The 72,089-nt window shown below is 39.5% G+C and overlaps 1 protein-coding gene across 3 annotated transcripts; it reads right to left on the reverse strand.

The window, feature by feature from the left end:
• Positions 1–23,146: 23,146 nt before the first annotated feature.
• On the reverse strand, positions 23,147–52,219 carry LOC145985060 (uncharacterized). Of its 3 annotated transcripts, none has more exons than XM_083118602.1 (7): positions 51,853–52,219; positions 38,452–38,627; positions 34,900–35,177; positions 33,942–33,971; positions 30,035–30,262; positions 29,223–29,374; positions 23,147–25,667 (listed from the first exon to the last, which is right to left on the reverse strand). In XM_083118602.1, the coding sequence occupies exons 1-7, from the start codon at positions 51,951–51,953 to the stop codon at positions 23,453–23,455; spliced, it is 3,180 nt and encodes a 1,059-aa protein (XP_082974728.1). In that variant the 5' UTR covers positions 51,954–52,219; the 3' UTR covers positions 23,147–23,452. The 3 variants fall into 3 exon arrangements, with proteins under 3 accessions (XP_082974728.1, XP_082974727.1, XP_082974729.1); XM_083118601.1 differs by having other exon boundaries at positions 33,825–33,971; XM_083118603.1 differs by lacking the exon at positions 33,942–33,971.
• Positions 52,220–72,089: the final 19,870 nt, after the last annotated feature.

Below are 72,089 nucleotides of genomic sequence, written 5' to 3' on the forward strand. Positions count from 1 at the left end.
TACAAAAATAGTGATTGTTTCTCCTCTAATCTTCAAAAGCAGCGAGAATACTTCTTTCACGGAACTGAATGTTTTTTAAAGGGAAAGATATCAAAAATAAATTATATATATTAGTTAATTTAAGTTGCTATATTCCGCCTCTTTAGATTAATAGTGATGAAGATGAACGAATTAAACATAAAACGAAAAAAACACATCAGGCACGTAGTCAGGTGGAGGACTCGGGGGGCTGAAACCCCCCTCCCCGAAATCCTACAAATATCTAATTTAAAAAGTGTATAGTGGTAATTAATTTTACTTCATTAGCAGGATTAAACACCTTGCATAATACGTTGTAATAATCTGAGATTCATCTCCACGACTTCTAACCCCACTGTTTCAACTTTATGTGGCGGCTGCTATTAAGGGATGATCCCCATCCCGAAATAAAATTCTGGCTCTGGCCTGCAATAACTTTAAACCTGTCATTTCGAGCTCGGAAAGGGATTTTTTTTTATCATTCATAGGGAATTTCGTTCTGAGCTAGGAACACAACAACAGAAGTTTGGCGCCTGAAACTGAATGCGTGTAGTCGTTGGCTTCGTGCTGTGCTTCGTGTTTATTATTTATTTAGGTGTTAGTGTTTGTCGTGATAGTGCTGTGTTAAAGGGTAATGGATGTGATACAAGATTTGCTGGTGAAACCTTTTGGAACAAGATCTTTTCAGGAGAAGTTGAAAAAATGTTAACACAGGTAGTCCAGTGTCATCGCTTGAACTTATTTCTACACACAAAGACAAAAATCGGGAATATGTGAGGCATTTTCGCAAGCAAATTATGACAAAACACCATGCTTGACATGAAGTATAAGTGTTAATAAGCTTTGCTTTTTTGTTGGCCGTGCTTACTTTTCGGGGCTGAAAAGAATGTATGGACGCGTGGCGGATACTGTAATCTTTGCAACGCTTGTGCCAAACATGAAAAACCAAGTCACATAACTTCCTTTGTTAACCAGCATACGCCACTGGAAAACTCACACCGTCAAGTACCACCCTGGGCGAACTACATCTCGACCACCATGCATTTTTTTCTATTACTAGCATCTCGCGGCTCGGACAGAACCACAGTTCAACATATACTTTCAAAGTACCTGAAAATTCCTTTCGTTGGACAGACGCAGGAAGGATTAAAGAGTAATACACTAATCTGTTTACACCATAGAATAATTCTCATTTCTAGGGGGCAAGGAAAAACCCGAGAATCAGCATCACACGACAGAGAACTAGAACTGTGGAAGAAAATTTGTGATATTATGCGAGACACATTACTTTCCAATCCTGAAAGCAGAACGAAGGACCAACTGACCAAGTACAGTGGTGGATCCAGAAACGACACTTGGGTCGTCGGACGAATTTCATTCGGGTACCACAACGTACTTGCATGGTTTAATACAGGATCGAACTGAATTCTCGAATGCTAAAATTGATCCCATTGTCACGATAAACCTAATACTGTATTTGACAACCCTAGAAAGCTAAAGTGTCCTGTGCCAACAGTGGCGGCGATTGGGTTCCCAAATCGGAAGAGCAAGGTGCCAAAATGGGGGGAGGGGGGCAAAGACAGTATATTTCCATTTGCATATAAGGTTTAGCATAGTGCGGGGGCAAAAGTGGCGAAAAGTGGGGGGCAGTTGCCGCCCTTAATCGCCGCCACTGTGTGCTTAACGTTAAAGCTAAACATTCGTCTGCTGGACTACTGATTTCTTTAGATTTAAAAGGCAGAATAAAGTTTGCAAAAACTATTTTATTTACTACGAAAGTTAGTATTTACTTCCAAAATACATTAATAACATGGCAGGAATGCAAAATTACATTTTTAAATGTCTTTGTGCACTCAAAACAACACTTTGACTGGTGTTCACCACACATGGCTTTGGAGCAACGGCAGCAGGAGAATCTGGTCATTCTCCTCTTGAGGGTCAGGATGCACAAATCTTTATGCCTTGTTGTGAGGGTTACCAGATCGCTGTAAGGGAAATGTAGGACATGCTGTCCCAAAATGTAGGACATTAAGTCAAAATGTAGGACGCAACACATTCTCAATAAATAATACACATTTCTATAGAACACGTTAGGAAATAGTTGAAAAATGACACTTTTCAGTTTTTAAAAAAATATTTCCCAACGAATGTTTAAATGCAAAATTTCAAAACTTGCAATCATACTAATCAATGCACCTCTTACTATTTGATTTAAGTGGTACTTCTCAGAGGAGACAATTTTTATCAAAATTTCAGGTTTAGTCAAACTATATATTGATGTTAGTGGAGACAGTCAAACTCGTTGAAATGATAGGGACCAATACCAAACATTTTACAGATTTTATGAAAAAATAATTCTCTCCTGAGTCTGTTGTGTTGATGGTAATGAAAGTACTCTCTATATTTGAATTATGACCTGTAATGGCAAACAAATATTCAGCAATTACTGTAATTTAAAATGGTTTCATCTTTAGTTCAATAACAGGGTGTCTACCAAAATAATACATCCAGAAATCTTGACTTTTTCTGGATTTTTCTAGATCCTACTTAGGTAAAGTTGGAAATTATTAATTAAGAAAATAAATATTTATTTAATGAAAATCCCTACTAAAGGGCCAGTTAAGATGAAAACTGAAGCTGAATTTAAGAAGAGAATTAGATCTGCTATTTTGTATTAATGCATCCTGAACTGTGTTTGGCAGACAAGCGAGGCTTTGGCATCTGGACTCACAGCCAGTATAATCTTATGTGGGGTTTGTGTCGGTTGTCCCTATATGTTTATGACTATCCATTCATCCATCTTATCTTACCATCATTCATCCTCTTCTTCGCGATTAGCCAATGGGACAGAAAAAAGTGAAGTAAAATAAACTAAATCAACCAATCAATAGCAAAAATTATTGACCACAGGAATAATTTATTGCCTTTTTAGTGACTTCTTGATTTTTTACTTTTTCTTGACTTCCATGACTTATTTTGACTGGCAGACACCCTGAATAACTTTGTTCTCTATACCCCTGCTTTACAATCAAATTATATTGAATATTGAATAAGAATGGGCAACACCTTGTTCCATCAGTATAAACCCTAAGGCAAGAAATTCTGCTCAGGCATTGAACAGTGACGTTATCAGAAAGTGGTCCCAAGACTTTGTTCATTAATTGCTTCCATTTTCCCATTTGTTTAATAGCAGGACAAACTTTATTCTTTTTGTGCAATGACTGAATCAAAATAAATTTCAGTATTGAGTTTGGAAGAGCAGTCTATAGACTTGTAATTTGCATGACTTTTTTCTGTTACGTATTTTACTAATTAATATTATGTGATGCTCAAAATGTAGGACATTTATGATATTTTTCAAATTTCTCCCAGACGCCGGACATAAGGCTAAAATGTAGGACATGTCCGGGAAAATCCGGACGTCTGGTAACCCTACTTGTTGTTGTTGTTGACATCTGCATTAATTTTTAAGCATTTGCATATTCAGGATGATAGCAAAATCTTAGGAAGTAGTTGTGGAAGTTTTGAAGTGTTTACGTAAACACTAACGTTTCGTCCACCAACTGGCCCCCACGCGTAGTCTGCCAGATGACGCGTTAGCTTTCTCGAGTTAAACGAGAAACAAAGGAGCACAAATTAATTATTGAGAATTACATCTACCAACCGGGAGCGGAAGCATTTAACGGTCGACCAGCAACATTACTACCGGAGGTTCCGGATTCGAGTTCTCTCCTGGGTATGGATCAATTTCCAATTTCATCTAATCATTTACCCTCATCCTCGTGATTATCCAGAAGTGACAAAAGAGTGACATGAATTAAGAAAAAAAAGCCATGAAAAAATAATTTGAACATATAAAAACCTACAAAAATTACGTTGATGGTATTTCAAATTTTGCATGAATTTCGATTTTGTCCTAGCACAAATGAATAGGTTGTTTCTGGACAGAGACAGGCTCTAAAAGTCTGCAATATTGGGCTATTTAGTTCTATAATCATTGATAGAAAGCTATAAGGCTTTCTGATTTAGTTGGGACAGTCCATTGCTTTTAATCCATGTCCCGACCTTTTCACCTCGGCTCGGTCATAAATGTTTCACATAATTAGAATAGAGGTGAATTTTCTATACTCTTTACATCTTGGAAGAAAGGTTCCTCAATTACTGCAATACAAAACCAACCATATAAGGGGCATTTAGCTCTCCACTCGCACCGCAAGTTCTGTGATCCCTTTCCGCCACCACTTCGCAGAAGTATAAAAAACTTTGTTTTCTTTCTCCGACATCAGGGCTTTTCTGCAACTGATGTCCATTCTGCCACTCAATGGCTTAGGGTTAATTAATATTATGTAAATAGGAGAATCAACTTCACAGCAGAATCGTTGTTAGATTTTTGGGGCAAAAAATTGTCTGAAGTACTTTTAACATATATTGTTAAAAAAAGTCCATGCAACTTTTTTTCTTTTCTACTTGTAATTGTCTTGAACATAAATCCACAGTGGTGTGACCGTACAACAGACAACTTTCACAGTGTGCAGAAGACATCAAGGCCAAAAAATGCATTACCTACGAGCCGTTGATAATGGCATTTTCTATCCTACATGTATGCATCCCCATTTAATAGCTTCTTGGTTGCCACTGGCATTTATTTTTACTGTCGAATAAGATTCTAAAAGCTAAAATACACCATAGAAACACTATTATGCCAGCAGACACACTGCCAGGGTGAAGTCACTTAGCTGTTTCCTTCAGATAATTTATTTGCAGGGTTCGCACTGACTCCAAAGTCCTGCACAACTGGAGAAGTCAGGAAAGCAAGACTAGGACTGAGGTCATTGGAAACAAATTATTTTTCAAAAACGCTTTCAAAACCTGGAAAAGTCAGGGGAATTAAATGATTTGTGCTTAGCAGAATTTGTAACCAGAAACACGTTTCGTTTTATCTTCCCAACGATCTTCCTTTTTGGGTAATATTGCTTATAAAGCGGTTCTTTCATTTCATTTTTTATTTATTTTAAAAAATGTTCAACAAACATGATTCATTTCATTAACTTACAAAGTTGAAGTGTAACTCTTTATTTTTTAGCGTGTTAAATCATTACACAGTTATGTAAAATACCCGGAAAAGTCAGGAACTTTGCAAAATGGGTGTGAACCCTCTATCAACCCCACACACATATGTTGCTTTTCGTAGGCTATTGGAATTGTTTGCATTACAACACACGTAGTTTACCCCTATCATACAATTTTTGTTTTGCTCTCCGACAGAAACAAATGTCAGTGTCAACTGCAAATATTTGTTACGTGGTTGCATACATATAGGTTAGAAAATGCTGTGCTTCAACATTTCGTAACAAAATGAGCAAATTTCTCTACCCACTTTCTCCTATACACCCCCCACACATATATATGTATGTGTGTGTATATATATATATATATATATATATATATATATATATATATATAATATGAGAAAATTTATTTAAAATTCCTCTATGGGTCTGCCCCCCCCCCCCTTCAAAGAAATCCTGGATACGGGCCTGCCCTCTCGAGTCACTATGCAAACATGATTTGCTTACTTTCGCTTGCTTCACAGATTCCTGGGACAGAGTATAGTATCTTGTGCATTCCTAAAGTCGGTACAAAAAATAGGTTTTACCAGATTCATGAAGCCAGTTATTCTCGATCGAATCGTCTGTTACGTTATGACTAGGACTCTTGAAGTTGATGACCTAAAAGATCTCACAAAATGACCCATATGAGAATGACCTTAAAATTATTAAAAAATGACCTAATGATATTTTTTACTCTTAAAATGAAAGCTTGATTTTTTCATAAATTACAAGAGTAGTTGTATAAATAGATAAAACCAGTTGTTTGGTAGTTGAAACTACCAAAGAAAATGGAGTGGGGAAGCAACTAAGTGCTAATGTAGTTTTCTTTATTTTTACTTCAAGGCTATGTAAAATACATCACAAGGTTTATCTGTATAAGTAATTCACTTCCTTTCAGAGTGGGCTTCACACTATACAGAGTCTGTCAGCATCTGAAAATACAGTTGTGTTTTGCGATTCACGTGCATCTGATTATATATATTTTTTAAATTGTGACTAATTTTACTTTAAAACAACAGATTCAAGCAATAATACTGGACAGCAAGGGAACCTCAAAGTAGGCTTCACCAAAAGTTTGCTGGAGGAAAAATAAATTTATCGCAATTAATTATTTAATCCATTACCAAACATTTCAGTTAAAAGTAATATTGTGCTTTTCCATTGACTGTATGTGTTATTAATGGCGAACTTGCTAAAAACACCATGCAAGAAAATTTCAATATGTAAGTTATGCTACCAAATGCATTCAAAATTCATGAAATGACAGGGAAGAAGAAACCTAAAAAATAACGAAAAATGCAATAAAATGGCAAAAAATACTGAAATCCAAAAAATGCAAAATAAAAACAATGTTTCTGGTTTTAACAGAAGGGAAACAGACTGATATAACAGGTTTAGCATTGTTTTCAAGGCTCAGAAAAAAAATTATTTTTTTTTCCTTCCAAGCTCTAGTTATGACCTACCAAGTTTTGTAGTGCCTACAATAATCTATTTTGCTTGTTACAACCTATTGTAGGTTTAAAAATCAAGCATTTTTTAGGTCTTTGTATATTTTTAAATGTTTTACAGGATTTTTATATCATACAGGTATTTGCTCTGTTTGGTGACGAAAAAATTCAATGAGTAACATGTATGAAACATACTCTGTGTCGATTTCACTCACTCGACGTCATGATGTCTTTTCAAAGCTGTAAACAAAGCAAAATTTCTGTCACCATTGTTACCTGCACGTGCAACTTCTTATCCATGTGGTCCTGCTCACTATTGTCCCGCCCGACCCTGTGGCCGAGCGGTTAGCACATCGCGCTGCGACGCCAAGGGTCCCGGGTTTGAATCCCGGTCGGGCTTGGTTGTTTGTGAATGTCCATTCATCAATTTCATCATTTCATCACTCATCCCCATCTTCGCAAATTAGCCAAGCGGCACAAAACGCGAAGTAAAATAAACTAAATCAATCAATCAATCAATCACTATTGTCCCAGTTCCGATTTCCGTGCTTTGTGGCATTCTGCCTTGCAAAGTAACGCTTCAGCATTCAAATTTGCACCACAGACTAGGTTTCTGTTGAATGATCATTTTCAGCATAGAAGATGATCTTCACAGACAAAAGGCAGAGTTTGACTGTGGATAACATGAAAAAAATTATGTATTATGTATTCAGGATGACCACTCTAGGAGCATGGTAAAAACCAAGTACACTTCCCAGTTTTCAAGGCGAGCTTCCAAAAAATTCAAGGGTACAAGCAGATGTTTTCTCTATTTCAACCTTACGTATTACTGCCTCTCACCACTCACACACATATATTAACAACTTAAAGAGTTTGTGTGATTGAAATATATCCAAAAATTCTAATTCAAATCAATTAAATGGTATATATATATAAAAAATATTTAAGGTGTGGAGGTTACATTTGCCACTCCATATACTCAGACTCAAAATAGATCTACAAACACGTCACAAACATTACAAGATATGCTAATCTACGAAAAATTGTTAATTGTGTACAAATTTCAAATTTAAATTTACCTAATCAAATTCAAGATATCTTACCTTACAATAATATTCCATCTATCAGATAGATTGTTCTGGGACCAAACAAAGTAAATGGATTGAAAAATTTCTGTCTTATCTTACACTCAAGCTTTCTTTTCATTCCACGATAAAAACAAAAGGAAACTGTAAAAATCTTGCCTTAAGGCATTTAAAAATACGTATAAATTCAATGGGATTTGGATTAATATAATTTGCAATTTTTTCATGTCTATGGAGAAAAATTCACGCATAATTCTAGGAATTCCCAGTGAGTAGCAACCCTGTTATTGTGCAGCAAATTATAGATGAGAGGAGGGTATTATGGAATACCATTTACATTTCTAAAAATAACTGCACTAGTTTTTGAATAAAATACCCAAAATCATCATGAGTACATACTATAACTAATTGTAATGAAGTGTCACTTGTAAGAAAAATACTATTTATTTTGCTGTTATAAAAAAAACATATTTTAAAAAAAAGTTACAAATGGAGGCTAATATGAAATAGTCGGGTAATATGGAATAGGTGGTTTAAACCATTAAAAACTAATGAGACTTCATAAAACATAGTTATTTTGAACTTTAAAAACCATATTTCTAAGATTATGTGCAACTCATTTCTGCTTCGAGTCTATTTACAAAAGTCACAGATATAATCTTCTTTCTCTGCTCCGGTACAGTCAAGGTGAGCCCACAGAGAACAGCTGAAGCATTGAATCCAAATTTCCCCGCGTTGATCTTCGGAGAATGTTCCGTTACAGAAGATACATTCAGCGTCTTTGTTTTCCGGTTCTTTAGTTGAGGGCATGAAGTCCATTACAGATGATACATCAGAATGGATCGATGCATCGCTGCTAACACTGGAGTCATCTCTTTTAGGTTTAGGTCTAGAAGGTCGGTCTAAGTTTAATTTCTGAACGGGGGGTCTTTGAATGCTCGGTTTGTTTTGTTGTTTTGAAGCTTCTGGTTCCTTCTTTTTGTCCTTTTCTTTCAGTTCATCCTCTAACTGTGTTTTATATGGGGAGTAGGTTATTATAGAAGAAGATCCAGCTTTCCTGCCTCTATTTGACTTTTGCTTTTTTGGAGGTGGTGGTGATATCTCTATGGGTAGGACAAAATTTGTTGACTTAGACGTACCAGGGACTACCACATCAGGACTCTTGGGAGAACAGGGTTGAGGTGAATCAGAGCTGGTAGACGAACATGGAAGAGGGTCAGTTGTGGGTGTCATAGTCTGAGGCCTAGGAACAGTGAGTGTAGAAGCAATAAAATCTTCACTGCTGAAAACATTTCTATTGACAGGATAAATACCAGTCACTTTGAAGCCGTTTACTGCTATGTCCCCACGTTGTACTTTAAGGTAGGCCCTGCCAAACAGTTCCATCATATCAAAAATACTCAAGGGCCTTGAGCTATGCCTTAAAAAAGATCTCACTTCCTCACTATAGTGAGACTTTAATGGACTCATAAAGGTTTTATCCAATGGTTGGATTTTATGCGAACAGTGGGGAGGTAGACATACAATCGTAACATGACTTTCCCTTGCTAAACTAATTACGTCAATGTTACGCTTGTGGGTTGTGTGGCCGTCAAGGAGAAGCAGGACAGGTGACTCAGCTGAGGGTTTTGTTACATCAATGAAATGTTTAAACCATTTAGTAAAAATGTTTGTCTGTATCCAACCAGACGGGTGGCACGATGCGATGGTCCCTGGTGGAGCACCTCTAAGAAGTTGTTCATTCATGTTCTTCCTCGGGAATATCACAAGAGGCGGGACAAAGTCACCTCCTGCACTCATACAGGGAATGATGGTTACGAGAGAACCTCTTTCGGCTGAAGTAAGGGACCCAATTTGTCTCTTTCCTTTTAGGCCTACTACATGAGGAACTTTACTTTGCACCACAGACAAACCAGTTTCGTCTACATTAAATATCCTGTTAGGAGGATAGTTGTGTTTTTTGAAAACAACATCGATCAGGTCAAAAAACTTGTCTACTTCTTCTTTATTAAATCCCCTGGCCCTGGCAAAAGATGTACCCATGGGTTTACGAACTGAAAGTTTCGGGTTCCTTTTCATAAAAGCGTAGAACCAGTCTTTGCCAGCAGTTTCGTCCTTAAATGGATGGGGTATGTTATTGCGAACCGCAAGTTGATAGGCAAGACTGCAGACATCCCTTTTTGTGAGCCCATAGAACATGGCCTCCATCTCAACTAAATATGTTTGTAACTTGTCTTCTAGTTGTTTAGGAAAAACTGGCTTACGGCCAAGAGTAGTTGAGGCTGCTACCTTTGCATTTTTCTCCTTACTGTTGACAAGGCGGAAGAGAGACGCTCTGGGAACCTGGAATTCCTTGGACGCCTTAAGGTACCCCATCTTCTTCTCACGAACAGCTTCTATAGCCTTAGCCATCTGCGTCTCACACCAAAGCTTTCGCTTCTTTCCCTCATCTTCCTTCTTTCTAGGCATATCTGAAAAAAAAAAAACCAGACTATTTAGAACTCTTGCAACTAAGGGGGGGGGGGTAGGTTTAAATAGATAAAACACATCTTAAAACAAATTATTTGTAGGTCTAGACTGTAGACTAATTTTCAAATAACAGAAAAATTGTGTTTTGTTTTCATTCAAATGAGGGCCTTTCCCATGGCGTAGTGGTGGCGTCATTGTCTTGTAATCAAGGGGTCCCGGGTTCGATACCCGGTGGAGGCACAAGCGGTTTGGATCCCACTTTAAACTGTAGGTCCAGTCCCGATTAGCCTTACTGTGCATAAAGTGGACTTAAAACACCAACTCAAACTCAACTCATTCAAATGGATTTAGCTTTTAAAAAAATGTACTTTGGTTTTAAATTAGGCTATATTACTATTTATGTAAGTAGTAATAATTATTGTTTAGCTATCAATATTATACGCAAAACTCATTTTTTTAACTAAATTTTTATTCAGTATATTTTGTCGGGTTATATGAATACTATACTTTTACGTCGGGTATTATGAAATACCTAGTATTCTATAATACCCGACATGCCATCTTGGAAAATGAACCTTTAAACGGATGGACAAAACATTGTCAGCTAAAAAACGACCACAGTATAACAAACTACAATTCTTTTAGTGTATATTATGCTTAACATCAATGTTCCAGTCACATGTGTACTAGTAGGTTAAAATGTTTGAAAACTTACCTGCAAAAACTCTTGAAAATCACGAAACACACTTTGTTCTGTAGCGAGTGGTAACACAACAACAAGCGGTCAGCTCTCACTGCACTGCATCATGGGAGTCTTTCTTGAGTAGTTCATGGTATTCTCACGTGATAGCAGCACCGAATAGAGCCAAAACCTTGGTATTCCATATTTCCCGACTATTCCATAATACCCTCCTCTCCTCTACATGTCAGAGGCAAATGTGCATGTGTTACCACAGGTAACAGCAAAATGTGGAGAATTAAAAAGTTGTTTCAATAAAATAACAACATTGTTAAATACGTTAACCAATAGAGTTGCCATCAAGTAGATATGGCAGAGCACATTTTTTCTGCAGCGAAGAGGGAAGCCGTTCCGCTACCCTGAAGAGGTAACAAGCGGAAAGGGAGCCAATACAAAGGAGGAGCAGGGGATGACTTTGGGACAGTGAGATACAGGGTTATCCATATGCCTATCCAGGGGCCCAGTTACCAGCTAGGCCTGCTGGTACAGACCAGTGTTGTCATATTACAGGGTGGCTACTCACCGGGAATTCCTTGAATTCCAGGAATTCTGCGTGAATTATTGGCTCCGGGAATTATGCGTGAATTCTGCTTGAATTTTTCTCCATAGACGTGAAAAATTGCAACTTTTATTAATCCAAATTCTATTGAATTTATACATATTGATAAATGCCCTGAGGCGAGATTTTCACAGTTGAGTTTTTATTTTTATCGAGGAAGGAAAATAATGTTGTGTGAAAAATAAAACAGAATTCTCTTGATCTGTTTACTTTGTTACTGTCCTTTGTAGAGCAATCTGACAGATGGAAGATTATTGCAAGATAAGATTTCTTCAAGATGATTAGGTAGATTTGAGTTTGAAATTCTTACACAATTAACAATTTTTCGCAGGTTAGAATATATACACCATAACATGTGTTTGTAGATGTATTTCGAGTCTGAGTCTGTGAAATGGCAAATGTAAACTAAGGACCTCAAATTAAATGTTTTAAATATACCGCTTAATTAAATTAAATTAGACTTTTCGGATACATTGGAATCACACAGATACTTCATATTGTTACTATATTTCTGTGTGCATATCAGTGACGTAACCACAGTGGGGCAGGAGGGCATTGCCCCCCCAAAACATTGAATGGAAATCAATTCTAAGGAGGGCAAGGGGGCAAACATTGATGGCCAAGGGCACCTGCAGAGGGCACAGAGGGGCAATTATCCCCCTCGATTTCAAATTTTATGCAAATAAAAGTACATTTCATAAAATTTTCTCACTCGCTTTGCTCGCAATACCTGTTTTTCTTAGTCTCATCAAGTTCAGAGCCGCAGCTAGGGATAGGGATGGACAAAAAAATCCAGATTCGGAAAATATACTATCCGGATTTCGGAGCGAGAAGAATTACGGATGTAAAGCAGGTTCTGGACGAATAGCGGATTACAGAGGGAAAACTGATTTTGATCCATATTTTCAATAATTCTCATGAATTTAACAATATACTCTAATCTACCAACCTAATGTCAGACTGTCTTCCACGTAGTACACCCTGGACTGCATTTAGCAGACTAACAAGACTATGGCGTTTGACCAGTACAATCCTCCGTGGAGCTTTTTTGTGGTTTTGTGATCTGCCCATGTGTGTTTGTGATTGTCCCTTCGTCCAGTGGCGGCTCGTGGTGAACCAAAGTGGAGGGGCGACAGTTCATAAACTTGCTCTACTTGTACTGTGAGTTTAATTGATTAATTTCGTATATAACAGCCAACATGATAAGAAATTGATATATTCGTCTTTACCGAATATCATGCTTTGCACGTTTGCACATATTATGATAAATTAATAATTATTTAACAGTAATGCGAAGATTACGAAAGATGGAAGAAGAAATAGAGTTCTAACAGATTTAGTTGTTTGTTTTTTAACTTAACAGAGGGGAAAATTGATAAGCACAATGACAAATATTTACGTGCATTGAGCGTGAAAATTTCTAGTAAAAATGTTACACAAAAAACGTTTCCTGTCCAACATGACTAATTGATATATGAAATAGGGCAGCAAAGTAAATATCTCACTGGAAAGGTGATATCTGCGTTACCAGAAGCTCAAGCTCTACAGTAAAAACTTCAAACTTACCAGAAATCTTCTTCAGACATGCTTGTTCACCAGAAATCTTCTTCAGACATGCTTGTTCTAGATTCAAATTCGGTCTAGGCCGGCCTAGGTTTTTTATGTTTATTTTATTCATCTAGACTTCTGGGAGAAAAACTTCGCACCAACAAGTTCTCCACATAGCTCATCGCAACAAACGCACAACTACAGCACACTACCGAAAAAGCTTCACTTTTCCATGGAAAACGAAGAAACAACAAGCAAAGAGAATCGAGTATTCTCTTTGCAACAAGTGTCAATGCTATCGTCTTCCCATGCAGTCATTTTATTGCCTCGGGGTTGCCAGACAATTTTGCCAAATTTTCAGAAATTCGTAGTACACAGGTTCCTGTAGCGGCTCTTGGTGAGTTTAGATGACTAGTTTCCAGTGGCGATGCTACATAAAGGGCAACTAGGGCACTGCCCCACAACAATTTTAACATAAAAAGTTCATCTGAAGAGACGATCGGTATATTCGCGTAAATATTATTTTTTTGTTTTTTCCCTCAACCCCTACGTTGCTGCAACCAGACTTACAGGGTATGCAATCTGTGCGAGGTTAATATATTTCTCCGTCCTGTTGGAGAGAGTCCAATCTCAGGGCTCTGCCCGGAGACGTGACGTCACTGACTGATCTAAACATTTACAGCATAGGCAAGGGACGGTCCCCTGACAATGGAAAAGCGCAAAATTCGTAGCCGTCTCTGGGCAGTGAACGAGGTGCCCTGCCTATTTATGTTTGCCTCGTTCACCGTTCAGTGTTTCCAACGCTTGGCAGGCAGTTCATTCGTTCTTCCAGCCTGCAGCAATAAGATAGAAAAAAATCCCTCGAATGCTTTTCTTCGCGCTTGTTCCGGCGACCTGAAAAGTTGACAACACTTTTTATTGCTCAAACTATACCGCGTTTGTTACAACCTGTCCCCTTTCCCGCGCTAGGGAGCGCTCGACAGTTTCGGTGCCGATGAGAAACGAGGAAAAAATCGTCTGCTGGGCAGCGAGGAGCGAATGGGAGCCAGAAGAGAGGCGCTTACGTAGACGCTGTTGCGACGTTGCGTATTTTAATTGGCTGCCTGGCTTTGACTTTCCCCAGCACCGAGAAAAGCCAGGGAGCAACTAGCGCGGGAACCGGGACAGGTTGTAACAAACGTGGTATAGTCCCTCGTATTTTCAAAAAGATCCTCCTTTCTTCCCATTGTAATATGGATTTGGATTTGAGTTAGTGTGAGAGTTTGCGTTGCGTTCCGTCTGTGCGTATTGGTCGCTTATGAAATAATTAGTTTTTCGCGATTTTATAGTTACTGTACGTGTTTATTTATTTGTGTAATTGTGTCTGTGTTCCAGCAACTTGACATGCAGAATATCTTCGTAAGTATAAACGAACTTTTTGGGGGTATATGGCCAATGTAAAGTGTTGTAACTGAACTTAACGCTGCATCATCTTCCTAGTTAGTCATTGATATTAGTGGATACTTGGTGAATATGACATTGTATCATGTAGAAACTTTAATATCTACGTCTTTCAATTCATTGACAATGGAAGAGAAACTGCAGTGTAACATTTTCCTAATCATTCCAGTATCTACCCAAAGTTTAGTTACTGCAAGCGTATAGGGTTCCGACGTCAGTATTCGAGTTTTTTTTTTATTCATGTAATTTGTTCCATGTGTTGCTGATTTTTCGTATTCCTACGTAGTGAGTATTTAATGCTCTTTGGAGAGATATCTTGATCAGAATGTTAATTTTATTCCAAATTGTTCGAACAATTTACTTACTCCATATCAAGGAACTCCCCTCAAAAACCTTAAAGAGGAATATAGAGGTTAACTGCCCCCCCTCCCCACCCAAAAGAAAAATGTGCCCTGCCTGACTGAAAAGGCACGCGCCGCCCCTGCTAGTTTCTAATTTATTTAACAGCCGGCTTAAAAAAGAAATTGTGAAACTTTGTCACACTATCAGGGTTTTTTCAAAATGTGCTAATCAAAACATGTAATTAAATCTAATTTTGTGAGTAACACGAAGCTGTAGCGGACTTCCGTGGCTATAAAAAGCCATGGATCCTGGGTTCGAATCCCGGCCTGGACATGGGTGTTCTTTGTGAGTGCCCTTCCATCATTTAATTATCACTTATCCTCATCGTCGTAATTACCGAAAAGTAGCAGAAAGCGACGGTAAATAACAATATATCAAGCACCTGTCTGTACTTTTTCAGTTACCGATATTTTCTTTCCTCATTGGAAATTGCATTATTTATTGCTCTATGGAATACAGAATGATTTCTTTCGACGGTTGGTAATTTTCTTTCTTACGTTAACTTCATTGCTTCTGGCAACTCTTCATTGTTTACCGTTCTCCGGAGAGAGGGCCAGTTTCGCCTAGGGGGTTGGTTTCGGACGACAAACCCTCCGTCCTCCCAGCCCATTCCCAGCCACAGATCCCGCGGGTGTTATTCCGCCAGTTCCCTCGCCTCTTACCCCTCGCGGCAGCGCCTGAAAATGCTCTACGTCTCGTAAGGTGGGAGGACGCCGCCCTGCCAGATTTCTCTCGAAGTTCCGCATTCCCCCGCACGGTGGCCTGCAAACTTCGCAATTGTCGCGGAAGAATTAATACAGAACCGACTAACCAACGATCTATAAGCAACGGAATATTTGTAATTCAGACAATGTAAAAGATAATATATAAATGTTAAAGTAATGTTTGTTCACTTGTGATTACACACGCCTTATGAGCGGCCGCCCCTGCCTTCGTCTGCTTCATCTTATCACAATTCATCCTCATCTTTGAGATTAGCCAGAAGTGGAAGAAAAGCGAAGTTAAATACAACAAATAAATCAAATCAATTAATGTAATATGTCGTTCAACTAATAAAGTATGGGCTATGATAAATTTCTTCTTAAGTGAAAGGGATAAGATAATATATCCCCTGTACGTCATGGACACTTCTGGGTTATAACAATTCCATTAACTTTCAATGGAATCGTTACAACCCAGAAGTGTCCATGACTGTACAGAGTGAAGTACATACTGAGCAATTGAAGGGCATCAGGAAAGGGACACATACATGAGAAGTAGGGAGGCCATATCAAGATTCACACAGGAAAGATAGATTGATTGAGTTGGTGTTTTAATCTTTACAACAGGTGACGACATCGGTTACTTTCGCAACTTTTTTCTAGACTGGAAGGGATAGAGAGAATTTTAATCAGAAGGTTTGGTGAACGGATTACCCGTGCACGCAGATGTGGCTTTTAAAACACAGAGGAGGGGGGGGGGGGGTAATACAAGCAGAGAAAAATAAGACGTACAACTGCAATGAGATTCGGGAGAGGCTGAGGGAATATCCGTGTGCGAAACTCAAACTTTTATATCTGTCACCCCTAATATTTCAGTATTTGGCTCCTGCTCAGCCGGTCAAAATTTTCTGGTGCCGCGCATGAAAGAAGCCGACTGAGCTTAGTAATATAGCATATTTCCCTTCTTTTATGAAATGATTGCACTACTTTATGTTTTCATTTTTGACCATAAAATAACTGGTACAGGTTAACAAAAAGTAACAACAATCAGATGTACGTAATGTGAATATTTTTTTTGTACGTATGATATGAAAGCAGCAGCAGCGCCAGTATTAATCATGTAGGTGTGCTGAGGGGGCGTGGAATGAAATTTTGGGGGTATGATGTTGAATATAAAGAAATCATACATTCTTTAACCATTACATCATATACCAATGAACATTTAATAGGCTTTTATGAAAATATGCCAATGAAACTGAAGACTACTAGTGACATATTTCAGTTTTGCTTGTTTTGGCCACTACAAGCACATATTTTGTAATTTGAAACGAACAAAGCTTGTTTATGCAGGCCAATGACCGTATACTGCGTCTTAAAAAGAAAAATAAATTTTTAACAAAAAAAAAATAGTTATGGTGGAAGAAAGACAACAGCCACTAATAATTGTAGATACCCCCCCCCCCCCCCCGCCTAATAGAGGAAAGCAAATGCGGGTTCTCTTTCAGATTACGATCGATGTCTGTTGTCTATAATGACAGCGGAGTTACTCCAACGTGACGACAAAGTTTCAGTAAGTCATACATGACATGACATGGCAATTGCGGAGGATTAAGTGGTGCTGAAAAACCCCTTCGCATCTTCTTCCCCACGCCACCCTTGCATGAGAACAAGAAAAGTTTGGTCAAAAGCAGAAATAAATACAGTCAACTCTCGATACAACCTTTCACAATTCCTGGGAAAAGGGTCGTTGTTTCGAAGGGGTCGTTATTGGAATTTGCACCAATTTTCAGCTTAAACGGAGCTCAAACGGACATAAAGATGCCTAGGAGATGGTAACACCATGTATCCTGGTAGTTATACAACCTGTTATGCTCATGATGCGTGTCGTGAAAAGGAAAATGGAACATGAAACTTTTCATAAAAAAGGATTTAAAATAATGTTACTTTCTTTCAATTGTGCACAGTCGTTGCTCTCCCATGAAATTCTTACCATTCTAGTTCATGAGAAACCCGTTTGCAGTGAGACCTATGGAAAGGAAAATAAATCTCTCACTTATTGCGAGCGAAACTCAAAGAATCTTGACACCAATCAGACTGGCGCCAGCAAAAATCGGAAGATATCTGGCAGAATGAAGGTTGGATTTTATACGGGTCTACTGGAGCATTGTCTGTTACAAGATTAACTGGTAAGATTAGATATCTCGGGAGAAACAACACAACCTTTCCAGGCGCACAAAAAAAAAAAAAAAAAAAAAAAGCGGGCTGTAAATTTCGTTCTGGTTCCGCAGTGTAAAATACATCGTAAAAAAAGGTCACGTTTTCTTTGCTTCTACCAACTTCATTCACCCCCTCCCCCATTCAAGGGAGCAGTCCAAACTCCTTCCTTGACTTGCATTGTAATCCAGCGTGAAAAAGGAAACGCGCAACTTGCGATCTGTTTTCACTCAGTGCGTATTCTAGGGTCGCAGTCGATAATCATTCGGGTTTGGAATTGGATTTCACTGCGCATTTGCACGTATCAAAATGGTAGATCGTTATTTACTCTCACATTAATCGACTATTTAATGTTTGATTTAGGACTATTCTCGATGTCAAACACCCACTCCTTCAAAAGTTTCCCCCTTGAATATGAATAATGTATTTTTAATCGGTCTCGGCGAACATTCCTACATTTAACTTTATTTTTTCCTGAATGGTTCTGAAGAAAAGGCTGATGCGAATTAAATTTACAGTTTTGCTTATCAGAACAGAAGGCGCAGAACATGAAGTTATTTTAACTCTTGTTTTCCTTTCTGGAGATCGAATTTCGTTATCGTCAAATCAAAACAGCTTTGCGAGATTCAAAACAATAACCTTTTCCTCCGCGCCGCATGAGTCATTGCTGTTATCAGCAAGCAAGAGCTTTGCAGACGCTAGACAAAACACTGGCGCCAGGTGCAGCGTAAAAACAAGGAGACGGGCTGAAAGTTCGAGCAACAGTTGGCGGAACAGAAAAATAAGACGGAACTTTTAACAGCAGTGTAAAGAAAAAAAATGACCCTTGCTTTACGTTTTACCATGCAACAGACAATAATACGGGCAATATTTCCTATGCAGACAACAGCATTAAAAAAATAGGACCTGAATTCTGCAATTATCAACATTGCCGTGCACACCAGTGGCGGAAAATGAGCTGGGGAAAGGGGGGCACTTTTTTTTTTACTTGTTCTATGATTTTTGTCCGTTTTCAAGAATATATCCAGAACTGGTCCCATGTCAGACGTCAAAGGAAAGGAATAGGGGTGGATCCTCTTCCACCCTCGCCTGTAATCCACCCGTGTGCACACACGAGCAAGAAAATCGTGGCTGAAACAATCGGCATCGCCCCTCCCCCCACATTTGCTGACTGGAAAAGAGGGAGAAGTCAGTCAGCCAACGGAACATTTTTTTGGCAGACATTATGACATCGACACAATTAGGAAAACGTATGAAGTGGGATTATGATGCACGTAAGATCGAAGTAAACTTTCATGGAAACCTGGATGACAACGCATTAAGCGGGTTGACGATCTTTAGTTGGCCTATGTGGTTTTGATTATCTCTAACAGTTTCGCTTTTTTTATGACGTTTTACAGGGAAAAAAGAACACGTTTTGAATAAAAGTGGTTACCGGAAGTTGTCGGAACCTTCTGAACTCTAGGTCAGAGCTGGACAGACTTCCAGGTGCCACACGTCTGTTTTTTGGAACCTTCCTGCGACCTTATCTCTCAAGCTGGTGTATTTATCGATGAGATCTCCCATACACATAGCAAAGACTGCAAATCCAGCGGTCATTTCTGTCTGCTCACCCCCCCCCCCCCCCCAAGTTTTCGGCAGCTCTTAGGACAAGGAAACAAGTTAAGGTCGATTTAAAATAACATCGAAGCACATTCGATCTTCTCTTCTCCCCTATCCAAGAGCAAGAGTGGCAAAACAAGCCTGGCTTGGGTAGCGACCGTCGGGTGCGGAATAACATTGGTGCACTTGAGGGAGGGAAGGGCAGGAGTTAAGTGCTATTGGATATCACTCAAAATGGTGTAGTGGTGTCTATTTTTAGTTCAGACCCAATTGTGAGCGGTAGAGCGCTCGTGAAGGGAATGAGTGAAAAAAAAACAACAACACATTTTTCGGCCGATTTCCTTCAATTTTTTTAAACTTTTTTCCCAAATTTTTCAACTTTTTTCTACATTTTTCACGGTTCCCGGGAAAAGGGTCGTTACTTCGAGAGGGTCGTTATACCCGGGGTCGTAGAATCGAGAGTTGACTGTATATATGACATTTTGTGTTGTATTCGATTTCATTGTTTGAGCTCCGAAGGATGTAATCTCAGGAAGCAGATGCAAATGATTATATTCTTTCGGAGTCAGAAAGTGCTTGCGCATTAAACTGAGGCGCGAAATTGTCCAATCTATTAAAATATCGCTCTTGTGCAACTTCTACGACAGCTAAGGAGCCATCGAGCAATGTGGGCATGTTTGGCCGAAACAAAGAACTGTTGTACAATAGCACTGCAACAACACTGATCACAAATGCCCTCTGAAATCTGGATTTTATCCGAAATAGTCGGCCTTGGCCGCCGAACAATCTAAATGATAAAAGTTGTAAAAGAGATAATGCCATGGCACCTTGTGAAATTATTTGCACCCTATTAAATTAATATTGTTTTCAGTTTGCAAAAAAATGGATTAAAAATTTTCTTGTCCGCTTCACTCGCGTTGGGAGGAAAAGGAGCGTGCACATTTGACAGACAATTTATATAATTTTTGCTGTTGGTTTGTTATGATGTGGACGAATTGATTATGTAATGAATATAAATAATAGACACACATGCTGCATATATATATATGTACATATGTATTAAAGAAACTTTGAATACGTACACAATTTAGAGTTGGAATGTGTTTTCTTATTTTACATCACTCCATTTTGAATATGTGTAAAACATATGTTGTACATGAAAGTTATACATGTTATATGTACAAAAAGAATAATATTCGGAATGCATTTATCATGCATTTTCTGCCATTCAAAAATACAGTTTATGTACTTGTTTTCCATTATTAATGAATGTGAAATTGAACGTTTTTTTTTTTAAAAAAAATGTTTAAAATCCTTTGTTCTAACACAAATGCTTTAACACTGACTTCTACCCCCTTTTTGTGTAATTTATGGGGATGATAACGTCTTTGACACTACTACTACTAACAATAATTATAGTCATAATAATGTCATTATTATTATTATTGGTACGTTTTATCATGGTACTTGCCAACCCCCCCCCCCCAGACAAAAATTCATGGTTCCGCCTCTGGTGCATGTGTGTGTGTTGAGAGGCGGTAATACGCAAGGTTGAAATAGAGAAAACATCTGCTTGTAGCCTTGAATTTTTTGAAAATTTGCCTTGAAAACCGGGAATTATACTTGAATTTTATCATGGTCCTAGAGTAGCCACCCTGTATTAGATTGGCAGAAAAATCCCACCTAAAATGGGGATACTATTTCTCTGAAGCAACTAGAGCTAAACTGCAAAGCCAAGGCTGGATTGAACTACAACTGCGACCGGTCGCATAATAGATGAAAATACAGTTCCTTGGTGCGATTCGTGATTTGGATAAACTTTGCTCCAAAATACTAAGTTAGCAACAGTAGTACATACAGCTGGAGTTCCTTTCCACAATTTTGATGTTGCTGGAGGAGCGTAATTCTGTCCTCTGCTCACTGACTGGACAATCATTAAACTGACCTGAGAAATGTGTGGTTCTTCTTCTTCCCCTTTACACTTCAACACACACACACAAAATTCTGCACACATCCTTGAATGTCTTGTTCTTAGTAATTATATGATCGAAAGCATACCCTTATAATTACTTATACTAGTTTATTGATAATTATTAAGAAAAAGGCACGTTTTGAAAAGTTTTTGATACTACTGTAACTTTTTAATGCATGAAATGAAATTAATGAAGAATGAGCATATTATAAGTTGTAGATCTGATTGCTTCTAGATGACTGGGAAGCATAGCTCACCTATTGTATTCCAGCTCCCTATTCTGCACCTGCAGACTTTTTTTGTTTCCAACAATGAAATCCACCCTGACAGGATGCAGTTTCCAGACACAAGAGATCAAAGAAAATTTGCTATGGGACCTACAGACTATTTCACATAATGAATACCAGAATGTACTCCCACAGTGATGAAACACTGGGAGCAGTGTATTGACAATGAAGGGAACTACTTTGAATGGAATATATCTGATTAAGCTGCAAAACAAGTAAATGAAATAATTTTGAAAAAGTTTGGTTTCTTTTTGGCCACGGTGGCTCAATCGGTAACACATCTGACTACCATGCTAAAGGTCCCAGGTTCGATCCTAGGCCAGTTACAATCTGGGAACCTTTCTAACATTGGAAGCAGCCCCGGGGCCCACCCAGCATCGAATGACATGGGTACCTGGAGGAAATCCTGAGTGGTAAATGCGGTCAGGGGCGTGATGCTGATCACATCACCCCCACTCACGACCAGATCAAGAAATTGTGAGGTGTTACCCCCACACCTCCTATACACCTTCATGGCATGGTGCTAAGCACAGGGGAGCACTTTACTTTTTACTTCTTTTTGGAGAGACCCCATACATGCTGCATTGCATGACTTTTCAATCACACTATACAGTCCATCCCATAGGCTCTCAGTCGCAATGCCAAGTTAGCCCTCCAATTTCTTGAACTTGCACAAAAAATTTAGCTCAAGAGCTTTGAATTTACACACTTTAGAGAAAGCAAGGAATAAAATAAGTTTAAAGTCAACCCCATTACCCTATCCATTGGCAATGTTAAGTCCTCGGTATGTTCTCATGCATGCCTGATGTATGGGCTCATTCCAGGTGCCTGTCTAGAACTCAGAGAATGTAGATGTTGTGTTCCATCTATTTCAAATTTGTGATTATTAGGATGAAATTTTATTTTGTATAATAAGCACATAATTGTAAATATTTCATTTCCAGAGCTGAGATATTTTTCAGCAGTTTTAAATTAAATTACATATTTAAACATACAGTATATTAAAAGATTATTCCATTTTAGAGAAATCTACTCTTAGGCACACATTTCTTTGTAGATAAAATTAAACTTCTGGAATTGGGAAACCTTTGCAGTATATACACTCATCACAAAAAGTTTGGAATACTGTTATGTTAGACAATAGGTGATAGACACGGCCTTGGAATGCAACAATACATGGTATCTGTCTGGTGGAGATGTTCTCGTCTTTTCGCCGACATATGTCACCGAGCCTATCACCTATTGCCTAAATAGTATTTTAAACTTATTGTGCCTAATATAACAATATTCCAAACTTTTTGTGAGGAGTGTATATGGTTGGAAAAAAGTATTTCAATACTTCTGAAAACCACCAAAACATTACTGTGTAATCATACATGATGAGTTTCAGTCACAAACAAAAAATGCACATCCCTACTCAAGATATACATTTATAGATAAGTCTTGGCTCAAGATATGCAGCACCATTTATAACAATGCAGCTGAGGCCCTATTGAGTAATGCCTTATCAACAAAGATCAAGTTAGGAAATGAATTATTTAAGTACCAGATATCACTATCATTTAATTGCTTTCAGTTTAATAAATATATGTAAGTTTAACACAAATTTCAACAATTGCATACTCAGTACACAAAAACAATATGAAGGGAGGAATGGATTGCCCTTCTCTAGTCAATCTTATGCACCACGAAGCTTATGCATAAGATATATTATGTACATGTATAAAATCAAAACAAGCTGTAAATAAAACTTTAAAAAAAAAATTCAAAATTGTGTGTAACTGATTTCTCTGCAGCAAACTTAAAACAAGACTTAAACAACATAATTGTTACTGAAACTAAATTGAACGTTCCAATTCATAATAGCTGAGAGGCAGCTTCAACAACAGTAACTTCTGGAAAAGCTGTGAGGAGACTTTCAGTCCCCACAAGCACGGCACCATAGGGAATGCTGTGCGAAATCTCGTGGTTCTTCAGTTCCTTCTTCTCTTTGAAGGCTTTCCCACACAACTGGCATGCAAATGACTTTTCATGAGTATGGACCTTCCTGTGCTTCATCATGTCTCCGCGCTGAGTGAATGCACGGCCACACATTTCACAAGCATAAGGCTTCTCCCCCGTGTGGATCCTAACGTGGACTGTGAGCTGGTCCCGTCTCCGGAACTGCTTGTGGCAGTAGGGGCAGGGGAAGGGTTTGCTGTCAGAGTGTGTGAAAGCATGTTGGTTGAGGCTGGCGGTGCACCGGAAACCCATTCCACAGTTGGTGCATTTGAAAGGCTTCTCCCCAGTGTGGATGCGCTGATGCGTGTCTTTGCTCAGCTTTGAGTTGAACCCCTTCCCGCAGAAGTCGCACACAAATGGACGTTCCCCTGTGTGTGTTCTGTAATGATAGTCCAGTGCTGGTTTCTGATTGAAACGTTTCCCACACAAGCCACATTGATATGGACGCTCACCAGTATGTATACGCAGGTGAGTCTTGAGTGACACCTTACTCGAGAGAAATTTTCCACATATCTCACATGGAAAAGCAGTGTTCTCCATGATTATATCCGAAGAGCTGCTACTCGCGTGTATTCTCCTGTGGCTCAAAACCAGACTAATTGACACAAACGATTCTTTGCATATTCTACACGTGAAACGTTTATCGACATTATGCTTCTTACTATGCTCAGTCAAATTACCCTTCCTGTTAAATCTAGCTCCACAAACATTACATTTGTGAGGCTTTAGTCCCGAGTGAACGGCTACGTGTTGATGTAGCTGTTGCTTCTTGTGAAATGTTTTTCCGCATGTTGAGCAGATGAAGGGACGCTCACCCGTGTGCACACGTCTATGTTCTTCTACCTTCATTCTCGTCCTGAAAGGTTTTCCACAGTCGACGCACTTGAATTTCTTCTCCACGAAACCCTCCTGGTGAGTCCTCTTGTGGCTCTGGAGATTACTGATGTGCTTGTAGCTTTTGCCGCACAGATCGCAAAGGTAATGCCTTTCATCCGAGTGGGACGTGATGTGTATATCAAGCCCATTCTTTGACGCATAAGACTTGTCGCACATGGAGCACTTATATGGCCGTGACTGAGAATGTTTGATCAGATGGTCTCTCAACGTGCTCCCTAGATGAAACGACTTGCTGCACAGAGTGCAGGAATACTGTTTCCGCCTCTTGTGGGTTTCTTCATGTGCCTGCACTGCAGATATCTGTTTGAATATCTTCCCACAATACTGACATATATGTTCCTCATTGACATGCTGGTCTTTATTTGCATGCTGTTCTTTCTTATGAGATTTCAACTCACGTTTACTTTCAAAAGCAATCCCACACTTCTCACACATGTACAAAACACCATTGTCAGTTCCCTGCAAGGTTATGCTAGGGGTATTGCACCCGCTTGCAATGAAATCCTTCCTTTTCATGATTATTTCTTGTATTGCACCTACAATCTTGGTTTTAATAGGTTCCTCAATTTCACCGAATTCTTTGGTGACGTTCACTGCAACCGTAGGTTCACTAAGGGTGTTCTGTCCTGAAACCAAACCTTTAGGAAGAGATGATCCTACATAAACTTCTGCCACATTCGTCACTTCATACTTAGGTTCACAACTTTCTTCAACATTTTCACTTTGATTCTTACTCTTATTGTCCCTTGAATTCAACCCAGTAACATTATCACATGCATGATCTACTTTCTTTTCAATTGGTAGAAGTTGTTGGCATCCAGTACAGTAACACACACAGTCTGAATGTGCAGACATTTGGTGCGAGAATAACATGTTCTTACCAATACACAACTCATTGCAGTACTTGCAGCAGTATGTTTCTTGGCACAACTCTCTGCTGTCAACATACCACTTTTCCTTCTTCACCTCCTGTTTGATGTCCACCACCATGAAGCTGTTGTCTTCTGGCTGAAGATCTGTGGATGCATCTTCTCCACAGTTGACAGAAGAGTAATACTGATCGCCTAGCAAACATGACTGCTCCATAATACTCTCAGCACTCTCGTTGCCCATAGACAACAAAAAGTCCTTTGCTGAGGCAGAACATTTCACAGAATCTTGACTCAATTTATGGCTGAAAGAGATTAAACAGCTATTTAGCTACATGTGCCGAATACTGAATTACTAACAGAAATCAAGTACTAATGGACACTTCCACATTGTAACATACACATCAACTTTAACACACTTGTTACAATGCGGAAGTGCCTGTGATTACAACTCATGTAGAGAACTTTGACAAACATTTGTATTTTACAAAGGGATTGTAAATTTTACGCACACTTTGCACACATAATTTGTTTGATTTTATTTATGTTTTTGTTGTTTTCCTTGCTTTTCTGCCATTTTTGCCTAATAACGACTCACAAAGAACACCCAAGCCTACGCCAGAACTTGAACCTGGAACATTGGTGGCAAGATCAAAAGTTGACAGCTTAACCCATTAATGCCCAGCATATGATATTTCATACGCTAAAAAAGGTTGTTATATTTTTTAAATATTTGTGCATTGTGGTATTTTCTATGTTCACATATGTGCCCAAATACCAGAATATATCCTAGAGAAATGTAACCGACCACTCTCGGTTGCATTCTTCACACATCTGCTTGATTAGAGAACTTGTAAAGAGCGATTTTTCTTTAAAAATATTCAACATCAGTGATTGATATTTATTCTCTGTATGAACGAATTTTGTTTTAGGTAAAGATAACTTATTTTCCTCTTTCATATGTGTTGAGTCTATAACAGAAACCATGCTGTGCCGACCATCATGTCAGAGTAGTTAGCACAGTGGGTACCGGGTTCGAATCTCGGCATGGCCATGTTTGTTCTTTGTGAGTGTCCCTTCATCAATTTCATCATTTCATGCTCATCTTTGCCATTAGCCAAAAGTGGCCGAAATACAACAGAAAATAAACCAAATCAATAAATTATTGTGCTGATAGTGAGATGTAGGAAGTGACAGTGAGTGTAATGTAAACCATCAGAGAATTGGTAAAATGGATTTTGCAAAAAAAGAGAAAAAGTATTGAGATAGAGCAGTTAAGGCCGAGATCATTTTGTTCATGAGGAACATAGTCAGCATGGGGAGCGATTGGGTTCCAAAACTGGGGGAAGGGGGAGCAAGGTGTCAAAACTGGGGAGGCAAGGACAGTTTAGTTTCCCTTGGCACATAAGGTTTAGCATAGTGCGGGGGGAAGTGACAAAAAGGGCAACTACACCCCCCCCCCCCACCCTGCCCCACTGTGCTCAGTGTGTGTAAAGTGTAATGTTGGATCACACCCTAAAATGTATTTTGTTTTTTGCTCATTGAAGCTGTTGACCTATCATTTCAGTATTCCTTCCAAACAGCAGCAAGCCTATAGTATTGTTTTCACATGATAATGTGTCCAATTCTAACTTTGTAATTTTTTTTAATGATAATACAGGAATTAACATCAATATGCTTATTGTGTGTTATGAAAAAATATCTCAGTGTGTCCTACAATCAACAGAACTATTCTAAAAGTCTGCAACGTATGATATATCATACGCTGGGTAGTAACTTGTATTTGTAGCCCTTAATGCCCCACGTATGATATTTCATATGTTAAAAAAAACTATGAAAAACTGATCAATCATCAAAATATTGTATTTCTTACATATAAGGAGTACCAGTAGATGAAAAATCCAAAATTTCAAGGAAAAAGTCTAAAAAAAAAATTTGGGGGGCAGTAATGGGTTAATGTGCTTAGCAACAGAGCTGACTGAGCTAGCATGCACACATACACACAGAGTTTGACCTATTATTTGAGTAAATAATTAAGTGATTGGAAAATTAGTGGAACATTTCTCTTGACCAAGATTTTGAAATCGGGACCTATGAATTTTGTGAATGTGCTCTAACATACAGAGATAGCAAGGCAACTTCTCAATTTACCTCAGCTTATATTATCTAAGTACATAATGTCCAGTAATGCTGCTGCTATTGATTACTGTAGGAACAAGGACGTAGATTAGGAGATGCTGGACACTGTAGTGATACGAGAGGTTAGCAAGGTAGCTTTCTATGCTTTTATAGTTTGGGTCAGTTGAACCACAGTTATATGGACTTCAATCTGCACTGAGTTGAAAACTCTCAGTAAACAATTCTGGTTTTCAAAGAAAGTGCCTCATCCAAATAACATGGACATAAATTATACACAGAACTGTTAGCAGCATATGAAATCTGCAGTTATTGGAAAGAAACCAATGATCTTTGGATAGCAGTGATTTGTCCAAGTTGACTGGCTGCCACACTGTGGCAACTCGTTTGCAGAACTACATGTAAGCAACAACCAACCAGATTGGACAGTTACAAACGATCACCAGTGAGGAACACACATGGAGAGTGACCACCCAATGGTGCTGACCCAGGAAACTGCAGTGATCTATCCCTAACTTTGTTTTCAAACACTGCAGGTAAGCAGTGATGAACTGAACTCAACATGTACTTCAGATAATCACTACTGGAGTCCAGCAACAGTAGGGTAGTATACTAGATCTGTTGTTATGTATGTTGTGGCAAGAACCACAATGAATCTTAGGCACCACATGCACACTGACAATTTTCAGTGCAATACATTGAGTTCATTGTTGGATTTATCACTCATAGAGTTCGCGAATACAGAACTCGCAAATCATAAATTAACTGTTTGTCATGGGCTAAATTTTAACTCAAATAAATCACAATATAATGTATATTAACCAGATCCTGAAACTCAATATGCTGACCAAGGCAGAATTTATTTTATTTTAAAACATAAACTAGAAGACCTTGCTAGAAGGTTGAAACACAACATTTAGTTTATGTTTTAAAATAAAATAAATTCTACCAGATCTTGCCAGCTTTTGGCACATGTAGATTCAGTTAATATTCCATGTATGAAAGTAAATGGCATATGTATGTCTTTTTGTCTGCCCCTAAATAATCTATGGATGATAATGAATACAAACCTGACTTGGTCTGTCCATATTAATAATATATTTCTTATGGAAATTAAAACATTTTCTTCCACCTCCTACTAAAGAACTGCTTGTACGAGCTCTGTTCCTCTCATTTTTTACTATTGTGGTAGTATATATGCCAATTATAGTGTGATGCTGGTAATAAGAATTCAGAAAAAAATCAAGACTCATGTACATGATATATTTTCGATATTAAGAGGTATAATCACTTAAAGGTGTTTTAAAACCATTATGTTGGATTAGGATGAACGAAAGGCATAGGTATTGAAAACTAGTGTTTCCGTATAAGGTACTTTCTTTTGGAGACTTTTTGTATATAACCAAGAGTTTAATTCCATTAGGACACCACAATCTATCATACACAAAGTCTCAACACCTCAATCCTTTACCAATAAAAACACACCAATCTGATTTTTTTTGTCTTTTATATATATATAATTGTGTGTGTGTGTATGAATTTTGTATTTCGTTGTTTGCTTCATGTGATATGTATGGTTTTGTTGTTTTGTGTGAATCATAACGAGTGTAAGACAAAGCATGAGCCTTAATCTCCATCATCTAAAAGAAGAGTCAAATAAATCAAATAACAAATATTTTGCATCCATTGCCTTACAGATAGACATTCACTAATTCTTAACTAACCTGTTTAAAGATGCATTGGTCTTTTCTCCAAGATCTGCAGTCTGTTTCTCAGTATTTCCTCCTATTTGTTCATGAGGCAAGAGTGATGATTTCCTCTGTTTAGGATTCACTACTTTTACCACCATGATCTTCAGGCCTTTGCTTCGCTTCTTCTACAAAGAGGAAAACAAATTAAATATGTTGGAAGGATGCAAATAGGACTTACAAATCAATTGAATCAATTTCTTTCATTTCACAACATGATACAATTAGACAAGAGAATAGTAATGGAATATCACCTAAATGCATCCGTATCTGGACTATTACTGTTAATAATAATTCTTCTATCCTGAAGATGAGAATGATATTAGCCCTTGGAAACTTAGAAGCCTTTCCACAACTCATTTGCTCAATAGCCCATGAGAATCTGTTCCATCATAATACTATTCATGCTACTAAAGTACAAAAGCAACGCTGACTTTAAGATGTTCTTCCCTGCCTTACAAAACAATCCAAATAACAGAAACAGTATTGCGTTTTTCAATTTTTATTAAGGAATTTCAATTAAAGGAATATTTCCTTTGCTTTTCATATTTTCTGAGCTCTAAAAATGTTGCAAGGCTATTTTGTATTTGCATTTTTCTTATTTTATGCCACTTGTTGGTTAATTGCAACAATAAAAATAAGGATGACATGACACAGATAAAGGGAAAATCACAAAGAACACCCAGGCAAGGACTAAACGTGGAAAGTTCAATGGTGATATGAGATAACCACTCGGCGTGCAGCATCTATTGGAAGGTTGAAATATTAAATTACTAGCACATACTTACTCTGGCCGAAGAATTGCTTTCAGTTGACTGAGTTGCTGGCAGCCTACTAGTATCACACTTGGCACTCACAGTCTTCTTTGGAGGAACCTGAATCACGCCATTCGCCACTTCAATCTCTGGCAGAGGTGCACTCTGTGGTTCTGCCACGGACGTAACTATGTAGTCGGGCCCCTCATTATCTTCAATACTATAAGCATCAGACATTGGAGACGAGGGATCAGGTATGGCCTACAATATAAGAACTAAGTAATAATCTCAAGATGAATTAGATTGTATTTATGTTTTCATTTAAATGTTCCTTTGCCAAACATATAATATTTCACATGTTCTATCTTCAAGGTCCCCCCAATATTGTTTTGACAGGAATATGATATGTTGCATTATTCCATCAGTAATCAGTAATTATATTCACATATAATTGTGTACTTTCAACTTCATAGATGGCATATTGTTACTGAAAAACTTCGGATTAAAAATAAGTGACAATGAAATACAGACTAGTTCCTATCTTATTCCTGAGGAATAGAAACGATTTCCCATTCAACAGAAAAGTATATTGTTTACCCAATATTGGATGACCGAGGTTGGCAGACTCATCTTTTTATCCCCACAGACAAGAGGACGAGGAAAAGTTGTTTTTTATTATTTGTGGAGGGGGAAGGAAGAAGAAAGACACCTCAGTCACATTCCTAGATTGCATTCAAGCCCTAGGGAAAGGAGCATTTAGTGACAATTGGTTGGGTAAGAGTGTGCTTGTTGTCTGATCATATGGCAGAAGGTTTGACAGATTTCAACTTGACAAGGGAATGTTCCTTTTTTTCCTTCCGGTCATTCAAGGAAGGTGTGATGAATTATACCTTCTCCAGACTACATGAAAAGCCTACCTGCCGGAAGTTCAAGGTCGCTTGGTGTATGAACTGGTGCAAGAGGAAAGGAGAAGTTACATGGATCATCGAACAGCCTTATGCCAAATTCTATGACACTGGCACAGTTGGGAAATGGGAGTCATGGAAAACATACTATTTTTTAATGTGGCTTTTGCCGGGACCTGGATGCTGAATGTATTGAGCAGGAAAATGTAAATGCAGGATTGTAAAATCAAGGCATGCCACATAAAAAGTAAAGTTCCCCATGCATATAGCACCATGCCATGAAGGCACATTTAGGAGATGTAGCGGTAGGGCCCCACACATTCTCACATCTTGGAGGTGATATGATCAGCACCACACTCTGGCTGCCTTTACTCCTCACAGTTGCCCTCAGGTACCCATCGATTTGAGGCTAGGTGAGTCAGCTAGGTGCTTTATGTGGGGACAAGGCGGAAAAAATTCTGACCTTACATCACACACCCCAGGAATCGAACATGTCTCTCCCACGTGCCCTACCGAAGTTGACAATCTCAAGTACTTTCAACTCACTGAATTTCTTGTTTGTGTCTTAAATAGTATTGAGGATATCACAACATTAAAAACTAATATTCTTGACTTTTGAATTATTTTACTTCTATAGACGGATGGGCAAACAAATCTAAATGCTTTTCATTGTGTAAATTAGCATTTACTTGGTCTTCAACTTCAGAAAATTTTAGATCTGTTCCAATCAGACAGAAAACCACAACTACAAATCTTGGGGTCTGTACACACCAACAAAGAAAGGTGAGTTAGCTCAGAGTTGCCAAGTGTCTTCCTCCCCCCCCCCCCCCCAACAAAACATGGAGAGAGAGGTGAAGGGCAACATTGTTCCCTTTCTTTCCTTGAGTGTCTTTTCAAGGGTTGTGAAAAATTCAGTCCATTTCTTTTTTAACCTTCGTGTCTTCATTCCTCCTTCATATACATGCTGCTGGGCGATACAATAACAATGCCCAGAGGAAGGCTGGCTATTGACAGATGAGAAGAGGGAAATGATGTGGCAACACACTCGACTGTCAATTGTGGCACATGCTGGTGTTTCAACAGGAAGACTAATAAGAGTAAGGACACCTAATTGTGACAAATAGAATATCACATAAGGGTACATTTTAAAGATTCACTAGCTAGTATCCTAAAATGGAGGGGAGCTACAAATAGGAATGAAATGACACTCAGGATGTTGCTACTTGCACACAATCTTTTGGGAACCAGCAAAGAGATAGATTTTTAGTCTTATTTTATTTGTGCTGTGCTCTTTAGTCAGGTGTTGGACTTTGATAGATTAGAGCATATTAAAGGAAAGGGTGCATATCAATTATAAGGTATCTACGCACTATACATTAAAAAATATGAGTATTGAAACCAAGAATTTGTGTGGCATCCAAAAACTTGAAGAAGGTTTAGTGCATAAGCTATATGAGCCCTCATCTGTTCATATCCTGAGCAAGATCAACCCAATCCACACAAATTTCCCTCAGTCTATCTCCACCATTCCTTACAAAATGTTCCATCAATGTGACATGGAATGGACAACACTTTTTTCATTAGGAGGAACATGATAGGAACAAGATCTTGTATGAAAAGAGGGACTTGTATAGAAAGTGGTTCCATTTATTCCAAAGCTAAGCCAACACCATTCCCACCAATGATGCCATAAAATTGACACTATTAAAAGTTATTCAAAATATTCATTAATATTAATGCAGTGGAACCCTGATTTTACATTTTCCCTCATTACACATCCAATCCAATGGACCAAAATGTTGTAACATTTTCCTGCATTTTAAGTTTTCATCTTCAAGAGCATAAAATTGAGATTCTACTGTATGTAAGTATTCATCAATTTATCAATATTCAAGAGTTACATTTTATATTCAAATAGTTGTTGCTTAATCACAAAATCTATTTTCTTCACACATACAGGTGCAAAATACAGCAATACTACTACAACCAAGCATACTATGCTAGCAGTAGAGACTCGATTTTATGGTGGACACATTAACTAGTACTGATAACATACAGATATATAAAAAAAATACTGATAATAATAACTGATAAGACACTAAAAAGCGACCTTTCTGTGAAGAATCTGATTGGCTCACTTACCTCCTTAATAACTGTATGTGACTTGGCGACTTCCATAGGTTTTACCTATGGGTGAATCAATATGAATTTTTTGTTGATAATAAATTACAGATATAAAAATTTACCAATAACGAAAAACAATATTCTGCAGATCCAGTATAAAATTGCCAATGTTTCTTCAAGAACGTCAATGGTTCATTTATGCCCTTAAGCAAGAGTTTGAAATACAAACTGCATTAGTAGATATTTACTTTACAAAACTAGAGCATGGGAACTATATGTTTATATTCATAAAAACAACAAAATCAAATAATTTTACACTAAATTTGCATGTGAATGTGCATGCATGCATGGACGGACGGACGGATGGAGACACACACACACAGAGATATAAAAGATTGGTAAAATTATAGAGAATTTTACTGATAACCTAATATACCAACATGCTTACATTGACTATACTGATACAGTACCAACTAATATATCCTAACTGTAATTTAAATGTATTAGATTACAACTGAACCATATCACTTAAACAGAGTTTTGCTTAAAAATATTCAGACAATACTTTAAGAGAATTAATTGGAATATTAAAATAGATATAACTTAATTATAAAATACTCTTTTGAACAAAACTGGAATTGTGTATATACTTTCCACAATATCTATACTCCACAAAAACAGAAGTGGACATTTTGGATTCTGGAAAGGATTAATAGATATCAGTGATCAAATTCAGACTAATACTATCCAATAACAAAAAACTGGAGTCTCTACGTTACTACTGCTACACCTACCTCAGATGAAAGCTTAATAGTTTCTTCTAACAAAGACATAAGCTTCTCATTAGCTTCAATGCAACAAGCTACCAAATCATGGCATACATTTAGCTTCTCAATACATAAGCTGCAAACCTGAACTGGTAGAAGGTCTTCCTCAGACACCTACAACACACACAGATTAATACAAACACTTAGTAATATGTAAAATTTTATAATAAAATGTTGAGTGCTTTGATTCATAGAAACCAGAGTTGTTCTCAGGATCAGACAATTTGCTTTTACAAGACAGTTGTACCGACATCATGTAACATGAAGTAACACAATTTGTACCAAACCAAGATGATTTCAGTTCTATATTTTCTGTTTATTTATATACATATGAAGGTATGACATACTCGAATTACAATGAAATATGAATAGTACATGTTTGTCAAAAGCTGTTTTGATTTCAAATCAATATGAATTTTAAAGCACAGACTTTTCAAATCCAAGGATATATATTTTTTTTAAAAAAAATCATGGAACGAGAAATATTTGTCACAGAAAGTTGCAGTTTGTTTTACTTTGGCTGGAATGGCCGTGGCTTTCACAGTAAGTAAAATGTTAATATTCCTCCTCAATGCAGGTACAATTAGAAGAAGAAGAAATAGGTTATTTACTCAAGAATTCCCTTTTTCCCTTGTAGTTCCAACAATAAACTGAAGTGTATAGAAAAATTCCAAATGTAGCATTGCTATAATAATTTTACTAAGTATAGTTGAAAATTATACTTACTTAGTAAAATTATCATAGCAATGCTACATTTGGAATTTTTCTATACACTTCGGTTTATTGTTGGAACTGAAAGGGGCTCACCAAAAAGAGCATTCTTGAGTTAAAAGTGGGTATCTGGAGGAAACTCTGGGAGGTAAAGGTGGCCAGGGGCATGGTGATGATCACATCACCCAATTTACATATCACAAAAGACCAGAGAAATATTGCTATTGGTAAAAAAATATTTTTTTAAAATTGTTAATGCACAATGAGTCAAATGGTTTGCAACCATAGGACACACACACACACATATACACTGAGTGCTCACTAAGCGTACCTTAATTGGTAGATGGTTATGGATCTTCTTCTCCAAATCCAGTTCCTTGCCCTCTTCATTATATATTCCAACAAAGCTATTGGTGGGTGCTGCACAAATGCGACACAAATCACTCAGATTTGTGTCATTCATAGGAGAGCGGACAGTGCACTCCAATATCTCAGAGGCATCTTCGATAACTTCCATTACTTCGGCTTCAAGGCTGTCGATTGGGTATTCTAAAAAATCACAGTCGCTCAACTCTGGACTCATGTTGCTTTTGCTGTCCGAGTTTCTTTCTGTAATAAAGTTATACATGGCTATTAGAAAATGTTCTACTCATGGTAAGATGAAACTGATTCCATATGTACGTATGTACAGGATGACTACTCTATGAGCTATGTAATATTCAAATATAATTCCAAGTTTTAAATGTGAAATTTCTAAAATTTCAAGGCTAAAAATTAAATGACCTATGATATTTTTTGGTATTTCAACACTGTTTAGTACATGAATATGAACACTATACACTTTTTCCATCATTCCAGTATAGTGATAAATTTTAATGCAATACTCTTGTCTTCTGCAGTATATAATTTAAGGTGCAGAAAAAATAATCACAGAATCATATAAATGATTCTGTGATGAAATTCTGGTCCAAATTCAGAATTATTATTCTTTGTAGTGAAAATTACATTACATTTGCCTTTAAATTGAAACTGCTTCGTGGTAAATGAAAATATAAGTACCCTTAAAGTAAAAACCCATATATAAGTTTGAAATTTAAGCAGCATCTATTTTTAAAGCAAAGTGGACAAACGTTGTAGAGAGTTGTTTCTTCTTTCCAGCAAAACCACAAATAAATATTTGCAACTTCAGTTTCATTGTATTCATGAGATTTTATTACCACATGCCAGAAACGTGAAGAAAATTCAAATTGAATTCATGCATAATTCCATGCACCAATAATTCACAGTGAGTACACACCCTGATTAATATCGGCTATAGAATGTCGTCACAGAGAACCTTTTTGCAGTGTGAATCTACTCTGAGCATAAACACAAGTTCTGAGTGGAATGCAGGATTAAATAAAACACACTAAAAATTTAGTTTTCCCAAAAATTTTAATGTTTTACAAAATAAATAAATAGTATTCCCATAATTAGAGCTTGGAACGAAGTAATAGCAGTTTGCATTCTAGGTACGTAGAGTCCACAATGCATACCTACACCAACGGAGGGAAAAAAGTAAGTATTTTTCCCCACCTTCATGGAACATAAAAAACTTCCTTTGTATACCCTGGCTCTCCCGAATGTGCTTTGGGTACTGCCTGCACCCAGCCTGCAATGGTTTCTTTTCAATTGTCAAAAGGAACAGGACACACAAGATTTTTTTCAGCATTTGAAAGATTGGCCAGAGTCAACAGACTGTCTGTAACATTGACTAACATTTGCCAATTATAGTTAACAACTCAGCAGGACCTGTAGAATGAGCGAGGACAGATAATATGTAGAACGGAGGATAATTAAAAAGAAAAAAAGTGTATAAATTCTTCAAAGACATCGATTTAATTGGTATGAAAAGTAATGGACTAAGACTGAATGGCCAGTGACGCCGCCAGATGGAGGAGCACCCCCCAGTCAGACACGTCACCCCCCCCCCCTGCCCCAACTGATGTTAATTAAATATCATATAATAAGAGAGTTTATTTCTAAGAGATGGCGATTTTCACCTTTTCTAAGTGGTGCATTCTGCATGATATAACTTTTCCTGCTTATAACACCAGCATGTGACTTTCGTTCTAGATTCCAGCACCAAACTGAGCAGAGGTGATTTCTCATTCATTTATTTCTGTAATCGTCACAATTAACCTAAGTTTTAACCAGTTTTAAGAACTGGAAAAAAGCATTAAATGAAGATGGTTTTAAAACATCACGAACATTCTGAGGCCCACGAAACATCATCTGTATTATGGGAAAATTATTCTAATAGTGGATCATTAGTGACAACACTAATTAGCAAAATGACATTCAAAGGTGATTCAAGAAAACCGACACTACATTTCGCTGTTGTGGATGCATCATGTTTTCTTACTATTCAGGGACTTGCTTTTCGAGATGATGATGAATCTGATGCAAGCCTTAACAGAAGGAATTTCTTGGAACTCTTGAATTTAATTTTAAAATGAGGTGATATTATTCGGAAATGTACTGAACTTGAAACTCAGCAAAATAAGCCAGGAAGTGGAAGAGCCGAAAATATTCGCACTGATGTCAGATGAAACAAAAGATGGTGCGAGAAAGGAAGAGGACATATATTTGTGTCGCGGGCAGGTAAAAGAAAGCTTTTTAGGATTTGCCATTCCTCAATCATTAGATGCAGGTTCGCTCTATGCATATATCAAAATCAAAGAACTTATTTCCAAGATCTCCGAAGATCTCCATAGATGCCTGTAATTGTGTAGCACAAACATATGTTGGAGTGGTAGAGTGAGAAATGCACCAGGGTCAGAATATTTCGTGAATTATGAGATAACTGTAACAATTTTCATTCCTGTGATGTGATTTCCCTGAAAGGTAAAAATGCAGAAAGATGTCAAGTTTTGGATGTATCGAAGGTGGGCAATGTGTTCTCCAAAGCACATACAGCAGAATTCTCCTACAGGAGAATTACACTTCATTACGTGATATTTGTTGTTTCTAATACTTAAGAAAATTAATTTCTCCCAACATCATGTTTATTTTCCAAGAAAATATAACTCTTCGAAAAATTTATTTTCGTCTTCAGTAGTTTCTATCTCAAGAAAGACGGTATTTTATAAATGGGGAAACTATTTTAGACCATTTTCTACCTGTCTTCCAACACTGAAATAGGTCACTAGAGGCAATGCAACTTACGAATATAAAAGGAATTAATGCTGTTATTAAAACAAATCATATGGTTCTAAACTAGGCAGTAAATGTCCACTCTGAATAAAGGACAAACACAAAACACCATACATAAAAAAAAAAAAAAAAAAAAAAGGTAAAGTGTTCCCCTGTGCATAGCACCACGCCATGAAGGCACCATACATGAATATAATAATAGAAAGCCATTCAAAGAGAGCTTTAGGATTGTATGTGACACTGTCTGCAATTGTCTAATGAACAATGTTTAATTATATCTACCATAATTAGAAAGCTCTTAAGGTATTTCTAAAGAAAACTTTCTTTTGGCAAAATCCATTTGGCTCAACATCTGTGTCAGTGGAAAGGAAAAGGCTAATAGTGGAAAGTATCTATGGAGAAAGGTAGTAAACAGCATTGTGTTTATAAATGCTTTGTAGAAACCTTGTTAGCCAACAAACTCAGTGATTGACACACAATCTCACCACCGCTGATTCAAGGCCTTGACTGAGCATTGTCCCTTCATCAACTTTTTAGAATAAGATTTTAAAGCAGCTATTTTCTTTCCCGTATTTATGAACAATATTGATGAAGAATTCATGTTCAATAGATGGCTTGTTATGGTTATGTAACTAATGGAATGTGAAAACACATGAAAATTTCAGCCAGACGAGTATATAGAGCTTACCTTCATGAGTGAATACATCCGGCTCTGCGAAACTGACTAGTCTCCGTTTTTCTGTGGATGTGAAACACTTCTCACTAAAATGATCTGAACATAATTTGTATGAACAGTGCATGGCATGGGCACCTTTGGTTTTAAATAAATTCAAACAGCCTGCCTTTCTAGCCCATACGTGACACCTGAAAGAGAGAGTAGTACGACTTAGCAGGGAAAGTAACATGCTATTTCCAACCATTTTCTTCAGCACTTATGAAACATTATTCACAGTGTCAAGATGGGTCTAAATTACAGGCAGCAACTACTATAATCTTGGCTAATACAGTCATCTATTTGCTTATCTATGGGCTTCCCACTTGGTTTGCAAAAGCAAAATCCTTAACTTTTCCAGATACTTTTCAGTAACTCTCCGGACCACTCCATAATGACATAACGTACTAGTAAATCAGTGTTATGTCTTCAATCTTGCATATTAAATGCAGAGGGGATAGGAAATGCACATTATTTACATTTGTTGTGAAATATGAAAGCCTTTGTATAGATAAAAACTTTATAAAAGAAAAAGGCATGCAAATATTGGTGCATTATTTCAATAAATGTTGTTCAACTGAATTTGACGAAAAAAACCTACATTTTCCAGTAGCGACTTGTTCAACAAATTCCTAACTTAAGGGGCTAAAGTGAAAAGTGCAATGGGAAGACCAGAAGACATGGTCACTGCAGCAATCTGCCCCATGCCATATCAGTTATGAATCTATACTGATGATTCTACATTACTCGTGACTCTTCATTAACTCATGAGAAAGAATAAATTTCTTAATTGTTTATGAAGAGTATGTTTATTATGAGTGTTTTCTGTTATTTTCCGCTTGCATGTGTTATACTAAAGTGATGGATGGTGCTTTTATGTGATACATTTATCATGTCACTATGTCATTGCTGATAGACATTTTACATTTTAATTACACTAGAGTGTTAAGTTTAATGCTGTTCGATTTCCGAAGGTCTTCCTTTCGACCCTGACAAGAAGTTTTTGTTATTTGCATTACCTAATTCCATATTAACTATTCAAATGGAAATAAATGGAAACTCATTTCTAAATAATTTAAAGATTCATAGTTTGCATTTAACATTTTTAAAAAGTTTAGCATAATCGAGAATATTTCAGTTATGTCTTAGTGTCTGTTGAAGAATATAGTTAAAAACATACTATTACTACTACTTGAGAAACCTAAAATTCCATCAGTTTGTTACCAGAATATAAGCCTACCAGTAAAATAAGATAAAAAAAGATTTAGAATAATAACTAAAATAAATAATAAAGTATCTACTTAATCGAAATATTTGTAAGTTTAAATTATTGAACTCTGCTTCAAAAAAATACATTGTATTAACTATGTATTATACATTATTCTAAGTAAAATTTAGAACTTGTAAAACCCGACTGATATCTCGGAAAGAAAAAAAATAGAATATAACTTTTATTGCTTTCAACGAAGCAAAATTATTGTCATTTACCCTATCAAAATTGATCATTATTGCAATTTCTTTTTCGATTGACAATGTAATGTAATTACTCCCTCTCATATTCATTGTTTGTTTTTGTTCTTTTTTTAAAGAGCTTTCAATGGGGGAACCGTAGACTTCAGCCCCCCACCCCCTAGCCTGCCACTTGCTATGGGCCTGTTTGTTTACCGGGACATTTAGAAGTTTTTACATAAATTGTGTGATTCAATTTATTTTTTAATTACAGCTGCCATCGCTGGAAAAGAGATCCCACTTTAGGCAACACAAGGAGTCAAAAATCCAGTCAAAGAATTCCACACTCTTTAAGAATAAGAAATCAATGACACAGCCGTTCATAAATACTGCTCTTAGTGGCCAGTCTACGTCTGCAGCAGATGCTTTCAATCTTGGTCTCTGCAATGCCTTTATTGCAACAAACATCCCTCTCAATATCTTGGGGAATCCTGTATTCAAGGCTTTTCTGAAGCAAGAAATTGGGAAAAAGATTCCTGATGAATATACGCTATGAAATAATACTTTGGACAGGCTTTACGAAAAGGTTAGTTAAATTTCTTTAACCTCTAAAATATTATTTATTTCAAATTTTATATATCCTATGTGAATATCTTTTGGAAGAGAATAATTTTAACAGCACATTTTTTCACAGGCAATTGAAGAAATCAAGAAATGAAATAGGGAGCCACAACATTTACTTTGTGGTTGATGAGACGACTGACATGTGCAGACGTTACATAGTCAAAGTCATGGTTGGAAAACTGGATTCTGATGAACCCGGTCCTGCACATCTGATCTACTGCAAATAGTATAAAAAGACAAACCACCAAACAGTTTCAATAGTTGTTCGCAATGCATTGAGTAAGTGCTCTTTCTTACATTTTCTCGTATATTTTATGTACAGTAGATTTAGCAAAGACGTTCATTAATTGTTAAAAATAATCATTTTAATTTTATTATTTTCAAAAATATTGTGGCCCCGAGGAGATGAATGACGACAAGTTCTTACTTTTGGTGAGTGACAGCACAGCATACATGCTGAAAGCAGGGGAGACACTGATGATGTTTTACACCAATATGGTTCACCTTACATGCATAGCATGTTCACTACACCACGTTGGTGAAGAAATTCGAGTACATTACCGTGACATCATCAAAATTATTTCCATAGTGAAGAAGGTGTTTCTGAAGGCACCTTTGCATCTCTTGACTTTCAAGGACATGCTACCAAAGGTCCCTCTACCACCAAAGCCAGTGCTGACCAGGTGGGGTACCTGGTTCCGAAGAAGCCATCTACTATGCTTAGCATGTCAACGACATGGAAAAAAGTATGTGTCCATTATCGCTTTGTTTACTGTTTAAATTTTAAAAATTATCATTGTTTTACAGAATTTCCAGCAAAAAAAAAAAAAAAAACACCTGCAACTCTAAATGTTGGACAAAAATTGGCAGTCACATGAGAACTTGTGCCAAAATACAGTTTTCTGTTCACGTATTTTCTTAAATTTCCACTTTAAAATATATGTGCCATTACAGTTTGCTTGTAACTTGGCAACTATATATGTATGGTTTTTTTCATTTTATAATTTTTATTTATTTATTTCCAGGTGCTTGAGACCTTGAACGAATCCGCCACACAATCAATTAGAGCGGCAAAAGAAGCAATGCAACAGGAAGGGGTGTCAGCATCTTTGGCCTTCCTCCATGCAAGTTTCCGCCATCTTCCAGCCTGCATCACCCAATTGGAGAAATGTGGAGTGACACTGGATGAGGCGATCACCGTTATTGAATGCTGCACCTCCCAAGTAATCGAAGGACCCATAGGTATAGCATACCCTGTGAAGATCCATGCTGTTTTGGAGCGGAATCCTGTTTACAAAACCATCCAATTGTTAGTGGCTGTTCATCGGGAAGAGACGACCACTGGGAACCTACCTACCTTGGGAACCAGCAGTAGCTGCAAGCATGAAGTTTGCTACACTAACTTCCTGTGACATGAAGAGGAGTTTCTCAATGTATAAGCATTTACTCATGGGCAACCGAAAGAAATTCAGCACTGGAAACGTTGAGAAAGTGGTGCAGTACTTCAAAGAATATAATTCATTTTGCTGAAAATAGCGATATTTTTGTAAAAAATTGCACCTTAAATGATATATTTCATAAAATTATTATTATTAATTTATAATTAATGTTTATAAGTAAGGGTGCAGATTTATAGGCACCAAAATGATGAAAAGAAGCACTTAAAAAGTGCTATAATATAAGAAAAGGCACTAAAATAGGCACCTAAAAGGTAACTCAAAATAAAAAAAAATACATTAGAATAGGCATTCAATAAGAACTTATTTTCTTCTTCCAATGCACAGTTATATTCAGGGTGTGTCAAATGGGGGGTTAGTGAGGCTCAACCCCCCCTCCCATTCGGACCAGTTTTCCTAATAAGAAGAACATAACATCAAAGGCAGGAAAAGATAGTAAAATGAAGGCTGACCAAGACTACTAAAAATTTATATATATAACCATTAACCCTACCATTCAAAAATCCTGGGCACGCCACTGGTTATACTATATTAGCATTACAATTTATACATAAAAGTGTGCTAACAATTCATGTACAACTGTTTACGAGTGATGAAAAATAAATTTGCACTCTTTAAACAAAATTTAAAAAAACATTAAAAGGATGTTTCAATTAAAATTTCTCTGAAAAAATGAACTTGTGATACCCACTGTGCTGATTGCACATAAATGTTTCACAAACAATTGAGAATAGTTTGAATCAAATCCTCATTTGCAGGAAGGCTAGGATAACACAACCTGGTTAATTTAAAGCTTTTGCATTTTTTTTAGTACGAGTATGCGAGCTGTTAATCTGTGTATGGCTTTAATTTGAGAATAAATAGTATCATTTAACTTAGTGTACTTATCTGTATGCAACACAAGGAAAGTAAACTAAGTTTTCTTACATAACTTGTAACAGATTGCACTTGGCACGGAGATTTTGACTGGAAGGTGGTCGCGCTAGTTAGTGCTCTGTCTGTTGAGTTTTGCATACCTCCGGGGACATTTTTCTTCTGGCGAAGTGGTAAAGTACAGTCTTCAATCGGAAGACCACGCTAGTCCGCCGTTGTTTGCAGAGGCATAAGAAACGTTAAATCGGCATTAAGGCTCTCCGGAAAAGAGATCGTGCGGAAGTGAATTCACTCTGCAGCAGCTTAGCAGATTTTCAGTCAGTGAAGCCGAGGTTGCAGAGAAGGATTTTCTACAGCGACAAGACACCAAGGTTCGTCGGGAAAAGAAGATAGAACGACGAAGACAAGACACCGAGGATCGTCGGAAAAAGAAGACAGAACAACGAGGATTTTAGTGAAGTGGTCCCCAGTGTCGAGAGCTCTCGTGTTTTAACCTCCACAAGCTCGATCTTCTGATGAAAAAATCCCACTAAAGTTTGAAAAGCGCTAATTCTTTCTAAAGGCCGGCCATGTAATCGTGAGTAAAAAGGTTAAATTTGTTATTATAAATATATGTGAGAGTGATTTTTCTTATATTTCTTTTACCAAGATAATCTAAAGTACTGGTGTCAACTCTTGTATTGGGTTTACTCATGTAAACCAAGAACCACCAGCAAATCAGTGTGAACCTTTAATTATTTTTTTTGTGAAGTTATTTCTTAGTTTTCTTCTGTAATAAAAGAAAGTAAAGGTAATTGATTATTCTTTTCTTCAAACATTAAAATCTATAAAAATATTTGAAATCAGTTTATCTCAATCGAACTGTAATTAAAAAGCAAAGCTAAGTTTAATACTAATAATAATAATGTTAAAATCATGTTTTATCGTTATAAACTTAGCATTGTTCTATTCAGAACTAAGGTAAATGTAAGGCGATAGCTCATCATAGTGTCCATTGTTTACCATTTATCCTTGTTTTCAAATAACCCAAGAGTTAGGAAAACACTTAGAGGAACCGGAAATCACCCCAGCAGCTGCAAGTATTCAAGAAGGCAATTATGTAAAACTATACACACCCATAATGTTGGATAAAATATTTATTTGTAAAGTAATTTAACAACAAGCTTGACATAAAATTACTTTTCTGTCAGTGGGGCCGACCTCAGTGGCGAAGTGGTTAGCACAACATGACTACGATGCCAGGTATACCAGGTTCGAATTCCGGCTCTTGCATGGGTGTTCTTTGTGAATGTTCCTTAATACATTTCATCGTATCATCACTCATCCTAATCGTTGCAATTAGCCAACAGTGGAAGAAAAGCGATGCTAAAAAACAAAAAAACATATTTTCTCTCGGTGGTAAAACAAACTTCTCCAGCCCCCCAATCCATTTTGTAATTAATACCTGTCTGTCCATCTTGTGCTTTGACATTTTTAAACACATGAACACGATATCTCCACAGATACACACACACACAACAAAGCAAATGAGAACTTGTTGACTCCTACAAGCTTTAAGGTGGAAAAAAAGAAGGGGTGCGGTGGGTTGGTGTCCTTAGGTGTCTTATATCCAAGTATAAGTCACCAACCAGATGTCCAGATTGCTTATCCTGATAAAAGGATATTTGGTATTTCCAAAGCACTGACATACCTTGCCACTCTCAAATCTGGCGAATACCAGATTTCAGGCAGTTCAACATCTACAAAGGCTTACCTTCTTCAATGTAGGCCTATGGAAAGCAAGAGGTGCATAAAAAAGCTGAAGCAAGCAAAAATTGAAGAAAAGGCAGAAGAAATGGCACTTTAGGCACGATTAAGCAAAAGAACCTCTAATGCTCCAAATAGGCATTTATTTATAGGCACTATAAAAATGCATTTATGGCCAAGAAACACCATAAAACGAACTTAATACTAAAGACTATATTTCACTACAAAGGAATATAGAAGGCAAATATCTGCACCCTATTTATAAGTAGCATAGCAATTGATTATAAGCACCTAAAAGTCCTAAAATGGTATTTATAAAGTCCTAAATCCCTCTTTTTTAGCACCTAAAAATCTGTTCCCTAGTGATAAGTTGCCTAAATGAAAATTTTGTATTTATTGCTGACCAAAGATGATTTTGTATATACTGATATGTATCTGTGTGTAGTGTTGCAAAAAAAACCTGCTTTTATGAATGGATGTTTTGTTCCTGATAAAAAGCCAGTTGTTTTTTTTTGGGGGGAGGAACAGAAATTTTGGCTTCTTACCAATTGCGGCTAACCTATTTCACTTGCAGTGTTAGTTAAAGAGTTTAGAAGTTCATAATGTCATAGTTTGGAACTAAAATATAATTGAAATGAGTGTGGAAGTGAATTTGAATTTCTGAGAAATTAATTCATGCATTTGGAACTCAGAAAGTAATAATTTAAGCAGAATTAGGTTTTGAAAGGTAGGATGTTCAAATGACTGTGTTTGAAAGTCACTGGTATTTAAAGCACTGCATAGAAAATGTTCTATTCACACATATGTGTATAATAAGGCAATCAAATCTAAAATACTAACCTACTTGAAACGTACGCACATACTGAACCTGCTCATCCAAATACGAGGCACGTCCAGAAAGTATTACACGTTTGGTAATAAAAAGAAAATGAAAGGGGAGACAAGTTATCGTATACCCTTGTAATACACTTCTGCTGCCAATCAAATAGCAGAAGGATAGAGGTAGACAGCATCCAATATCGCTTATTACGAGTAAGTTGTGTGCAACTTTCGTATACCTTGCATTGCAGTAGTGTAATGTAAATGTAGCTGTGAGGAGTCAGGATGAACCAGAATATCGTGAATCCTGTCAACAGTGAAGTGAGAGATGTCATTTGGTTGTAGCATGCTAGAAAAACTCGATTATCATCTTTTTACAAAATTAAAGTTCTTGGGAGGAAAGAACTTTGATGACAACAAAGAGATCCACCAAACAGTAACTGCATTTCTCAATAGACTGGCGGCAGAAGTGTATGACAAGGGTATACAAAAACTTGTCTCCTGGTATGACAAATGCCTCAGTGTCATCATGAGTGCTTGGTTGAAAAATAGCTAAAGATATGTATTTTCAGAGAAAGAGGTTTTGGTCTACTAAATTCTTTCATTATTTTATTATCAAATGGGTAGTACTTTCTGCATGTGCCTTGTATATATGAGTGGGATAAAAACAAATGTTAAGTGCAAAAATCAAAGTAAATAGTCGCATGTTCAGTATGGGCTTACTGGAATGTACGGATCGTGATTCATGTAGAAAAAGTTTGTGTATCATCATACGACAATTACAAAATCGAAACTAGAAGAGTACCCTTTACCTTCTGTACACCCTCGAGAAAGTGAAATATTTTGCAGGGTTTATCAACATTATGTTGATTATGAAAGTTTTCTGTTGTTTAAAGCTTGCGGAGATGTGTATTGTGAAATAAAGTACACCTGTTACCTTACTGTGAAGCAGAACAGCACAAAGGCTTCGCGCAAGTGAATATATAAGCCAACATGACATTTCACAATAGGAGCTACAATTTTATGTCGTTAGGTTAGGAGTTGATAGTAAATTCTGACGTGTTCTTTCGCATTTTTAGTGTGCATACACATGTCTTTTGCTAATAAAAAGTGGCGAAAGTACTCCGAGATAGCAACCTTTAAGTACAGGGGCCATACCATATTCTTGGATCAAATATCTCAGTTTTTTATGTTTACTGCATGCTGGAACCAATTTTATATTACATAACACATCTATATCTGCCGATGGAAAAAAAAAAGCAACATAATTCTCGAGAGGGGTACAGTGGGTTAACGGACCCTACACTAGACCCATAGATCACCTAACAGTGAAAGCATTTCCAAGGTTTATGGGGCCCAAGTTCCTTTTGTTTTATTGCGATTTCATCATGCTACGAATGCAATTTTTACATCATTTGATTTCGATTTATGTCTGTTAACACATACTGCGGAGTTTTAGCGATTATTTAAGATTTTGTACAATATATGCTTTCGTGGCTAGATTAGGTTTGGTTCTCTTAGCATTTAATTAAAGTTCCTAAATGCATTCTACTAAGGTTCTGATTAACTTCTACACTCATTCCCTCTAGTCTGCGATGCTTACTGTCGCTTGTCAATGGAAAATCCATTGTCCATTGGAAGCGTGCATGCTTGTGTAAGGTAATTTTTAAGTTGTTTTTGTCAACATAAATAACTTTTTTGTCGAAATCCAAACAGTGCTCATTACTTTAAGGAAGGTTCAATTTTTGTGTGACAATGATTTCCAAAATTCTACGATAATTAGTCTCTCTGCTAGAAGAATTTGAAAAAAACAAACAAACATAAAACAATCGGAACCGTTACAGATACTTTTTTCCTGCAAAATATAGGCCTATACTTCTAAACGAAACGAAACGACACTAAACGAAAATCGCCCTTGTACATTACAATTTGGCTTTCAGTACAATATCTCCAAAAGTCGCCAGTAGTTCATGTTTGGAACTTTGAAGTAAATACCTAAATACTTACAATCTTGTTCTGTACACTAATAAAAACATGTCACATACGTGAAATATGTTGTTACACCTAACCAGTGTTTTTTGTTTTTTTTTTTCTGGCAAGGAAGGTTCCCAGGGCTGTTTCAGTTTTGGTGGAACACTATGAAGGTTCCAGTACTCTTTAGGTTGATTTGTTACAGTGTTGATCATAACAGCCACTCACAATATGGTAGTATGTTTTAAATGATCGTGCATTCACATAGTTAACACACACACACACATATTTCTTTTGTTAAAATATGTTATTAGCTTTTGGAGCAATTGAAGGTGACCGGAGTGTTCTCCGATTTATTTACAGAATGTACTAACAAAATAAGTTTTCCGGATGAAGTATCAGAGGTCCTGATGTCCTGGCCACTGTTTGAAATTTGGATATTATATGTGTAAGGTGTAATATATTGCTTTTCATAATGACGATATTTCTCCGGAAAGAAGTGAGGAAGCCTTAAAAGGTGCCTGCAATTGGGATCAGACCGCACAATAGAATTTTTCCGGCTTGCAGGTCAGCTGTACGATCCGTTAAAAGAACGTGATAGGCAGAACAACAGTGGCAGTGATAGAGACAACCAAGAAGGAGAGGAACATGTTGAGTGTGGATTTTAAGTGTGGCAACACTGTATCCACCGTTGGATTGTAAACAATACAGACTTTGAAGGTAAGCTTAGTGTTATTTGAAGTATGTTTGCCAAACCTAACTTAATCAACGTTACGTGAAATTTTCAAGATACAGACATGACCGGGAAATTGCAATGTCAGATTCGTGTTCCGGACGCCTCATGTAGAAAGTATACAAAATTTCAAACAAATTGGGGAACACTCTCGTCATCTTCAATTAAGATTGGCTTTTTGTTATAAAAAGTGCCGATACAGCGTACCCTTGCGTATTGCATCTGGAAGAAAAAAAGGTAACAGTTCGTTATATCGGAGACACATTTCTTCATTTTTACAGAAGAGACTACTTACGGAAATGAGTTTCTCCAAGCTTTCGAACATTCATGGAGGTATTTTCTTTCATCGTGGAATCTATTTGACCGGCAAATCATATATTTTTCAAGAGAAATATCCCACCGACGCACAATTGCCATACTTCCCGTATGTGAACTGCATGCTCCGCACGTTCGATGACGTAACCCACTGTAAGTGTTTCAAACTCCTTTTTTTTTTAACTATGCTTGCCTAACCCAATCAAACCTAACCTTATGGAAGTGGTTTGTGGGTCTATCCATGAATGGTTCATGGGGCTATCTGTGAATGGTTCGTGGGGCTATCCGTTAATGGTTCCTGGACTATCATCAGCTACTCGTGAATAATGTATAATTTCCACTGGTGACAAACATGATAGTAGGTATTTTTTGGTGAAGAAGGTTGAAACACTGCATACCCACAACATCAGTCAAGGTGTGCCTGCCATATTGTGTGTCCCGGAAGCGAATAAAGGAATTAAAAAATAACTCTGTATGTGAAAAATTGCGTTCGTTTTCGTGCAAAAAGCATAATGGCACCTTTAACTATGTTTTGCAATACACCATTGGGGTAACAGTTAGATATAGTGAAAACACATTTCTTCAAATTTACAGGAGAAAAGATGGGAAAGTACTTACGGAATTGAGTTCCTGTGGACTTTTGGAAGCTGGGAATAGTGTTTTTTCCATTCATGCAACTTATTCAGCTCTGGTAAATAATGTAATTTTCGACATACCTGTATCACCATTGCACGATAGCTCGTGCCACCATTAAAGTCGACTACGTGAATCAAATGTTCCGTGGGTACTTGTTTACTATCCGTCAGCAGATTTATTCATTTCTACAGAAGAAACTACTTACCATAATAAGTTCCTGTAGTATTGTCTAACATCGGGATAGTGTTTTGTGTGAAATTCAGGTAAGTTTTCCGTATCCTGGAAACGGATTTCTTGAAATTTCAAAGTTTGGGGCTTATTTGGGGGCAGGTGACTCCGGCCAATTTCTAACATGCCTTTAACAGGGAGTCTATATAAAAAGCCAGGGAGCCGGAGTGGAAGCGGGGCCACGTTAGTGGTTGGGGGCGGTAAGTCAATTACACCAGGGGCGGAGCCCGGAATCGGTGGAAAATTTGAGTCAAAAATTTCAAACGAAAATAATTTTCTTGTTTAAATTTCGCACCCGATTCCGGGATGGATAGCCCCAAAAACCATTCACAGAATGTTCCACGAAGCACATAGGTAAGTACGAATGTCAAAAATTGACGAAACTCAGAAGAACAGGTGTCCGACGAATAGTAAACTTTTACTGCTTTTTTTTTTCCAATTAAATTTTCTGTTTGCCTAACCTAACTGAACTTAACCTAACCTTCCGTGAATGGTTTGTGGATCAATTTTCACTTAAAAAAATTTTGTGAATAGTTTGTGCGGCATTTATCGGTTCATAAGTTTTGTAACACTGCATGTCAGCTGACGATAGACAAGGTGAGTCAAGATTTGGCCGCCAAATAGCAACGACCAATAAATACTTAGCCTATAATGTTAAAAATAACGCTTTTTTCATTGAAAAAAAAGTAATCCCAAGTTGAAAAATGGGTAACAGTTGTATAAGTCGGAGACTGATTTCTTCAAATTTACAGGAGAAAAGACGAGAAATTACTTACGGAATTGCGTTCTTGAGGACTTTCAGAAGCTGGGGAAATTGTTTTTTCGAATCGTGCAACTTATTTGGCCTGTAAGTAATGTATTTTTCGTCATTCATGCATGTCCGTTATACGATAGCTCGTGCCGCCATTACCGTCGACTACGTGAATCAAATGTTCCTCCATGCATTCGATTATGTAACCCCCTGTCAGTGTAGCAACCATGCGGTAGTTTTACAAGATGACGTGTGAGCGGTTTTTTTTTCCAATTTAAGGTAACACTCTAGTTTACGTCCTTTTCCTAAGGAATACGTGTCATATATCGTTGGAAAGCTTATTTTATAAGGAATTCAACAACGTAAATCCCAAAGTGAGCAAAAATTTCCTGAAGGGGTAAATCGAGAAAAACCGATGTTGTCCGGATATGCGCAATTGAACGTACTGAGGAATTTTTTAGATGATGAAGCACATATTTAGGGGTGAAATGAATGCTAATGGAACCTAACCTAACAGGCCTAACCTAACCTCGTAGGCATACCTCGACCCCGTGAATGGATAGTGGGGCTATCGTGAACAGAAAGTGTAAAAAGAAAAAGGTATTTACCAGAAGAATGCCGGGTGCCGCACCGCGAACGCAAAGAAGCAATCACCATGCAGATAAGGACGTAAAGTAGAGTCTAGCCTCAATTTTCGCTTAAAAACCTTTTGTGAATAGTTTGTGCAGCATTTATCGGTTTATAAGTTTGGAAACACTGCACATCAGCTGACGATACTGCATATCAGCTGACGATAGACAACGTGAGTCAAAATCCGCCGAATTAGAAACGACCAATAAATGATTATAATGTTAAAAATAACGCTTTTTTAATGGAAAAAAGTTATCCCCAGCTTGAAAAATGTTCTGCTATGCATATGAGGTAAGTAGCAATGATTGTTATTTGAAAATAAAGGAGTTTAATGTGTCTCCGGCTTATACAACTGATAACGAAAAATGTTCCACTATGCATATGAGGTCTGTACAGGTAAGAATTTACAATATAGAGAAAGTCTCCAATTTCGTTAATTTTCGGTATACTAACTAATTTTGGCCTCCTAATCACGAATCTGTTGTAAAAAACCGGGGGTCACATCTGGAAATTGTACATTTTGATGAAAAATTATTTGTTAGCACCAAAAACCATCCACAGGTAGCCCCACAAACCATTGACGTTAGCCCCAAAAACCATCCACGGGTAGCCCCATTAACCATTCGCACGAGGCTAGGTTAAGCCTGTTAGGTTAGGTTACATTAGCACTCATTTCATCCCTAAATTCATCGAAAAAAATAGGGATCGTACTAGAATTGAACATCATAAATCATTTGCTTGTAAAACAACGGCGTGCTTGGACACAATGACAGGAGATTACATTTTTGTTCATAAAACTACGCAAATACACCTATATATAAAAAAAATTCAATCGGCTTTTTTTCAAATTTTCAGACGTGACCCCCGGTTTCTTCCAACAGATTCGTGATTAGGAGGTCAGAATTAGTTAGTATACCGAAAATTAACCAAATTGGAGACTTTCTCTATATAAGTACAAATGAAATTAATTTGAAAATAAACGAGTTAAATGTGTTTTCGCTATATCTAACTACTACCCACAACAGTAAGTACGAACCATGCGAAACACAAAATATCCGATTTAAATGTGTCTCCGATATAACGAACTGTTACAGAAAAAAGAACGCCGAATAGCAGGGATCGCACATATTCGTAGAGACACATACCTTATAGGATCCTTCGGAAAACGGTAAAAAGACTGCGAGCCAAATGTTTGATGGTTTTTACAACCACGAGCAGCACAAACTCGACTATTCTTCACTTCCATTGTTTCATCTTTTTCTATGTGGAATATTTAGGTAAATAGAACTTTGTACGTTTTCCAATCCATGACAATTTTTGTCATATACAGGAAAGCTCCAAAAACCTACTTGTTTTACAAACTAAACAGACATTACACTCTTTATCTATCGTATACGCTTTGGAAATCGGAATGGCAAGCTTTTCGGATATTTTTCTCAACAGTAGCCAAGAATCAGATTAAGTATTTGTTTTAAGTATATTTTATAATTGTAAATAAATCGTATATGAAAATAATTCGAGAAGCAGTGTTGCCACAATATGAGGGCACAATTTCCCTTTCCAAGGAGCAAAATTTCCCTTTTTGAACCATTTGTTCCCTTCACCTAAGCAAATCATACAATAATAATAATAATAATAAGTATTAGTAGCAGTGGCGAAGCGTCCTATGAGGCCCGGAGGCCGGGCCTACCCTAATATATTTGTCTATTACGGATTATTTTATTACTTATAAATGTCATTAAACGACGCTTAATAAAATAAAACTGAAATTCTTGGTCTTCCGATAATTACCGCAAGTTTGCAACCCTGCCTGAAACCGTATCTGAGCATTCAGCGAGGCCCGCCTTAGAGTGCCTCAGCTGGTCCCATAACAACCTATGTGATTCGTGCTGGAAAGCATAATTTCAGGGGTACGTTCGCCTGTATTGTAACTTGAGAGGCCGGCCTCTTTTCTCTCTCTCACCCTTTCTCCCTGACTTCCGAAGAGTGCCGATCGTGTACGAGCGCGTGACGAAGCAGGCAGTGGACGTACAGAGCTTGTTGAAGCAGTGTTTCCATGGAAGATTCAGAGCTGTACCGGGAGCGGAGCACACCCAGCTGCTAACATGTAGCGAAAATGTGTTGCTAACACCTCTAAGCCTGGCCTCCTAACCTATCAAAGTAGTCATTATTAGAATTCTAACTGCAAATAATGCATGCAAGTTGGTTACCAGTGTTAAGTTTGGTACTTTCAGCTCTTTTGAGGAACCGCTTTTCGCGAAGTGTTAGCTGCTGGATGTGCCCCACACCAATCTCGATTCGGAGAGGGAAAGTATTTTATTTCTTTGAGGAAAGGGATATTGAGACGAAATTTCCTTTCATGATTAGTGACATAACTGAAAACGCGCTACTTTTAAAATGGGGCAAAGTACGTACAATGCAAACGTATAGAGAAAATCCATGTTACTGAAATTTTCTGGTCGGTGTGTTACACAGTCCGTGATCTCATTTAGCATTTCATCATTTTCTAAATCATATTATAATTTTTTTTTAAAAGTCGCCTGTTGTAGAAGAATTATATGCATAAAAAAGTTAAAAATAAATGATTGATATATTTAGTTTATTTTACTTGGCTTTCTGCCATTTTTGGCTAATTTGGAAGATGAGAATGAGCGATAATATGATGACATTGACGAAGGGACACTCACGAAGAACACCTATGCCCAGGTGGGAATTCGAACCTGAGGCCCTTGTCGTAGCACGCTGTTATAACCTATCTGCCGCGGAGGTCAGCATTAAAAAGAAATAAACGCTAAGTGACGATCAAGTGAACCAACCATTTCTGTAATGCGAGAAACATTTACAATACTGTTATTGAAGTAGCAAATAATTTTTACGAGCAGCTTTAATCTAACAAATGTAAGATGGCTAGGGCCTGACAGAACGGCTTTTTCATTGGGTGACGCGTGGTCAGAACATCGAGTCTCATCGTCACTTTTTTCTGACCTTCGAGACAGAAGCGCCTTTATTCTCAGATATCTAATCGAGACTAGATTAAAGTAGAATCTGAACCAATGCCTCCAGGGGGAATCGAACCTTCTACTTCTTGATTATAAGGCGAGAGCGTTAATCACTACATTATCCTTTACAATCACTATCCCGACTTAAGTAGACGAGATTCAGGCAATATGTTATCTTTTATTTTCTAGGGGATATATTTTAACATACTACCTGCTCCGTCCTGTGCCTACCCTTCCCGAGACAGCACGCTTCGCCACTGATTAGTAGTGGTAGTAGCAGTTGCTGTAATTATTATTATTATTATTGGTTGTGGTGGAGGTGGTGGTGGAAACAGTAGTAGTTGTATATTTCCGTTGGTCCATGCCCGTGTGAATAAAAAATGTTAGATTTTTTACATAAGGTGCGTTGCAAAATGATAAGAACGGTATGGAATTTGAACATATCGTGGGAACGAAAGTGATGCAAACTGACAGAGAGAGGAGAGCATGTTATGAGAAACGTGGTACTGTTCAGGGAGACGTGTATGTGTAACAGCAGGCAAGGTCGAAGTCAAAAGAGCGTTGCAAAATGATAAGAACGGAGTGCGATTACCTCAGTAGATGTCGTTGCCACTTGCCAGTGGCTACAGAGGGCGCTGTTGCAGCTAGCGTGCAGATCGCGAGGTATTCATGCCCTGTTGAGGAGTACGACAGCATTGATGAAGGTGCAAAATGGGCCGTCGAGCAGATTGTCGGAACGTGAAAAGGGCCAGATATTGGTATATGAGGAAGAGGGAGTGTCTTCGAATGAGATTGCAGGCCGAATTTGTCGCAGCGCCTGTGTGGTGAACAATTTTCTAAAACTTGGAAACAGTTATGGAATGATGAAAGCACCGGAAGGCCGCGGAAATTGACGCCCCGACAGGAACGTGACGTCCTGAGAAAGCTGGCTGCTGGTGAAACATCCCTCAGACAGTTGGCTCGTGATCCTCATATTCATGTGCATCAATCAACGCTATCACGGGTTGTGAAACGTAGCAATCGTCTCCGATATCGCAAGGCCAAACGACAGCCACGACTCACAGCACAACACAAGGAGCGTCGCGTGTCCTGGGCCAAGATGCACATGGCGTGGAAGGAGGAATGGCGGCGGTTAATTTTCAGTGATGAAGAGAAATTCAATTTGGATGGTCCCGATGGGTGGAGATACTATTGGCATGATCTCCGCAAAGAGGAAAAGATCTTCTCCAAGAGACAATAAGGAGGACAGTCTGGGGTGGGTTTGGTTATCATGGGAAAACGAATCTCGCCTTTTCCACAGGCCGTATGAATGCGCTCGGATAGCAAAACGTCCTAACGGACAATCTATTGCCATTTTCCAATGGCAATGGTGGCGTTCAGTGGCATTTTCAGCAAGACAACGCCACTATACTAAAGCAGATCTGGGATGCCGTTCTTATCATTTTGCAACAGTAAACATGGTCACTTTTAAGGTTCGTTGCTTTTTACCTTCTCCTTGCCTGCAATGACTTCTGGTCAACACGTTTTCTCTTTCTGTATATTAGGTGAGCATTGTAATGTGCTATGTGCCTGTGTCACGGTATCTAGTGACATGTGAAACGCAGTTCGATATAAATTATTTTTTATATATTGATTCATTTTATGCACAAACATGAAAGTGTGAGGTTTGATCTTATTTTGTGAATAAACTTGTATCCGAGCCAGACGTCGGAAGCTGGGGACGGGTTTTTCTTGAGTGACAGCCGCCGCTTAGAACAGGACATACTTGCACCAACGCGAAGATAAGGAAAGATTATTTTCGTCGCTACCGGGCTTGAGTCGCAGCGGGCGGGCTAACCCATGTTCACGGATGACCAGAGAGATCAGCTGGAGAGCAAGCCTGTAAGGATCGAAGACGCCTCGCTGACCGCGTTTCAAGACAATGGACAGAGGTCATTTCCATCCCCTGAGAAAGCGAAGCCAAGCTACCTTAGCGTGGGTTTCAACGGACGAATTTGAATCTCTTATATATATGCGGTGCTACCATCCCAGAAACAGTTTTTACCCGGATTTCACAGAGAGAGCATCTCCGCGCTACACTCTCACGTGATCATTGTTTTGTGTCCGTGGACTTTGTTTCCTTACGTACCGTGAGCGAATCGCAGATAGAGGGTTACCAGTGTGCGCCTTATTTTGGTGAAGATTACGCGGTGATTTGTTTTTTTGCCAAGCGTGGACTACATAAGGATGGAGGGCTAAAGAAGATAGAGAAGGGAGTCCGTCGACTCCCCTGACGCCTGCAACGACGCCGAAGCCAGTCAGACGACGCCGAAACCAAACACTGCCCAAAGCCCGAAGGACGCTGTCAGATCGACGTCCCAACCAAAGCCCGAAGGACGCTGTCAGATCGACGTCCCAACCAAAGCCCGAAGGACGTCTTCAGAGAGAGAGATTGAAGGACGACTCCAGAACGACGCTTCCAGAACGACGCCGAATCGAAGCCCGTCACCAGAGAGATTACGAACCGACGCGTGACCACGTCCACCCGACGCTAGTGACAAGAGGAACGCCCGAAGTTCTGAGGAGGTGCAAGTACACCATATCGTCGCAATTATTCTTCGTCGCGATCGACCTCGGAGGACAATTTCGCCACAAAGGAACCGTGTGCAAGTCCCGCGTCCAGGAGAGATGAAGGACCACGCCATGTAGCAGAGTCTGGTACAGTATACTTCAGAGGGTCTCATGTACATGTAAACGTGCGCCGTTAGTATCAACACCGTACAGTTAACGCCGACGTCTCACTTATTCGCAAAGTTACTCAGGAAAACCCAAACCTAACTTCCGCGTCTAAAAATTGTTTTGGTATTGTTATAAAAAAGGGTAATTTCATGTTCAGATGTTCTAATTTAATTGTCTGCATTCAGGGTTAGAAGCTCCATTTCATTTCTTTAATACTTAGTATAAATTGTCAAAGTGTGCTCCATTTCTTGTGTAACCGACCGCCCCGTCGCGTCATTTAATTTGTCAATTGTTGACTGATGAGTTCTTTTTAATTGTGGAAAGCGTAGTTGTTTTTATTGCAAGGTCGTGTGCGTGAAATAGTATTATTTGTTGCATAGTGGTTTTTAAGGTAATTTTTGCTCGCGCCGACGATTGATTAGTGTATTCCGGCAGCTGGAGCCAATTAAGTTTTTGCATCCCTATGTAATTGAGTAGTTGTTCTCATTGGACGAGAGAGGCTTGTGTGTAATACCCCCGTCCGAGAAACTTGTATAATATCGTGCTTACGACTGGGTGCAAACGTTCAGCCGAACGAAAGATTTAACCACGCCGACCCAATTGTCTTAGTTAACCGCTTTCCGAGGGCTGGCACTTAAGTTAATTTAAAAGAGCACAGGAGCTGGCAGACGAATGCCCTAAATTCACATAAAGGTTTAAAAATTAAAAGGAATGATATGTCAATGAGATCCATGATTTGTATCCATACTTCACATGTAAAAATACCTCATGTGTGTGAAAGAGAGATAGCGTGAATGTTGTGAGAGTGAGGAGGCTTTGTAAACAGTTGTTGATTGCAATATTTTTTTTTTGTTTTTACAATATATATTCACTTTTTTACCGTTCGTCAGTGTTGTTATTTGACGTTTTTCAGGTACCGGATATTATGCTATTAGTGTTTTATGATTGTTCGAATCTACATAGCAAAGGTAAACAAAACAGTGTAACTTTTCAAGGTATTAATCTCCGCCTCGCAATAGTATGACAATAAACGACCGTCTCAGTACCGAACTTGAAAACCTGGACCGAGAGTCACAACCGGTCTCCCGTATACATAACGACGTTTGGCCCCGTGCCGGGGTATGATTGACACGTCAATTCGGGGGCCGTGAGTGCACTCGTTACATTTGGCGCCACGAACATGGGACGGCAACCTTTGTCATTCCTTTCCAAGCAAACCAGGTTGCGAGAGCGGTAGAAATTTCATTGTTGTATACGTCACGCATAAAATTCTTGTGTTAGGTTCCTGATGATTTTTGTGTTTTTCGCTTTGTATTTCGAGGGTTATTTTCATGTATTTGTCATAGGTTCACGTGTAAGGACACGTTATTGGGCGTAATTGGTAACAATAGGGCAGATATTTTTTTCGGCGAAAGCAGCAAGGGCAGCTGCATAGGGCATATTTTATGTACTTTTTGTGTACTTTTTTGGTTTTTGGCGTAATTTATGGCATCAGGCTTAGTTGCGGGATAAGGGATTCCCGACGGACCTCCTTTTTCTTTTTATGTATCGATTTGTAATTCACATTTTGTGTGAGCTCGCGTAAGTTTGCGTAACTGTTCCAAAGTGCGACAGAAGATTGAGCAGATAATTAAGGAAAGGCCTTCATGAGATTAAGAAATCGTCGTATAGACTGTTTGAACAAGAGTGACGTCATGATGGTTTGCGAGGCTTGTGGAAAGGAATTTGCTGATTTCGAAATCAACAGCGAGGGGGCCAGACCGGTTTGTCTTCAGTGCAAGGGCCCGTTGGAAACGGAAAGGGAGATACCAAGTGCCCAAGGGGGTACATCGTCACGTGCGGACAGCGACCACAGCAAGGAAGAAGATGACGTAGGAAGTGGCAGTGGTGCCAACCAATTCCAGCTGGTTCTCCAGATGCTCCAGGGAATGCAGACCAACATGCAAGGAATGGAAACCAGGATGCAAGCCAACATCCAGGGATTGCAGGCTGAGGTGCAAGGGATGCAGACTGACGTGCGAGGAATGGAAGAACGCCTACAAGGGACGGTTCGCGCCTCCGGAGAAGAAGTGACGCAACGGCTCCTTCAGACGATCCAAGAATCCGAGGCTCGAATCGAATCCAGGATCGCCAGGACCGACGCTCGCATCGATGAACAGGAAGCCAAGGTGGCAACACTGGCGCAGAGCGTGCGTGAACAGGAAGGAGCTTTGCAACACATCGGCCAACAATGTGCACAGCTGGAGTCAGCCTGTAATCGGAGCAACGATGCCCTCGAGCGACAAGTGCGGCGAGCAGCGAGCATAGCGGAAGGGAATTCCGACAAGATAAAGGAAATCGAGGATAAACTGCGACAATTGAACGTAGCTGACGTCCCGGGATCATCGCGAGAGCCGGCAGCCATGACGTCACCACAGCCAGCTGCGGTCCCCTCGTCTTCAAGGCGCGCGAGTGACGCAAGACCGACTACGCTTGTCAACGGGGGAAGCGAAGTGGAACCTGGACTACATAATCCATCGCCGCGACCGTTCGAAGCCCAAACTTCAAACCGGGAAGATATACGGTCTGAACCAGCACCGACGAGAAGGGTCTTGTTCCCGCCGGAATATAAGAAACATTTCAAGAAGTTCTCCGGGGCCGACAGGATTTTGCCGTCTGCCTTCATCGAGGAATTCGAAGCAACAGCGCGGGAGTTAGGACTTGCGGATGGGGAGCGATTACTCGTGCTGAAAGGCCTAATGCAAGATCGGGCAAAGAACTGGCTGGATCGGAATGAAAGACACTTTCATTCATACTCGGCATTTAGGGAAGCGTTCCTGACACACTTTCAGCGCCCTATGCAAGTGGAAAGAATGCTCATCCAGCTGAGGAACGAGAGGTACGACAGGAACGGGGGACTTACTTTTTCGCAATATTTCTGGCGTAAGTTCAATGAGTTCCAAGCTCTCCAGCCACAGATGACCACGTCGGAGATAATTGCGGCCCTAATTTATCATTACCCGCAAGAGATAAGACGGCATCTCAACGGGGCGTGCGTTTTCGATGCAGAGGCCATGTCGCTCACGCTCGAGAACCTAAACCAGTGCGAAGAGGAACGCGAGAGGACGCGGAGTGACAGATGGAACAAAAAGAGACGACCGGAGGATGAAGGAAGCCGAGGAAATAAACATCCACGCGTTCACCTGGTCCAGCAAAGATACGGTGGGCAGCAACGCGCTCCAGGAGCCGGAGTTCGCCAGTTTCGAGATGATCCGCCTTCGCCACGACAGAGACGCCACTATCGGGGACAGAGACGTCGAGGTGGTCAGACTCGCAGTTCGCCGGGCCACTATAACCACAGCAACGACAGCAACTTTTCCAACGGCCGAGTGAACAATGGTTATTATCAGCGTCACCCCGACAGTAGACCAGAGAGCCCGCGTTCTGACAATGGGCACACAAGGCGCAGCCCGCCGAGGGTTCAAAGGAGCCCGACGCGAAACGCGAACGGGCCGAATCCCAGCAACACGTCTCCACAGCCGGGGCCGTCAGGTCGTCAGCGCCGAAGAGAGGAATGGGATGGCGAAACATGGTTAAGCGACGTCGCGCCATTTTAGAAGTATAAAATAACATTGCGCCATACCCAGAGTGTATAATATGTATATTTATTATGTAAATTGGAGGTATCATTTATATCATGTGTTTTGGGTTATCGAACTGGTTTACTTTTCTTGTACAGGGTGTTAAAAAAATTTGTAGTCAAAATTTTGTGCCCCTGAGTAGTGAAAAATTTTATTCGCCTACAGAATTTTTTGATCGGAAGGAGGGCGAAATGTCACGGTATCTAGTGACATGTGAAACGCAGTTCGATATAAATTATTTTTTATATATTGATTCATTTTATGCACAAACATGAAAGTGTGAGGTTTGATCTTATTTTGTGAATAAACTTGTATCCGAGCCAGACGTCGGAAGCTGGGGACGGGTTTTTCTTGAGTGACAGCCGCCGCTTAGAACAGGACATACTTGCACCAACGCGAAGATAAGGAAAGATTATTTTCGTCGCTACCGGGCTTGAGTCGCAGCGGGCGGGCTAACCCATGTTCACGGATGACCAGAGAGATCAGCTGGAGAGCAAGCCTGTAAGGATCGAAGACGCCTCGCTGACCGCGTTTCAAGACAATGGACAGAGGTCATTTCCATCCCCTGAGAAAGCGAAGCCAAGCTACCTTAGCGTGGGTTTCAACGGACGAATTTGAATCTCTTATATATATGCGGTGCTACCATCCCAGAAACAGTTTTTACCCGGATTTCACAGAGAGAGCATCTCCGCGCTACACTCTCTCGTGATCATTGTTTTGTGTCCGTGGACTTTGTTTCCTTACGTACCGTGAGCGAATCGCAGATAGAGGGTTACCAGTGTGCGCCTTATTTTGGTGAAGATTACGCGGTGATTTGTTTTTTTGCCAAGCGTGGACTACATAAGGATGGAGGGCTAAAGAAGATAGAGAAGGGAGTCCGTCGACTCCCCTGACGCCTGCAACGACGCCGAAGCCAGTCAGACGACGCCGAAACCAAACACTGCCCAAAGCCCGAAGGACGCTGTCAGATCGACGTCCCAACCAAAGCCCGAAGGACGCTGTCAGATCGACGTCCCAACCAAAGCCCGAAGGACGTCTTCAGAGAGAGAGATTGAAGGACGACTCCAGAACGACGCTTCCAGAACGACGCCGAATCGAAGCCCGTCACCAGAGAGATTACGAACCGACGCGTGACCACGTCCACCCGACGCTAGTGACAAGAGGAACGCCCGAAGTTCTGAGGAGGTGCAAGTACACCATATCGTCGCAATTATTCTTCGTCGCGATCGACCTCGGAGGACAATTTCGCCACAAAGGAACCGTGTGCAAGTCCCGCGTCCAGGAGAGATGAAGGACCACGCCATGTAGCAGAGTCTGGTACAGTATACTTCAGAGGGTCTCATGTACATGTAAACGTGCGCCGTTAGTATCAACACCGTACAGTTAACGCCGACGTCTCACTTATTCGCAAAGTTACTCAGGAAAACCCAAACCTAACTTCCGCGTCTAAAAATTGTTTTGGTATTGTTATAAAAAAGGGTAATTTCATGTTCAGATGTTCTAATTTAATTGTCTGCATTCAGGGTTAGAAGCTCCATTTCATTTCTTTAGTACTTAGTATAAATTGTCAAAGTGTGCTCCATTTCTTGTGTAACCGACCGCCCCGTCGCGTCATTTAATTTGTCAATTGTTGACTGATGAGTTCTTTTTAATTGTGGAAAGCGTAGTTGTTTTTATTGCAAGGTCGTGTGCGTGAAATAGTATTATTTGTTGCATAGTGGTTTTTAAGGTAATTTTTGCTCGCGCCGACGATTGATTAGTGTATTCCGGCAGCTGGAGCCAATTAAGTTTTTGCATCCCTATGTAATTGAGTAGTTGTTCTCATTGGACGAGAGAGGCTTGTGTGTAATACCCCCGTCCGAGAAACTTGTATAATATCGTGCTTACGACTGGGTGCAAACGTTCAGCCGAACGAAAGATTTAACCACGCCGACCCAATTGTCTTAGTTAACCGCTTTCCGAGGGCTGGCACTTAAGTTAATTTAAAAGAGCACAGGAGCTGGCAGACGAATGCCCTAAATTCACATAAAGGTTTAAAAATTAAAAGGAATGATATGTCAATGAGATCCATGATTTGTATCCATACTTCACATGTAAAAATACCTCATGTGTGTGAAAGAGAGATAGCGTGAATGTTGTGAGAGTGAGGAGGCTTTGTAAACAGTTGTTGATTGCAATATTTTTTTTTGTTTTTACAATATATATTCACTTTTTTACCGTTCGTCAGTGTTGTTATTTGACGTTTTTCAGGTACCGGATATTATGCTATTAGTGTTTTATGATTGTTCGAATCTACATAGCAAAGGTAAACAAAACAGTGTAACTTTTCAAGGTATTAATCTCCGCCTCGCAATAGTATGACAATAAACGACCGTCTCAGTACCGAACTTGAAAACCTGGACCGAGAGTCACAACCGGTCTCCCGTATACATAACGACGTTTGGCCCCGTGCCGGGGTATGATTGACACGTCAATTCGGGGGCCGTGAGTGCACTCGTTACATTTGGCGCCACGAACATGGGACGGCAACCTTTGTCATTCCTTTCCAAGCAAACCAGGTTGCGAGAGCGGTAGAAATTTCATTGTTGTATACGTCACGCATAAAATTCTTGTGTTAGGTTCCTGATGATTTTTGTGTTTTTCGCTTTGTATTTCGAGGGTTATTTTCATGTATTTGTCATAGGTTCACGTGTAAGGACACGTTATTGGGCGTAATTGGTAACAATAGGGCAGATATTTTTTTCGGCGAAAGCAGCAAGGGCAGCTGCATAGGGCATATTTTATGTACTTTTTGTGTACTTTTTTGGTTTTTGGCGTAATTTATGGCATCAGGCTTAGTTGCGGGATAAGGGATTCCCGACGGACCTCCTTTTTCTTTTTATGTATCGATTTGTAATTCACATTTTGTGTGAGCTCGCGTAAGTTTGCGTAACTGTTCCAAAGTGCGACAGAAGATTGAGCAGATAATTAAGGAAAGGCCTTCATGAGATTAAGAAATCGTCGTATAGACTGTTTGAACAAGAGTGACGTCATGATGGTTTGCGAGGCTTGTGGAAAGGAATTTGCTGATTTCGAAATCAACAGCGAGGGGGCCAGACCGGTTTGTCTTCAGTGCAAGGGCCCGTTGGAAACGGAAAGGGAGATACCAAGTGCCCAAGGGGGTACATCGTCACGTGCGGACAGCGACCACAGCAAGGAAGAAGATGACGTAGGAAGTGGCAGTGGTGCCAACCAATTCCAGCTGGTTCTCCAGATGCTCCAGGGAATGCAGACCAACATGCAAGGAATGGAAACCAGGATGCAAGCCAACATCCAGGGATTGCAGGCTGAGGTGCAAGGGATGCAGACTGACGTGCGAGGAATGGAAGAACGCCTACAAGGGACGGTTCGCGCCTCCGGAGAAGAAGTGACGCAACGGCTCCTTCAGACGATCCAAGAATCCGAGGCTCGAATCGAATCCAGGATCGCCAGGACCGACGCTCGCATCGATGAACAGGAAGCCAAGGTGGCAACACTGGCGCAGAGCGTGCGTGAACAGGAAGGAGCTTTGCAACACATCGGCCAACAATGTGCACAGCTGGAGTCAGCCTGTAATCGGAGCAACGATGCCCTCGAGCGACAAGTGCGGCGAGCAGCGAGCATAGCGGAAGGGAATTCCGACAAGATAAAGGAAATCGAGGATAAACTGCGACAATTGAACGTAGCTGACGTCCCGGGATCATCGCGAGAGCCGGCAGCCATGACGTCACCACAGCCAGCTGCGGTCCCCTCGTCTTCAAGGCGCGCGAGTGACGCAAGACCGACTACGCTTGTCAACGGGGGAAGCGAAGTGGAACCTGGACTACATAATCCATCGCCGCGACCGTTCGAAGCCCAAACTTCAAACCGGGAAGATATACGGTCTGAACCAGCACCGACGAGAAGGGTCTTGTTCCCGCCGGAATATAAGAAACATTTCAAGAAGTTCTCCGGGGCCGACAGGATTTTGCCGTCTGCCTTCATCGAGGAATTCGAAGCAACAGCGCGGGAGTTAGGACTTGCGGATGGGGAGCGATTACTCGTGCTGAAAGGCCTAATGCAAGATCGGGCAAAGAACTGGCTGGATCGGAATGAAAGACACTTTCATTCATACTCGGCATTTAGGGAAGCGTTCCTGACACACTTTCAGCGCCCTATGCAAGTGGAAAGAATGCTCATCCAGCTGAGGAACGAGAGGTACGACAGGAACGGGGGACTTACTTTTTCGCAATATTTCTGGCGTAAGTTCAATGAGTTCCAAGCTCTCCAGCCACAGATGACCACGTCGGAGATAATTGCGGCCCTAATTTATCATTACCCGCAAGAGATAAGACGGCATCTCAACGGGGCGTGCGTTTTCGATGCAGAGGCCATGTCGCTCACGCTCGAGAACCTAAACCAGTGCGAAGAGGAACGCGAGAGGACGCGGAGTGACAGATGGAACAAAAAGAGACGACCGGAGGATGAAGGAAGCCGAGGAAATAAACATCCACGCGTTCACCTGGTCCAGCAAAGATACGGTGGGCAGCAACGCGCTCCAGGAGCCGGAGTTCGCCAGTTTCGAGATGATCCGCCTTCGCCACGACAGAGACGCCACTATCGGGGACAGAGACGTCGAGGTGGTCAGACTCGCAGTTCGCCGGGCCACTATAACCACAGCAACGACAGCAACTTTTCCAACGGCCGAGTGAACAATGGTTATTATCAGCGTCACCCCGACAGTAGACCAGAGAGCCCGCGTTCTGACAATGGGCACACAAGGCGCAGCCCGCCGAGGGTTCAAAGGAGCCCGACGCGAAACGCGAACGGGCCGAATCCCAGCAACACGTCTCCACAGCCGGGGCCGTCAGGTCGTCAGCGCCGAAGAGAGGAATGGGATGGCGAAACATGGTTAAGCGACGTCGCGCCATTTTAGAAGTATAAAATAACATTGCGCCATACCCAGAGTGTATAATATGTATATTTATTATGTAAATTGGAGGTATCATTTATATCATGTGTTTTGGGTTATCGAACTGGTTTACTTTTCTTGTACAGGGTGTTAAAAAAATTTGTAGTCAAAATTTTGTGCCCCTGAGTAGTGAAAAATTTTATTCGCCTACAGAATTTTTTGATCGGAAGGAGGGCGAAATGTCACGGTATCTAGTGACATGTGAAACGCAGTTCGATATAAATTATTTTTTATATATTGATTCATTTTATGCACAAACATGAAAGTGTGAGGTTTGATCTTATTTTGTGAATAAACTTGTATCCGAGCCAGACGTCGGAAGCTGGGGACGGGTTTTTCTTGAGTGACAGCCGCCGCTTAGAACAGGACATACTTGCACCAACGCGAAGATAAGGAAAGATTATTTTCGTCGCTACCGGGCTTGAGTCGCAGCGGGCGGGCTAACCCATGTTCACGGATGACCAGAGAGATCAGCTGGAGAGCAAGCCTGTAAGGATCGAAGACGCCTCGCTGACCGCGTTTCAAGACAATGGACAGAGGTCATTTCCATCCCCTGAGAAAGCGAAGCCAAGCTACCTTAGCGTGGGTTTCAACGGACGAATTTGAATCTCTTATATATATGCGGTGCTACCATCCCAGAAACAGTTTTTACCCGGATTTCACAGAGAGAGCATCTCCGCGCTACACTCTCACGTGATCATTGTTTTGTGTCCGTGGACTTTGTTTCCTTACATACCGTGAGCGAATCGCAGATAGAGGGTTACCAGTGTGCGCCTTATTTTGGTGAAGATTACGCGGTGATTTGTTTTTTTGCCAAGCGTGGACTACATAAGGATGGAGGGCTAAAGAAGATAGAGAAGGGAGTCCGTCGACTCCCCTGACGCCTGCAACGACGCCGAAGCCAGTCAGACGACGCCGAAACCAAACACTGCCCAAAGCCCGAAGGACGCTGTCAGATCGACGTCCCAACCAAAGCCCGAAGGACGCTGTCAGATCGACGTCCCAACCAAAGCCCGAAGGACGTCTTCAGAGAGAGAGATTGAAGGACGACTCCAGAACGACGCTTCCAGAACGACGCCGAATCGAAGCCCGTCACCAGAGAGATTACGAACCGACGCGTGACCACGTCCACCCGACGCTAGTGACAAGAGGAACGCCCGAAGTTCTGAGGAGGTGCAAGTACACCATATCGTCGCAATTATTCTTCGTCGCGATCGACCTCGGAGGACAATTTCGCCACAAAGGAACCGTGTGCAAGTCCCGCGTCCAGGAGAGATGAAGGACCACGCCATGTAGCAGAGTCTGGTACAGTATACTTCAGAGGGTCTCATGTACATGTAAACGTGCGCCGTTAGTATCAACACCGTACAGTTAACGCCGACGTCTCACTTATTCGCAAAGTTACTCAGGAAAACCCAAACCTAACTTCCGCGTCTAAAAATTGTTTTGGTATTGTTATAAAAAAGGGTAATTTCATGTTCAGATGTTCTAATTTAATTGTCTGCATTCAGGGTTAGAAGCTCCATTTCATTTCTTTAATACTTAGTATAAATTGTCAAAGTGTGCTCCATTTCTTGTGTAACCGACCGCCCCGTCGCGTCATTTAATTTGTCAATTGTTGACTGATGAGTTCTTTTTAATTGTGGAAAGCGTAGTTGTTTTTATTGCAAGGTCGTGTGCGTGAAATAGTATTATTTGTTGCATAGTGGTTTTTAAGGTAATTTTTGCTCGCGCCGACGATTGATTAGTGTATTCCGGCAGCTGGAGCCAATTAAGTTTTTGCATCCCTATGTAATTGAGTAGTTGTTCTCATTGGACGAGAGAGGCTTGTGTGTAATACCCCCGTCCGAGAAACTTGTATAATATCGTGCTTACGACTGGGTGCAAACGTTCAGCCGAACGAAAGATTTAACCACGCCGACCCAATTGTCTTAGTTAACCGCTTTCCGAGGGCTGGCACTTAAGTTAATTTAAAAGAGCACAGGAGCTGGCAGACGAATGCCCTAAATTCACATAAAGGTTTAAAAATTAAAAGGAATGATATGTCAATGAGATCCATGATTTGTATCCATACTTCACATGTAAAAATACCTCATGTGTGTGAAAGAGAGATAGCGTGAATGTTGTGAGAGTGAGGAGGCTTTGTAAACAGTTGTTGATTGCAATATTTTTTTTTGTTTTTACAATATATATTCACTTTTTTACCGTTCGTCAGTGTTGTTATTTGACGTTTTTCAGGTACCGGATATTATGCTATTAGTGTTTTATGATTGTTCGAATCTACATAGCAAAGGTAAACAAAACAGTGTAACTTTTCAAGGTATTAATCTCCGCCTCGCAATAGTATGACAATAAACGACCGTCTCAGTACCGAACTTGAAAACCTGGACCGAGAGTCACAACCGGTCTCCCGTATACATAACGACGTTTGGCCCCGTGCCGGGGTATGATTGACACGTCAATTCGGGGGCCGTGAGTGCACTCGTTACACCTGTACCTGTAACTTAGTAAACGTGTCACACTTACTTTTTGATTCGTTCTTATCATTTTGCAACGCACCTTACATATCACCTCGCTTCCTGACCAGATGTACCAGATTTGGATCCTGGTCAGCAATCCATTAAGGGCCGATTTTTCCATGTCCAGTTAAGGTTCATGTTAGCACGTAACTGGAAGTTAGTGAAAATTTCGGTTTTTCAATGTACAGTTAGCTCGTAACTGGAACTCTGGTGGCGATTATCTTTACTGGTACTTCTTCTTGCAGTTACAAAAAAAAAAAAAGTAGAATAGGCAAGACAAGAAACTCCTCGCGGCCTCACACCCAAGCCATACGTAGGGGAAGGACGCACAGAAGCAGGGTTGGCAGTGCATACGGGCCAAACTGTCTACGCAGAACGAGAACACAAGAAAAGTAAGCAAGAAGATCTGGGTAGTATGGTGGTAAACGTACAACGGAATGGCCGTGTTCTGCTAAGATGGAATCAATTTTGAACATCTTCAAACGGGATTTGTTTATTTTCACCAATGAATACAATTCTGGTTTCAACGTGTGCGTCATAGGGGGTGGTGTTTTGAACGAGCCACTGAATCATAATGTCTTTTCGGGAGGAGGAAGAAGGCGTAGGATTTATTTGTACGTTATGGCATGAGGCGTTGTCAACAACAACCACACTGTTTGGTGTCAAATTTGGGATCAACTTCTCCCATAGACACTTCTCAAAAATTTTGGGGCCGGACCCTGTGGCTGAGTGGTTAGCACATCGCGCTGCGACGCCAAGGGTCCCGGGTTCGAATCCCGCTCGAGCATGGTTGTTTGTGAATGTCCATTCATCAATTCATCACCCATCCCCATCTTCGCAAATTAGCCAAGAGGCACAAAACGCGAAGTAAAATAAAATATATCAAATATAAAAAAAATCAAATCAAAATTTTGGGCATTCATATCATGGTGGTAATCGCCAAAAGATTTTCCAGATTTGAACATTAACCGCCAGCATGTACAACAATTACATGTTGCCCTTTAGACACCGGTGCTTTGACGGCAGCCGCGGTTCCATCCACCCAAGCTTCTTTCTTTATTGTCGAGCTGTGAAAATAAGTCCGTCAACGTAAACAATGGGTCGTCCTTGTCGACGAAAGATTTTTATGGCTTTGAGGTACGATGAACGTAAACTTCTTATTTCGTCCTTTTCTATAAGCAATTGTCTATTATTTTCTGCGTTTCCTACTTAAACTGTAGGTCACGTATTATCTTGCGCACACACCAGACACTACCTTGGAACTCTATTCTTTGTTTCAAAACCCTTCGGATACCTTCCCCGTCCGTAAGGTGAAATTCGTGCACAACACGCCTAACAACACACTTATCGAAATCGTCTATATCACTTTTGATTTTTCGGCGAGGTCGTGTTTTATGCGTATGATAGTGTTTCTTAACGTAGTGCATGCTTTACTTTCTATTAGTACAATTCTTCTCACACTGCTGAATGAAACACCACATGCGCGAGCCACCCTCCTTTGCAATTGGTTTTCGGACATACGAACTCCCACCTCGTCTTTCATAAATGCATTGACATTATATACAATTTCTCGCGCTTGGTTGTGGATTACTCTCTGAACTGCAAGCTTCCATGCTAGCAAGTACACTGCACACAAAAGCACACACAAAACAAACACACACTTTAAATGAAGACAAGTCGATCGCATTGTTTCTCGGTGCTCACACAACATTTATGACGTTCGGCAACCCTGCCTGTGCACACGATAAGGGAAGTTCGCGCATGCGCTTACCGCGTTTCCGACCCAGCACACCGGTAGGAGAGTTTCTTGTCTCACCTCTTGTACTGTACCAGCCTAACTGGAAGTTGCGAAGCAACATGGCTGCCCCATGCAGCTATCGGAGTTCCACACTCGCAACTTCACTGTCAGATTAAACAAGATATGATTCATAAAACTGTTAAAATGGTACAGAAGAAGACTTGTTTTGTTTGGCAGAGCTTACCAACGTCCATGCAAATATGGAAATTAAGCAGCATATTTGCTAGAATTCGCTTGGTAAGGTTGTGTTAGAGAATTTGTGGCCAGGATATCCGGTCTACTACGTGGGGCAATCTCCAATTGGTAATTTGCTGTAGTGGTTAGCGGCATCACCTTTTGGAGCGTTTTGTGTTTTGTAATACGAGTTCGAGTCCTGGTCAGGGGTATTTTTTTTTCTTGTCAATTATTTATTACGTGTGTTGCATTTAATTGACGCTTTATTGTTGAATGATCTTCTCGGATAAATATTAGAGTAAATTTTAAAATAATTTTTACTCGTACCTTCATATTTTTAGAAGTTTAGAAATCATGCTTACTATTAACATATTTTTTTCGCTCAACAACATGCATAGAGAGGTAGGGCCTCCTCGATGGCGCAGTGGTAGCGTCGTCGCCTTGTAATAAAGGGATCCCGGGTTCGATACCAAGTGGAGGCACAGGTGGTTCGGATCCCACTTTAAATTGTAGGTCCAGTCCCGATTAGCCTAAAGCCCCTATCACACGGAACTGGATTTCTAGTTGACGCTGGACTGGCTACCCATTTGCTAGTTTTCGCCTCACACGGTACTTGTTATACCGGACTTGTCGATAGTCTTTCGTTCCCACAATGGCGGCCGCGCGAGATGTAAACAACGTATCACTTCACAATTTTAAAATACGATAACTATTCAACCGAGAGGAATATCGCTTCGCATTAAATGGTTTTAGATAGAGAAGAACGGCGCTGATAAAATACATACTTTACAACGTTTATTATACACGTATGGAAGAATATTTTAGCTTTTTCAATTAGTAACATGCCTTTCGTGCTGTATGCACTCGGAAACCACAGACAGTAGGAATTAGAACATATCCTATTCCTCAAAACCAGTCAAGCAGTCAGCCAGGCGGCCATGATTTCTACCAGGAAAGTCATTTCATCGCCAACTAGGGCATTCCAACTAGAAATCCAGTTCCGTGTGATAGGTGCTTTACTGTGCATAAAGTGGACTTAAAACAGCAATTCAATCAATCAAGCATAGAGAGGTACAAAGCATGCAGTGAAATGTACAATATTTACATATTAATAATAATAATAGTGTTTATATCAACAAACCGTTATTATTAATGTCTCAACTTTCGAGTTCTTCACGCTTCTTCTACAAGAAAGTATCTGCGCTTGCGCCTCAACATAATTTCCCCCACGTGGAATTGTCCTTTATTAGAAGAAAACCAAATTTGTAGTGCTGTCTTTCGTTAATTTATTTCGTAAGCATACAAAATGGATGCGCAGCCATTGTTCCTATCGTTTCACAAAGCAATAACGTGCTTTCGAGCGCGGCGTGCTTGTAGTTCTACATTTAAACGGCAGGCTGTGTGCCTGTCGACGCGGTTTGAAACTATACTAACAGATGGCGCGCTGATCGATTTCCTGTAATTTCCGTGCTCCAGAATTCGCGATTAAAATTACCACCTGAGCGCTAGTGTCGCTTCCAATATGGCCGCTCTAAGTAGGATAGATCTCTGTTTACATTCAGCAGTAGTACGTACAAAAGAGCAGCGTGTTGTCATGACTGGTATGGTAGAAAACGTTTAAATTACGCATTATTTTTAAATATTGCTAATGCGATGTGAATTCCAGGTACTCTAACAAACGTGAAGCTGTACTGAGAACGAAGCATTTAATTATGATAGGCAAAAATAACACGGAAAATGTAGACGAAACTATGTATACGCACTGGTTGTCCAAAGCAGTGCTGTATCATCTGCACGTCATGTAACTGGGGTTCTCGGAAATTATTTGAAAATAAAGGAATTGAAATTGACCTGTACTTGAAAAGCTGGGACAGGAGAAAATTACGAACATATCGTTGCAGTTCTTTCTCGAAAGAGAAAGGCTGGTTTAATAATAATATTCACGATTTCATGACCAGGCTATACTCACTGAAAAAGGACATCGTACTGAATGAAACAGTAACATTAGCATATCCACTTCTTTTCTGGTTACATTTGACATTAATTCATTCTCAAACTATTTTCATCTTACCTCTTAATCGACTTGCACCTGTTCCAAATTTCACACATACGTAACACCGGTAATACATGGACGCATTGGTTAAGACGCTTCATGATTTTTCGAAAAAAAAAAAGCTTTATTTATAAAGTACAATTTAAAACTTTACTTTCATGGAAATATATATTTATCTCTCGATAAATAAAGTAAGCAGACTCGTGCATTCTTCGTAATTTCCTTGCCGAATTACAGTGTTATATCCCCCATACCAATCTTCTCTCAATTACGTTTTCCCTGATCTATTAACAAATTTCATTTTGTTGATTCCACGGGGTGGAAACACATGAAAACTTTTAATTTGTTCTGACCCATAAAACTATTTAGAGCAAAAAAAAACAAAAAAACCTGAACAGTAGACCTTACTTTCTCGCATATTCACCATGCTTTAAACGACTTCAACACAACGTATCCTACTTAGAGTACTTCCTGAAAATCCCGGCAGATGGCATATCGGTTAATTTTAATCGCGAATTGCCAACACACTGTT

This window comes from Lepisma saccharinum, chromosome 3 (genome assembly GCF_977018435.1).
Source record: "Lepisma saccharinum chromosome 3, izLepSacc3.1, whole genome shotgun sequence".
In the NCBI taxonomy this organism is placed as follows: Eukaryota; Metazoa; Arthropoda; class Insecta; order Zygentoma; family Lepismatidae; genus Lepisma; species Lepisma saccharinum.

Coding starts and splice junctions, on each gene's coding strand:
- LOC145985060 (XM_083118601.1), bottom strand. CDS start 51,953: ATGGAAGTGAAGAATAGTCGAGTTTGTGCTGCTCGTGGTTGTAAAAAC. Junction 29,375..30,034: donor AAAGCAATTCTTCGGCCAGA/GTAAGTATGTGC, acceptor TCCTCTTTGTAG/AAGAAGCGAAGCAAAGGCCT. Junction 25,668..29,222: donor ACCAATGCATCTTTAAACAG/GTTAGTTAAGAA, acceptor AATCTCTTTCAG/CCATAAATTGAGTCAAGATT.